This window comes from Sus scrofa, unplaced genomic scaffold, assembly GCF_000003025.6.
Source record: "Sus scrofa isolate TJ Tabasco breed Duroc unplaced genomic scaffold, Sscrofa11.1 Contig2561, whole genome shotgun sequence".
NCBI classification, from domain to species: domain Eukaryota; kingdom Metazoa; phylum Chordata; class Mammalia; order Artiodactyla; family Suidae; genus Sus; species Sus scrofa.
In genome coordinates, this window is record NW_018085125.1 from 1 (window position 1) to 72,089 (window position 72,089).

The 72,089-nt window shown below is 37.7% G+C and overlaps 4 protein-coding genes and 2 pseudogenes across 4 annotated transcripts; 2 read left to right on the plus strand and 4 right to left on the minus strand.

Moving 5' to 3' along the window:
- Positions 1-12,684: 12,684 nt before the first annotated feature.
- Positions 12,685-13,990, plus strand: LOC100519095 (annotated as a pseudogene).
- Positions 13,991-21,444: 7,454 nt separating this feature from the next.
- On the minus strand, positions 21,445-22,873 carry LOC100518380 (olfactory receptor 2B11-like). Its single transcript, XM_021081918.1, has one exon. It carries the CDS (start codon positions 22,779-22,781, stop codon positions 21,843-21,845), a length of 939 nt encoding a protein of 312 aa, XP_020937577.1. The 5' UTR covers positions 22,782-22,873; the 3' UTR covers positions 21,445-21,842.
- A 13,433-nt stretch (positions 22,874-36,306) lies between these two features.
- Positions 36,307-37,384, minus strand: LOC110258621 (olfactory receptor 10C1-like). Its single transcript, XM_021081916.1, has one exon. The coding sequence runs from the start codon at positions 37,382-37,384 to the stop codon at positions 36,422-36,424; it is 963 nt and encodes a 320-aa protein (XP_020937575.1). The 3' UTR covers positions 36,307-36,421.
- An 11,609-nt stretch (positions 37,385-48,993) lies between these two features.
- LOC110258623 (olfactory receptor 2J3-like) lies at positions 48,994-50,508 on the plus strand. Its single transcript, XM_021081919.1, has one exon. It carries the CDS (start codon positions 48,998-49,000, stop codon positions 49,922-49,924), a length of 927 nt encoding a protein of 308 aa, XP_020937578.1. The 5' UTR covers positions 48,994-48,997; the 3' UTR covers positions 49,925-50,508.
- Positions 50,509-60,580: 10,072 nt separating this feature from the next.
- Positions 60,581-62,290, minus strand: LOC110258622 (olfactory receptor 2B11-like). Its single transcript, XM_021081917.1, is given in 2 exon segments — positions 60,581-61,438; positions 61,441-62,290. Coding segments are annotated over 2 exon segments (942 nt in total). The 5' UTR covers positions 61,751-62,290; the 3' UTR covers positions 60,581-60,806.
- Positions 62,291-71,388: 9,098 nt separating this feature from the next.
- Positions 71,389-72,089, minus strand: part of LOC100521906 — a 969-nt pseudogene continuing 268 nt past the window's right edge.

Genomic DNA, 72,089 nt, shown 5'->3' on the forward strand with positions numbered 1-72,089 from the left:
TCCTTAACTGTTTGAGAAGAGGAGCAGGGATGAACCGCATCCTCATGGATCCTAGTTGGGTTTGTTAACTGCTGATCACACGGAATTCCCAAAATTTTCTTGCTTCCTGACTTTAATATGCCTATGCAGTTGCATAGAAAATTCTGGGATGTGGAGTTGTCATCTGTCGCTTAAGTGTAAGATGTTACTCTCTGTCTTTGTGATCTGAAACAAATGCAGTTCCTCAGTACTCTGATGCGCTGAGGGGATCCAACACAAAAGAATGCGTCTTTCGCACTGTGATCGCAAGATTTTTCCTAATATTTCTCGTTTAGACTGTAGCAGATCCGTTGTCTTGGAGTAGGGTGTGGAATAGAACATACTGTGATGCCACATCGGCGAGACCAAAGGCTGATGCCTGCTCTTAGTCATGTGATAGTCTTAGACCCACAGGGTGAATTAAAAAGACTTCCTGTGACAAGTACTTTTTAAAACCTGGTAAACTTCAGAGACAGCTGAAAATCTAAGGCATCCAAGATAGTGAAGATCTCTGAGTGCTTCTAAACATTTAAAAAGGCAAAGACGGATACTCTGTCTAGAAATAATTATTAAATCATATAGAATAAATATATGGGTCTCCCTGGGGGTGAGAATGCAAGCAAAGTTGTTCAGTTCTCTTCTCCTCCCTGTCACTTGAATAATTCTACACCAGGTAAAATCTGATTTTTTTCAGTACTCTTCCTGTTGTTTTCTGGATTTACTCTCCATCTTGACCTTTGTCTGTTGACCTAAGATCCGTGTAGTAGAGGTCAGCTTTATGTACACACCAAGAATGGTTAATTTTAATCATTGCCTACAGAAAGGGTGCGAGAGGCTCAAGGCAGGTGTCAGGGGTCTGCAGGAAGGAGCATCTCAGGCAGTACAATTGGGCATGAATATTCTCTGTCTCTCACCTGGTACATATTTTCTCGAGCTAAATTTCTGATTTGTCATGTTGGTGTGAAGGAAGAATGATGAAGCCCTTCTCTTTCTTGCTGAATTGCTTTGGTTTTAATGTGCCAACATTGTAGAGGCAACTGTGAATTCAAACTAAGAAATTAAGGAGTGCCTGGACTTTGCATTGTGGCACCGAGGAAACAAACCCAACTAATATCCATGAGGACATGGAGTTGATCCCTGGCCTCGCTCAGTGGCTCAAGGATCCAGCGTTGCTGTGAGCTGTGGTGTAGGTTGCAGATGTGGCTTGAATCCTGCCTTGCGGTGGCTGTCACGGAGGTTGACAGCTGCAGCTCCGATTTGACCCCTGGCCTGGGAACTTCCATATGCTGTAGGTGCAGCCCTAAAAAGAAAGAAAGATACCAAAAGACAAAATAAGAAATTAACATGCACTTTATCACCATCAGAAACTCTTGCCCTTTAGAAATCTCATGTTAATGAACTCATTAGACACTGTGTGCAATATTCTCTAATATTGCCAGTCTATAAAATAACCTATATTAAGAATCAGCCATCAACCAAATAATGCACCATGATTCTAATCTAAAGATATAGGAGTTTATGCAATGATACACTGTGTAGATTCCTACTCAATGTGATGAAAGATCAAGTGGCTGTTGAACATTGACAAGATTCTGCAGGTTTAAATCTTGAGATGGAGTTTCAGTGATAGGTGGATGTATGAAAAAGTAAATAGAGGAGAGAGACAAGATCATTTCAATAGCTCGTGGCTTTCTTCATGTGCCAGCTTCCCCAGCCCAAGATCCAAGACATGTACCTTGTCTACAGCTCTGCTTTGGAAATAACCCAGCAGAAGTGATTCATTTGGAGCCAGCTCCACATAACTAGAACTGTTGCTTAACTGACTCAGTCCCTTATTAGTCTCTATTGTCATGATGAAATGTTTCTTTAGTTCCTATCAGCCAGAGGAAATCATGTGATACATTACTAGATATTTTACCTGAAACGCTTAGTGCAGTGCCTGGAATATAAGAAAAACTCAGTAAATATTAGTCTCCATTATTCTGAAATGGTCATTTCTAAAATGCTTGAATCATAGGTACAATTTAAATAAACTGGCCATTGAATATGGCAGAGATGATTTCCCATTGCTTTCCACCATTTATCCGTAGTTATTTCATCGAGGACCTAATATCTAGCTGAGTGATGCCTTAACATAAGCTCGCAGAAACTATTTTAGCACTCGATGTGTGTAACATGTACAGGATGATACAGGCATTTCCAATTACCCAACAACAAGAGCTGTATCTAATTCTTGTGAAATAATTAATTTAAAACAACCTACAGCATAAGTCACAACTTATCCTTTATGACAGGGATACTGGCAAACTGAGGAAATTTTTATGGTCTTCAGAGAGGGGAGAAACTAACTGATTAAAACAATGTCCAGAAGTGAATGATGCTTCGAATGCTGGCTATTCGTTTTCAAGCTTTCATCCACCATCTTCCACAGCACTCTTAAGACCTCAGTTATATCACATACCTTCAATCATCATTTTTGAAGAAAAAAAGTAGATGGTATTTGCTTTTGAGGAGCCACTCCCTGATTTTGTCTGCATGCTGTCCTTCTAACCTCCCCACGTTCAGAGGATGTAAAGCTCCCCAGCCCTCACTTCTAAGGCTATGCACTGAGAAGCTTTTATTGTCGTCAGGACCGTGTCTGATGCCAGGAAGATTGTGTCTCCGGAGAGAGCATTATGTCCTTCCCAGCAATGCCCTCTCTCCACACACACAAGCGTGTAGGCTTGTGCTGATTACATGATACTATATTTGAACGTTTCTCATCCTGAAAAGAAGGAATATGAATATGTTTCACTTCCTTTCTTCTCCTTGTTCTGAATCTTTATCGTGCCTCCCTTCTCCTGAGACATATTTTCTTCTAACAAGAGGGTCAGGACATAGTTTGATTCTGTCTCTGAGGAATTGCAATGGACCTGTCTGCCTCTATTTTTGTTAATTATGGAACACTTAGGAAGCAAAATAAATAAATGTAAAAGGTAATATAAGACAAAAGTAAAAGTAAATCAACAGCGAAATATGATGAATAGCCTATATTATAGATCACTGCTATCCTAGACTGTATGCACAATGAGATATTAATTCAAGTGAGATGTACTCCTTGGGGCCAAATATGTGATGCCTGTATACTATGAATATGAACTACTCATATTTAAAATTTTGTTAGAATTAAAAAAGTAGTCATCAAAATAATTAGTAGTCACTTTCACATCATATTATATTGAAGCCATCAGTGTTTTTCTGGGACTCTCTCCCCAGATAATAAGAAATGAGTGACAATGGGAAAAAATCGGTGCAACTTCTCAAGGCTACTTTGTTCTCCTTGGTTTTTCTAATTGGCCTCACCTGGAAGTAATACTCTTTTTGGTTATCTTGGTGTTCTACTTGATGACATTATAGGGAACCTGTTCATCATTATCTTGTCGTACCCTGACTCCCATCTGCATGCAGTCATGTGTTTCTTCCTCTCAGACCTCTCTTTTCTGGATCTCTGCCACACCACCAGCCCCATCCCTCAGTGGCTGGTCAACCTTTGGGGTCCAGAAGAAAACATCCAATGGATTAACAGGAGCTAAATATTCTCCTACAATCTAGTGACCAAAGTATGAGAATATCGGTGCTTGATACAAACTGCTCTAGCCCGGGTTATCAGACGTTTCCCACCTTTTGATAGCTGGGTTTTTCTGCTAGTATCGGATCCCTGTTTAAATTCCCCCCAATAGAAAAATTTAAACTCTGAATATATAGCCATGTAATGATATTAATATTTAAATATTTATTACATGCATAATATTCGATATGCATTGAACAGAGCTGGAATGATACATGCCAAGCTCATAATAGTAGTTGCCTCTGGGTTGGGTTTTGGGTCAGGGAGTGATAGAAAGGACACTGATTTTCTCTGTGATATTTTATGTGCTAGAAAATGCTGGAAATAAATATGACAAAAGTAAGAGTTGATGATTCTGAGTTGTGGGAATGTAGGTTTTCTATGTGTGTGTAATATTTTTAAGTATCTGAAATAAAGAATAACAGAGGGAGTTCCCGTCGTGGCGCAGCGGTTAACAAATCCGACTAGGAACCATGAGGTTGCGGGTTCGGTCCCTGCCCTTGCTCAGTGGGTTAAGGATCCGGCGTTGCCGTGAGCTGTGGTGTAGGTTGCAGACGCGGCTCGGATCCCGCGTTGCTGTGGCTCTGGCATAGGCTGGTGGCTACAGCTCCGATTCCACCCCTAGCCTGGGAATCTCCATATGCCGCGGGAGCGGCCCAAGAAATAGCAACAATAACAACAACAACAAAAAGACAAAAAAAAAAAAAAAAAAAAGAATAACAGAGAATTAAAGCAGAATTGTTTGTTAAAATATCAGTTCAAGTTAAAATTCACCGTGATGGTAATAGTAGCTCACATGTATGGAGTAATTATGTACCAAGCACTGTGGAGAATGTTTATGTCTTTTCCTTGTTGAATTTGTACAACAATCACGACCAAGGACACATAAAGACTGTTTTCTGGTACTTCTCTTAAAACAGAAAGCAAAATACCCAATTTCTCTCTCATTTTTTTTTTTTTTTTGTCTTTTTGCCTTTTCTAGGGCCGATCCTGTGGCATATGGAGGTTCCCAGGCTAGGGTCTAATCAGAGCTGTAGCTGCCGGCCTACGCCAGAGCCACAGCAACGCGGGATCCGAGCCACGTCTGCGACACACCGCAGCTCACGGCAATGCCAGATCCTTAACCCACTTGAGCGAGGCCAGGGATCGAACCCACAACCTCATGGTTCCTAGTCGGATTCGTTAACCACTGAGCCACAATGGGAACTCCCAATTGCTCTCTTAAAATCACAATTTTTAAAATGATGTCACTTATACATGCAATCTAAAATATAGCACAAATGAACGTATCAACAAAACCGAAACAGACTCAGAGACTTGGAGAACAGACTTGTGGTTGCCAAGGGGGAGGGGGAGTGGGATGGACTAGGAGTTTGGGGTTAGTAGAAGCAAACTCTTATATTTCTAAGGGGCAAGTGATGAGGTCCTACTGTGTAGCACAGGGAACTACACCCAGTCTCTTGTGGCAGAACATGATGGAAGATAATATGAGGAAAAGAATGTATGTATATGTATGGCTGGGTCACTTTGCTATATAGCAGAAATTGGTTCAACACTGTAAGTCAACTCCACTTACTAAAAAAATGTAATCTTATTGTAATACAATTTCCAAACCCAGATTTTCTTTCTATCGATGTCATATATTAGCTAGAAACAATATCAAAATTTTAAAATGTTTCTTAATTCATAAACTCATCATATACTGTTTTTTTGTTACACTAACAAGCCAGTTATTGGATATAGTCGTATTTTATTTTTTCTATATTATGGCAAATCTCTTAGCAAGACCTCAAGGGAAATTATTCATAAGGATGTTTTGGAAATTTTAAATAGTTATGTTAGGTTTTCAGAGTTTTGGTGGTTACCTTCTGGGTTATAGTTTGAATGGTCTTCAAAGATTATTTTCAATATTTTGCAGGGCTACACTTGCCTTGACATTTAGAGATGTTAGGCAGAGACAATTAACTCTAATTAATAGTAAAAATGTACAATTTAGTTTTTAATGTATCCCATTTTTCAAATGTCTCATGCTCCCTATTCCCCCACTTAGACCACCTCTAACAAGTTATTCCTCAAATGTGGCCCTTAGCAGGATGAGGAATTGGGGAAGAAATTTCAGGGCAACCTGTTCCCCTCCCTATAAAGACAGCTTCATGAGCATGTTCATCACTGAAGGTTTGTCTATGGAGTCATTGTTTTCTTCGGGCAACAGTGTATCATGTTGAAGATATTCCTGAGACACTGTTGTAACCAGGACAATTCTTTGAAGGGCATTACTTACCACTTTGGGATTTACCCTCCCAATGGCCCCAGTCAAGGAAAGCATGTCCCATTATTCTTTTGTTTCCATAAAACTCCATTTGCTCTAGGAGAAGGGGTCTATCCCCTGAGACACTAAATGCTCTAATGAGCTCCTCTTCCCTGCTAAACCATATCTTTCAGTAGACTCAGAATTCTCTGTTGTGTAGCATGATAACCATAGTAATTTTCAGACTCTGCTTTCCTAGTGTGATGCAGTAGACTAGACTCTATGGTGCATCTGTCCAGCCATCCCTTTATGTTGGTGATGTGAAAGAGATGAAAACCAGAAATCAGGTTGGTCCCTACATAAAGAGGCATCAGCTGGGCAAAGAGAGGGAATATGATCAGATGCAGAAAGGGCATTTAGTGAAAGGAGTTGTTTGAGTGTTAGGCATGCCCTAGGTAAGGTATTGAAAGACTAATATGAGAACAAAGACAGCTGACCAGTGATATGGGGATGGGGAGGCGAAACTCATGTCCGTCATATTTCCTCCATAGAAATTTAAAAATAAGGACATTTAAAAATAATGTCTTATTATTATTATGTTGTCTTTTTATCTTTTCTATGGCCGCTCCCACAGCATATGGAGTTTCCCAGGCTCAGGCTCAAATGAGAGCTGTAGCCGCCGGCCTAACGCCAGAGCCACAGCAACGTGGGATCCAAGCCTTGTCTGCAACCTACACCACAGCTCACGGTAACGCTGAATCCTTAACTCACTGAGCAGGGCCAGTGATCGAACCTGCATCCCCATGGTTCCTAGTCGGATTCGTTAACCACTGAGCCACGACGGGACCTCCATTAATGTCTTATTTTTAAGAAAAGGCGATATTTCATTCCACAGCACAAGAAAACAGTCTTTGTAGAAATCTTTTTTCCCACTCCTTTGTAAAAAATAAACTTACCTGTAACGTTCCTATTGTTTGTCTACTTACTTCTGATTATTTCTTTAAGAGTTTTAAGTCTTAGAGGCTTGGGGACAAACTGTTTCTAACTTTCCTGTTGAAACTCAATATCTAGTGCTAACATCTTTTTTAAGAATGGTACTTGAGCAAGTAAGAGACCTCAAAAGTGGTAACCAGAGGTGGCTCTATTATTTTTGTTTGTTTGTTTTTTCATTTCTTCCTTCCTTCCTTTCTCTCTCTCTCTCTCTCTCTTCTCTCTCTTTCTTTCTTTCTTTCTTTCTTTCTTTTTGCCATAGCTTGTTAGGAAGTGTGAGAGAAAGAATTGGCTGTGTGAGGAAACAGAAGTGATGAGACATTATTGGATGAGGCAAAGCTCTCACGGAGAGACAGAGGGATATTTCAATGGTGGGATACTTATAATAAAAAGCAAGCTAAAAATCTTAGTTCACATGAATAGATCTGTCAAGTACAGGGGGAGAACCTTGATAAAATGCCTCTTTTTTGGTGGGGGTTGGGCAGAGGAAGAGCAATTTATTGCTTCTTTGGGCTTTAAACCGCCAAAGTGCACTCAGTCCACAAGAAGGAGCATAAATTTTTAACACAGTGGTATCACCATAAAATGCCTCTTAAAGGACATTTGAATTTTTTTAATATATATTTTTTTATTTTCCCACTGTACAGCAAGAGGGTCAGGTTATCCTTACATGTATACATTATAATTACATTTTTTCCCCACCCTTTCTTCTGTTGCAACATGAGTATCTAGACATAGTTCTCAATGCTATTCAGCAGGATCTCCTTGTAAATCTATTCTAAGTTGCATCTGATAAGCCCAAGCTCCCGATCCCTCCCACTCCCTCCCCTCCCATCAGGCAGCCACAAGTCTCTTCTCCAAGTCCATGATTTTCTTTTCTGAGGAGATGTTCATTTGTGCTGGATGTTAGATTCCAGTTATAAGTGATATCATATGGTATTTGTCTTTGTCTTTCTGGCTCATTTCACTCAGGATGAGATTCTCTAGTTCCATCCATGTTGCTGCAAATGGCATTATGTCATTCTTTTTTATGGCTGAGTAGTATTCCATTGTGTATAGATACCACATCTTCCGAATCCAATCCTCTGTCGATGGACATTTGGGTTGTTTCCATGTCCTGGCTATTGTGAATAGTGCTGCAATGAACATGCGGGTGCATGAGGACAATTGAATTTAACCGATTTGAAAAGAGAAATTTTTTAGGAAAAGGAAGCTATAGATTCAGCGAGAGAGCCAAGAAGAAAGAAAGAGTGTGAGGTTGGAGGAAATGGCTTGTCACAATACAGTGGAAAACTGTCCTATGAAAGAGGCGAAGAAATCACTTGAGTTATAGCTATTTATGAAATGTATCTTTTCTTAAAGAAAAGGAAACATAAGATCCCTAGTAACAATATATTAAATGATGAACAGCCATTTAATGATTTCGTTAAACATTCAGAATTCTTCATGAAGCTTACTTCAGGCCCTTTGTTCAGGTTCCTCAGCCCTGTGATAGACATATATGCACTTCCAGCTTTAAGCACTAGTATTCAGTTTACTCTCTGTTTTCTCCATCCCACACCCTTCCTTGCTTCTTTGCTCTCTCCATGAGTTTATACCTTCCTGTTCCTAAAAATTTCTCTTTTCAAAATAGTTATATTTACATGTTCTTTAGGAGGCATTCTACCACTGTTCTCCCTATCTGCCTCACAGATCTATTCATGTGAACTAAGGATTTCAGCTTTGTTCATATCACAGGTATCCATAAATGGATGTGCTCGTGTCTGTCTCTCTCTTTTTTTTTGGTATCTCTATGTGTATTTAATTTTCAGTTTAGAAATAAGCTATGAGTGTGAGGAAACAAATCGGAAGATGAAGTTCTTTCTATAAGAATATTTACTTGAAGCTCAATATTTTTTACCCTATGTCAAAATTTTGAAATCATAAATGAGTTTATATTGTTCATCATATCTTTTTATCTGTGTGTAAGATTATCTGGATTGCAATTATTGTGTTTTTGATAATCAGATAAGCAGAAATGGCATGAAAATGCTGAAAAGAACACTAAAGCTAATTGTTTAAAAGATTATGTTCCATAGAAATTTTCCTTTGTAGCTGTGCTAGAAAATGTTCAAGTTACTATTTACCCAGACATCACCCTCGGGTGAGTGAGAAGAATTCAGCAGTGAAGAAGTTGTTTCTCTGCAGCAGGGAAAATATCTGGATGAAATATAAAAGTAAAAAGAAAAAAAACCTTTGTATTTACTTAAAAAAATTTTTAATCTGGTAAAATATTACATTTGCAGAAAAGTTGCAAAAGTGGTACAAAGAACTGTCATTAGCCTTTTGACCAGAGTCAGCAGAAGTTTACATTCAGCCTGAAATATTTATTCTTTTATGTATCAGTCGTCTAGCTAGCTATCATCAATGTCTATGTATCCATCTGTCACCCATCTCTCCTTATCTCCCTCTCATCTATCTATATCATCTCTTTTTGTGACTAATGTGGAGACAACCCATCCTTTTATTGTAAATACTTAAAGTGTTTTCCCCTAAGATCAGAGAGATTATTTTACATAACCAGTGTATAGTTAACAAAGTAGAAAATTTAATATGGATACAATATTATCATCTGACCCGTAGTTCATATTCATTCTTCTCCCGTTGTCTCAGTAATGTTGTTAACAGCTATTTTTTCCCAGTTCAGAAGCAGACATTTAGGTAGTATGTCTCTTTGACGTCCTTTAATGTGGACCAGTTCATTTATCTTCTTTGAATATGATCTTTTTGAAGCGTGCAGGCCAGCTCTTCTGTCCAAGTTGTCTCCGTGTGAGTTTGTCTCATTGTTTCTTCATTGTTAAGGTCAGGCTGTGCATTTTTTGGCAGGAATATGACTGAAACATAATGTCCTATTCATAGCATCATATCAGTAGCCACATGCTGTTGGTTTGTCTTAACATCGGAGATGTTAACATTGATTACTTGGCTATGGTGATGTCCGCCAGGTTTTTCTAATGTAAAGGCTACTGCTTTTCATTTTGTAATTAGCAAGTAATTAGTGGGAAAATATTTAATTAAATTTGTTTTAATTTTTGGCTGAACCCATAGCATGCATAAGTTCCTGTGCTAGGGATAGAGCCTGAGGCACAGCATTGACAACACCAAATCCTTAACGGCTAGGCCGCCAGGGAACTCTGTGGGGAGATATTTTAACCTATGTTCCTATTTCTCATCTTACTTTCATTCCCCATTTTTTAGCATCGGTTTATGCTTTTTGAACCCCATCATTCTATTTTTTCAATTTAATTTTATTGGCGTGTAGTCGATTTACAATGTTATATTAGTTGAAGATATATAGCGACGTGACTCGGTCATACATGTAAAAACATCCATTCTTTTTCCCGTATAGGTTTTTACAGACAATTGAGTAAATTTTCCTGTGCTATGTACAGCAGGTTCTCATTAATCATCTATTTTACACAGTAGTGTTTATGTGTGAATCCCACTCTCCCAATTTTTGTCTCCCCCCAGTGGTTTACCCCATGGTAACCATAAGATTGATTTTGAAATCTGTGTGTTTGTTTCTGTTTTTTAAATAAGTTATTTTGCATAATTTTCATTAGAGTCCACATATAAGTGATACCACATAGTGTTTTTCTTTCTCTGTCTGACTTACTTCACTTAGTATGGTAAACTCTGGGTCCATCCATGTTGCTTAAGTGGCATTATTCCATCCTTTTTCATGCCTCAGTAATATTCCACTGTGTATATGTATCATATATGTTCTTATATTTATTAATTAGGATACTGCTTACAGAGATAACTTTGTCTTTTCTACTATCTATTTTTTCTTTTAAAATTCCTCATACGAATGTGGATTCTTATTTCTTTCATCTCATTAGTATCATAGATTCTCTTAAAGCCTAATTGTCTCAGAATTGAAAAGTGGCAGGCTCTTCAAACTGGTTCTGTTTCTTTTTTTCTTTTTTTTTCCTTTTTTGTCTTTTTGCTATTTCTTGGGCCGCTCCCGCGGCATATGGAGGTTCCCAGGCTAGGGGTCGAATCAGAGCTGTAGCCACCGACCTACGCCAGAGCCACAGCAACGCGGGATCTGAGCTGTGTCTGCAACCTACACCACAGCTCACAGTAACGCCGGATCGTTAACGCACTGAGCAAGGGCAGGGACCGAACCTGAAACCTCATGGTTCCTAGTCGGATTCGTTAACCACTGTGCCACAACGGGAACTCTGTGTTTCTTTTTTGTGTGTCCCTGTGGTTCTTGGAAAATTTTTTCTCTATTGAAGTATTGCTGATTTATAATAATATATTAGTTTCAGGTGTACAGCAGAGTGATTCATTATTATTGCAGATTAAACCCCATTATAGGCCATTATAAGGTAATGGCTATAATTTCTGTGTTGTATAGTACATCTTTTTTGCCTATCAATTTGGTACATAATAGTTTATATCTGTTAGTCCTGTACTCCTAATTTGTCTCTTCTCCCTTCGCTTTCCGTTTTGGAAACCACCAGTTTGTTTTCTGTATTTGTGAGTCTGTTTCTTTTTGGAATAATTAATAATGCTAATTTTTAGATTCCACATAAGTGACTCTTATGTGGAGTGTGTGTCTTTTTCTGTCTGACTTAGTTCACTAGGCATAATGTAATCTAGGGCCATCCCCATGGCTTCAAGGGGCAGTATGTCATTCCTTTTAATGGCTGAGTAGTATTCCATTGTGTATATGTATATATACGACATCTTCTTAATCCAACCATCTGTTGATGGGCCCTTGGATTGCTACCATGTCTTGGCTATGGTACATAGTGCTCCTATGAACACTGAGGTGCATTTTTTGGGACTAGTGTTTTTGTTTTTTTCAGGGTGTCTATCTGGGAGTGGAATTGCTGGATCGTGTGGTAGTTATATTTTTAATTTTTTGGCTGCACCTCCTTACTGCTTTCCACAGTGGCTGCACCAGTTTACATTCCCATCAACAGCATGCAAGTGTTCCCTTCCCCCCAACTCCTCCTCAACATTTGTTATTTGTAAACAACAAATGTTGTTATTTGATGATAGACATTCTGACAGATGTAATGTGATATCTCATTGTTGGTTTGATTTGCACTTATCTAATAATTGAGCATCTTTTTATGTGCCTGTTAGCCAATTGTATGTCTTTGTAAACATTTCTCTTCAGGTCTTCTATTCGTATTAAGATTGAGTTTTTTTTGTTTGTTTGTTTGTTTGTTTTTGATAGGGAATTGTACCTGAACTCTGTGGATATTTTGTATGTTAACTCCTTGTTGGTCACTTATTTGCAAAACTTTTCTTCCTTTCTGTAGGGTATCTTTTTGTTTTGTCCGTGGTTTCCTTTTCTGTGCAAAAGCTTTTAAGATAAATTAGGTCCCCCCTTTTAATTTTTGTTTTTATTTCTTTTCCCATAGGGAGTGATCCAAAAAATATTGCTATGATTTATCTCAAAGAGTGTTTTTCCTATGTTCTCTTTTGGAGTTTTGTGGTTTTGTTGTTACATTTAGATCTTTAAGCCATTTTGAGTTTATTGTTGTATGTGGTGTGATTAAATGTTCTAGTTTCCTTGTTTTATATGTGGCTGTCCAGTTTTCCCAGCACGACGTGCTGCAGAGACTGTCTTTTGTGCGTTGTATAGTCCTGTCCCCTTTGTTGGAGATTAATTGACCATAGGTGAGTGGGTTTATTTCTGGGCCATTCTGTTCCATGAATGTATGTGTCTGCTTTTGTACCAGTACCATGCTGCTTTGATGACTGTAGCTTTGTAGTAAAATCTCAGGTCTGGGAGGGTTGTACTTACGGCTGTGTTCTTTTTTCTCAAAATTGCTTTGGCAGTTGTATTTCCATTTATCTTGAGTGTATGTAATTCTTTTGCCAGGTAACAGGAAATGAATGATGATGGAAAAACTCAATGCAACTTCTGGAGGCTACTTTGTCCTACTAGGTTTTTCCAATTGGCCTCGTGTGGAAGTAGTACTCTTTGTGGTTGTCTTGATGTTTTACTTAATGACATTGACAGGCAACCTGTTCATCGTTACCGTATCATACCTGGACTCCCATCTGCACACTCCCATGTACTTCTTCCTCTCAAACCTGTCTTTTCTGGATCTCTGCTACTCTACCAGCTTCATCCCCCAGTTGCTGGTCAACCTCTGGGGCCCAGGAAAAGCCATGTCTTATGTAGGTTGCATGACTAACTTTACTTTTCCCTGGCACTGGGATCCACAAGATGTGAGCTGCTGGTGGTGATGTCCTATGACCATTATGCAGCTGTATGTAGACCTTTGCGTTACACTGTCCTCATGCACCCTCGTTTCTGCCATCTGTTGGCTGTGGCTTCTTGGGTAAGTGGCTTCACCAAGTCGGCACTTCATTCCTCATTTACCTCCTGGGTACCCCTGTGTGGACATGGCCAAGTGGACCATTTCTTCTGTGAAGTTCCAGCACTGCTGCGACTGTCTTGTGTTGATACAAGACAGCTAATGAGCTGGCCCTCATGGTCATGAGCTCCGTTTTTGTTCTCATACCTCTCATCCTCATTCTCAGCTCCTATGGTGCGATTGCCCGTGCTGTGCTGAGGATGCGGTCAACAGCTGGACTTCAGAAAGTCTTTGGGACATGCGGAGCCCATCTTATGGTTGTATCTCTGTTTTTCATTCCAGCCATGTGCATATACCTTCAGCCCCCATCAGGAAGTTCTCAAGATGGAGGCAAGTTCACTGCCCTCTTTTATACTGTTGTCACACCCAGCTCAACCCTCTAATCTACACCTTGAGAAACAAAGATGTAAGAGAGGCAGCAAAAAGATTAGTGGGGTGAGAGTGAGCCTGTATACTTTGACATTAAGAGCATAATGGAGCATCTCTTCACCAGTGGCTCATCTGCCCATCCATGTGTCAGCCACTTTTTCATTCACTCACTTTCTCAGCACTTATGGACTCTCACAAGGTCACAGAGTTTGTGGCAGCCAATATGAATTAAACACAGACTCCCCAAATACATGTCACTCTCTAGCAGAGAAAAAAATCATGTACAATCAAGATCAAATTCAGTATTAATTTTTTTTCCAGTGGCACAAACCTAATAAAACAGAAGTATCTTTTTCTTAATTGAAAATGAGACATGGAACTGTGTTATGTTATGTTATGTTATGTTTGTTATGTTATGTTATGTTATTTTTTGTCTTTTTGTCTTTGTAGGGCTGCACCTGTGGCATATGGAGTTTCCCAGGCTAAGGGTCTAATTGTAGCTGTTGCTGCTAGCTATGCCAGAGCCACCGCAATGCGTCTGTGACCTACACCACAGCTCACGGCAATGCCAGATCCTTAACCCACTGAGTGAGGCCAGAGATCGGACCTCATGGTTCCCAGTTGTATTTGTTTCTGCTGTGCCACGACGGGAACGCCAAGGGAGGAGTTGTTTTAAATATTGATAAAACAGCAAGTGTAGTTCTTATGGAGAGATGATCTTATCAATTTTTTTTTTTTTTGGTCTTTTTGCCATTTCTTGGGCTGCTCCCGCGGCATATGGAGATTCCCAGGCTAGGGGTCGAATCGGAGCTGTAGCCACTAGCCTACGCCAGAGCCACAGCAACAAGGGATCTGAGCCACGTCTGCGACCTACACCACACCTCATGGCAACGCCGGATCGTTAACCCACTGAGCAAGGGCAGGGACCGAACTCGCAACCTCATGCTTCCTAGTCGGATTCGTTAACCACTGTGCCACAACGGGAACGCCCGATCTTATCAATTTTAAATAACCTAGAATATGCCTTTTAAGTTCTTGCTTTTTAGGCAGAATTCATCATAAAATTTATCCTCATTGATTTGATTAAAAATACAGTGAAATGTCTTCAATCCTTTCTCCAACACTTACTCTTTTGTTGGATAATAGTTACGATTGAAAGGAATTTTGGCATGTATTCTTTATTATGCCATCAATAGTAAGAAAACAAGTTTTGGAAATTCCTGTTTTGGTGCAGCAAAAATGAATCTGACTGGCAACCATGAGGTTGTGGGTTCAATCCCTGGCCTTGCTCAGTGGGGTAAGGATCTGGCGTTGCTGTGGGCTGTGGTGTAGGTCGCAGACATGGCTGGGATCCTGTGTTGCTGTGGCTGTGGTGTAGGCTGGCAGCTATAGCTCCGATTGAACCCCTAGCCTGGGAACCTCCATGTGCTGTGGGTGTGGACCTAAAAAACAAACAAGTACAAAGAAAGAACGAAAAAAAACGGAGGCAACCGAGTACTAGGGTCTGAAAGTGACTTGATAAATCTGATGGGTATTTGAAAGAATTAGTGAAAATATATTGGAAAATGTTGTGATAAAAGCTATATGAAAATGTAGTGTTTTTCCTTCTTAAGGAAATTGGTCTAATTTGAACAGTTCTGATTAGTAAGTTCATTATGAAGATCAAGGCATATGTTTTCCAAAGAAATGAATGTATTTTTATTACAGTAATATTTTTGTGACCCTTGTTATTGATACCTTCTCTATTTGAAAGAATTGTCCTATGTATGTAACATTTTAAAACTGGAAACCATATGGAGCTCACGTGGAATAAGGTTAAAGGACAATTCAACATAAAATAAACACCTGAGTTTTGTGTGGTGATCGCATTGTCCGTTGTGGTTTTGAGGCCTTTAACCTTTTCATATGATTGATTCAAATCCTATTTCCTAAATTTTTAAAATGAAAACCACATTTTCAGACTTCCCCTCAGTTCCTTGGTTGGTTTGCAGTCACACTGATCCTGATGTCTCTGCCTTTGTGTGTCTGTGATTCTCTATCTCCAGCTCGACATAAACGGTAATATGGGCTATGTGCCTTTGTCCTTAACCTACTGTCCAAGAAATGAAGAACCGAGACTGTGTATATAAAAGAATTTTTAGTAAGTAATTGGGGCCACATAGAGTGAACCATCACAGAGCGAAATAAAACTTTTAAAAGCAAAAACGATAGTTTAATACAAAAGAAAAGCTGACTCACAAGCATAGAGAACAGACTTGTGGTTGCCAAGGTAGGGGGAGTGGGAGATGGAGAGGGAATTTGGGGCTAGTAAGATGCAAACTACTGCATTTAGAAGGGATAAGCAATGCGATCCTACTGTGTAGCACAGGGGACTATATCCAATCTCTTCGGGTAGAACATGAGGGAAGATAATATGAGAAAAAGAGTGTGTGTATGTGTGTGTGTATATATATATGTGTGTGTGTGTGTGTGTGTGTGTGTGTGTGTATGAACCAGGTTACATTGGTGTACAGCAGAAATTGGCACAACATTGTGAATAAACTGTACTTTAATTAAAAAAGGGATAGGAGTTCCTGTCATGGTGCAGCAGAGACATGAGGTTGTCAGTTTGATTCCTGGCCTTGGTCAGTGGGTTAAGGATCCAGCATTGCTGTGAGGTGTGGTGTCGATTGCAGACATGGCTCGGGACTGACGTTGCTATGGCTGTCTCGTAGGCTGGTGTCTACAGCTCTGATTTGACTCCTAGCCTGGGAACCTCCATATGCCATGGATGCGGCCCTAAAAGCCAAACAAAAGGGGGGAATTAAAAAAAAACTCCCCCCATGTAGTTTAGTTCTTTGAACCACCTTGTGCTCATGGACGTTCCAACACTTCCTGTAATACACGAGTCTCTGACTATCTAACTTTAAAAAAAGTTGAAATTTTGCATCTGTTTTCTTTCTTTTCTGCTTGAAAACATAAATTTAAAAAATTTGTATAGACTATCTTTCTTGGAATGCTATAATTATAGCCTATATGATATCGAATCCTAGCCATATTACCATGATATTCGAATTAATTTGTAATCCAAAACAAAGGTCAGCTACCAAAATTCCCCCAAAGAGTAACACATACATTATTGCGTTTATTGTTTTGAACTTTTCAAACTACTAATGTGAATCTTATGCAGTTGTATCACAAACCACAATGAAATATTACCTCGTACCTGTTGGAATGGCTATCATCAAAAATAACGCAAATAATAAATGTTAGCAAGGATATAGAGAAAAGGGAACCCTCCTACACTATTGGTAGGAATGTAAATTAGAATTCTGTATTATCCTATGACCCAGTGATTCCATTCCTGAGTATAATCCCCCCAAACCCCACTAATTTAGAAAGATACATGTACCATAGCATTCATAGGAGCATTATTTATAATTGCCAAAATATGGAAATAATCGAAGCATTCATCAACAGAAAAACGGATCAGGAACACATGGAATGAATATATATATACACACAGACACATATGTACACAATGGAATACTACATGGCCATAAAAAGTAGTCAGATTTTGCCATTTGTAGCAACATGGATGGACTTGGAGGGTATTATACTAAGTGAAATAAGTCAGGCAAAGAAAGACAAATACTATATGATACTATTTATTTGTGGAATCTAAAAAATACAGCAAATTAATGAATGTAACAAAAAAATAAGCAGATTCACAGATAGAACAAGCTAGTGGTTACTAGTGGGGAGAGGAAAGAGGAGAGTGGCAACGTGGTGGTAGGAGATTAAGAGGTAGAAACAATTGTGTATAAAATAAGCTACAAGTATATGCTGTACAACACATAGAATATAACCAATATTTCATAATAACCATAAATGGAGTATAACCATTAAAATTGTGAATCACTGCATTTTGTATACTTACAATTTATGTAATTTGAACCTAACTATACTTCAAAAAAAATGAGAGAGAGAAAATAAATAGCCTAACTTTGGGTTTTCAACAACAACAACAAGAACAACAACAAAAACTGAAGGAAAGAAGACACACGACTTGCTTAAGTTTAACTGACTTTTATGTGACAAAATCGGGGTAATGACAGTAGATTTTTTATTTTTTATTTATTATTTATTTTTTTATTTTATGCTTTTTAGAGCCCCACCTGCAGCATATGGAGATTCCCAGGTTAGGGGGTCTAATCGGAGCTACATCTGTTGGTCTACACCACAGCCACAGCAAGGCCAGATCCGAACCACATCTGCGACCTACACCACAGGTCACAGCAATGCTGGATCCTTCACCTGCTGAGCAAGGCCAGGGATCGAACCCACTACCTCATGGTTCCTAGAGGGATTCGTTTCCACTAGGCCACGACAAGAACTCCACAATAGATTTTTTGTAGTCTGAGACCCTTTGTCATGGCCAACAATGCCCAGGGTAATCTAGAAGGTCTGAAATCCTAGCATTGCCAACCCTAAACCTAAAACCAAGAATTGGCAAATTGACAATCACCCAGCGCACATGAATCTGAGTCACAGACAACTTTACTTAAGAACTGACACTGAATCCAGCCTTTTCTCAGCTAAGAATGGAGGCTAAATGCAGTGAAGGACCAGCTTCTTCTTTATCCCAGTAAAATTTTCCTTCCCTTCCAGACAGCTCTTGTCTCCCAGTTTTTGTCCACTTCCTCTCATGCCTATTCCTGTGCAGCATATTCTCTGAACACATGCTCAGTTATCTCTTCTGCGTATGTCTCAGCAGTGCAGGATGATTGGCACAAGCATGCTATCAACAATTACAGAAACCAGCACGGCTTCCACCCCAGATACACTCGTTTTCTTTTCCTTTGTTGGTCTCAGCTTCGCATATTATATCTCTATTTTACAAATGTGGGGCTAGAAGGGCACTGGTTATCATATGTCATGACAGCTTCAAGTGATTTCAAGCATAATGAACTTTCAAATTTAAGTCCATCATATTCCAATAACAATTCAACCACTAAGATAATAAAAATTATGGCAAAAATAATGGTATAGAGACTTAGTATATTGCACCACCAGATTTCACATTGTTAATTTTTACCAGGGGATTTTTATTTTCTTCTGTTTATAATAATATAATATGAATGTACATTTAAAATATTTTTTTCGGAAATATTACAGAGTATAATGCGACCTATTCCTCAATGTTCCTGAGAGTATTTCCCAAAGACAAAATTGAGGAAGTTCCCTTGTGGTGCAGTGGATTAAGGATCCAGTGGTGTCACTGCATCGACTGGGACACTGCTGTGGCATAAGTTTTTTTCCTGGCCTAGGAATATCCACATGCCATGGGTGTGGCAAAAAATAAATAAATCAAAGATCGAATCAAGGATCACATTGATTAACTTTATGTATCTGTCTCTTAGTGTGCTTTAGTGGAAACTCTTTCTCACTCCTCTCATCTCCCCCCTCTTCCACCCCTACCCCACTCCTGCCCTAGTGGCCTCTGGGACTCTTCCAAGTCATTGGAATTCTGAATATCACCTTTCGAGTAGACATTGGATTTATGGTAGCTGTAAGACATTTGTTGAACCAGAATTCTCATTTGCATTTACTTTATTTTATTTTACTTTGTTTTATTTAGTTTATTTTTTGCTTTTTAGGGCCACACCTGTGGCATATGGAAGTTTCTAGGCTAGGGGTCGAATTGGAGCTGTAGCTGCCGGCCTATACCACAGCCACAGCAACCTGGGATCCGAGCTGCGTGTGTGATCTACACCATAGCTCATGGTGCAATGCCGGATCCTTAACCCACTGAGCAAGGCCAGGGATCGAACCTGTGTCCTCATGGATACTAGCTGGGTTCATTACCACTGTGCCACCATGGGGACTCCTGATTTGCATGTATTTTGTTTTAATCCTATCCCTTAGAGCAGGATGCACTTGTTGCATAGGAGTTATACTCTGCAAATCTGAGAACACCTCTAATGTGAAGGAAATCATAGGTAAGGTTTTGTTTGTTTGTTTCTGGCTGCACCCACGGCATGTGGAAATTCCAGGGCCTGGAATCGAACCTGTGCCATAGCAGCAACCCAAGCCGCTGCAGTGATAATGCAGAATCCTTAACCTGCTGTGTCACAAAATAACTAGTGAAGCCTTTTTGACTTCTCCCTTAAAGACAGTCCTAAATACATGTCTACATTTTTAGGATCTTTTAGAACAAAAGTGAAAATATTTTGCTGTCTTCCTTTTGTTCTTCAGAAAGATTTGCTTGGTTGGGAAAAGAAGAAAAGCTTTTGACCAACTTCTTTGAGAAAGCACTCTTGAGATGGCTCATGCTTTACATCAAGGATAGAGTACATGCTAAACTTCACATGTAATATGTACTTCCTTCAACAGAGCTTCTTAATGGTTCCTGACAGTATTCTTCATGCTGGAATATACTGGACATACATGCTGCGGAAACGTGAAGTAGTTTAGTAAAAAGGACATGTTTCTGTGACTTTCCCCCTACCACTACACTCAATATTCTTTATGCTTAAATGTTTGTGTGTATTTCCTTCAGGAAGCCCCGATATTTCAGAGTCTGGAAAGCCCAGTTCTGAAATGAGTTGTCTTTACAGACATAAAAGATAAAGAAGTAATCTGAAGAGCTCTCAACAGTCTCATCGCTAAGCTTTTGACACAAATCTTCCTGGATTTTGCCCTCCAAACTGAAAATTATCACATTCCTCTGTGTTTAAGACTAAGTAAGACAAAGGGTGTCTTTATTATTTCTTTTTTATTAAAGTGCAGTTGATTTACACTGTTGTGCCAATTTCTGCTTAGAGCAAAGTGATCAAGGATATCGTTACTCAAAATGATCAGAGGCATTATCTAACATCACAGAATTTTATACTTTCATTGCCCTGTGTGTGTGTGAAATTAAAAAAAAATTTTTTGGGGGGCATTCAGGCCAAAACTCAGGCCAAAATATTAAATTATTTAAACAGCTAAATTTTAAAATTATTTAGAATATTTTCCAAATGAGATAAACCAAAGTCTGTTTGTCTCAAGAACTGGATCAAGCATCCTATGATCTGCTTTTTTTTTTTTTAAATCAAACATTAGATATGATTTCAAATTGTTTCTTGTTCAGGATTACATGCAACTTTTCATCCAGTGCTTTGCTTAGATTTTGATCATACCCGAACCCATGCCAGAGAAGTCTAAATGGTTCTTGTTTTTCTTAGCTGCTAGTTTCTTCGCTACACAACCATTACGTTGATTTCTCATCGTATTAATTTAACAGCAAGTAACCATAAACTCTTTAATTTGCTCTAAAAGTGTAACTAATTTTGTGACAAAAGTTTGTTAGATATGAACCCTAGAGCTCAGTTCAGTACTTTGAATTTGTCATGATACAGATTGTGAGCATCAAAGAGATACTCAATTGCTTAAAGTAAGCAAGTGGCCTTCCCTTCTAGAAATACAAATTGTTTCTTCTTGTAAAAGATTCTTGAAGGATTTCAAAAGGCATTCCGGGCTATTTCCATTATGCACAAAATGTTTCCAGGTTGTGGTTCATGATTCTCTCAGAAGGTTCATGCTTATAATATTTAAAAGGGATGTTAAGAAACTTAGGCACACATTTTGTCCATTTTAATATTCAACAATAGATCCTTTAGGTAAAAATACAAACCCTGTACACTTGTTAGTTAAACAAGAGTCACAGTGTGCTTCTAAAGAAGCAATAGGATCTACGTAAGTTGAGGTTGATTGTCTTCTGAGACTCACGGTTGGTCTGAGGTGTAGAGTGCTTCACTCGGAATGCACACTGGCACCGTGCTGCCCACTTGGATGTGACCAGTCTTGCCGAGAGTGATGAAATTGTTCTTAGGTGGCACTGTCATAGGAAATCCATTGGTGAATGGTTACCATGCTGTCTTATGATTATTAACTTTAACTAATTAGTTTGTATTGTAATATATAGTACTTTTTAAATACTGTTTGACATAGTTACTATTTCAGTATGTATTAACCAGTGTAGACTATTTGTAGTGTATTTCCACGGATTGGCCTAACTGGTGTATACTAGCCAAGTATCACCCTTGTCTAACACCATTAGAAAGAGCATTAGAAATATGACATATTTTGCAAGAAGAATAACATGATCTGAGGAAAAATGAGATGAGAATGATTTGTCAGAGAAACTCCTATGTACCTACTCACTTGTCAAATAATGTCATTCGATGTCTGCGAACTATCACTTGGAAGTGAAAACGCTCCTCACCAGGTTGCCCCAGGCACTCTTTACATCCTTATTCCTCAGAGTGTAGATGAAAGGGTTGAGTGTAGGAGTCACCACTCCATAGAAGAGAGCCATGAACTTGGGCTGGTCTGTAGAGATGGAGGAAGGGGGCTGAAGGTACATGCTAATGGCTGGGCCATAAAAGAAGAAAACTACAGTGAGATGGGAGGAACATGTGCCAAAGGCTTTTTTTCTTCCCTCCGAAGATTTAATCTTAAATACAGCATGTCCGATAGAAGCATAGGAAGCAAGAATGAAGCATAGTGGCACAGCAAACATGAAAATGCAAACCACAGAGAGTGTGAGCTCATTGGAGCCCTTCTCACCACAGGCGGCCTTTATCAGAACAGGAATCTCACATATCAAGTGATCCAGTGTGTTGCAACCACACAGTGGTAAGTGTAATGTGACAGTGGCCTCTGAGACAGCGTAGGTCATTCCACCCAGCCACACAGTGGCCACCAGTAGGATACAGGTGCACCGATTCATGATGAGGGTGTAGTGCAGAGGCTTGCAGATGGCCACGTAGCGATCAAAAGACATAAGAGCCAAAAGCAGACATTCTGTGCCTCCCATTATGTGGAAGAAATAAAGCTGAACAGCACAGCCCAGATAGCTGATTGTCTTCTCAGATCCTCCCAGGTGAAAGAGCATCTGAGGGACAATGCTTGTGGTGTAGCACATGTCCAGAAAGGAGAGGTTGGTGAGGAAGAAATACATGGGGCTGTGCAGACGGGAGTCTAAGGTGGACACCAGAATGATGGCTATGTTTCCCACCATGGCCATGGGGTATGTTAGAAGCAGAATAATGAACAGAGGAAGCTCTAGCCAGGGACGATCTGCAAAGCCTAGTAGAATAAACTCTTCTGGATGGCTTTTGTTAATTCGTTCCATTATCTGCAGTTTGCTTCCCCTGTATCGGAGCAGTGGCAGGAAAGGTAGAAAGATTTTGAGAAATGACAAACACAATTGTGTACAGTGGGAGTATATGCATACAATTAAGCATCCATTCATAGAAGACTGGGTGCAGTCACTTGGGTGGGTGGGGGAGGATAATTAAAAGATGTGACACCAGGGGACTTAATTTCTCCTCATGACCCTACAGCATAAAGACAGCTACCTTAAGCAAGTAACCGAACCTTTCTGAAATGGAATCTAGTACTCTGTGTGATAAAGATGACAATAAGCATGTCCTTGGGCTCTGGTAAGGATTGAATGCCAAGCAGAAGCGACTGTGTTTCAGATGCTCCAAAGTAATGCTTTTATACTTTGATTTGCAGAAATATCAGCTAAGGAGGCAGTTAAAATGAAGTTTATTTGTTCCTATCTTCAGGTGACCAATAAAGTAGATGTGGCTGGGTCTTAGGAATCAGATAGGTCTTTTTCAGGATCCCTGCTGCAAGGCCTTACTGAAATGTTAAGAAGTATGAAAGCGTGCAGTTAGCTCTAGCACAAGGAGGAGGTGGAGAAAACCTAGCCCTTAGGCATCATCAAGATAGGCTTGTCCAGATGCAAGTATATTATTATAGTCGAATAATTACATCATCCCATGGGGACTAAGAAGGCTTTTAATATTTAAATCCGTCTTGGTCATTTAGAATTGAGCAAGAAACTTAAACACTTTGATGACAGCTGGCTGAAGTATAAACTGAGAGAATTTAGCTATAAACATGTTTCCCCCAACTCAAACATTTGTTGTTGGATATCTGTTTTCTTGCATAACTACTTCGTTCAAACCACGCAGTTGATTTTTCATGTCAAATTTTATTACCTATCTTGTAGGAGTTTTTCTTTATCGGGGGACTTATGTTATTTTTATGTAAGACCTTGGTCTTTTATCAATGCTTTACTTAATTGTATGTAGCTACAAATACAACATTTATGTCCAGGGAACTGGTATAGGAGGAAAGTATTTCTGTTGAGGACCAGAGACTTAAAAGTTTAGGGGCAACATGTGGGCTTACAAGGCACAATTTTCACATACTCTGTTTCTCTAAGTTCTCAAATCCATCGTGTGAGGTGTCACACAAAGCTCCTCACGGCTAAGATATCACTATGGCTCTTAATTCCAAAATAACCCCAGGTCTGTTGTGTACAATGAGGTAATATAATAATAATTCCAACTAATCCTTAATGGGCCTTTATGCCAAACACTAAAGTAAGCATTTACACCCACAAATCATTTAGTACTTATCCCCAAACCTTAAGACAAAGGAAATTTTAGTATCCGTATTTTAAGATATTGTTAATCGTTCATCGCTATTGTCTGCTAATAACTATGGGAGCTTCTAAAGATCAAAAAGTTATCAATTCCTTAAATGAGTTATTGAGATTGTGAAACTATAAATTCAGATTGCAAGGTTCCATAGATTATATGTAAGCTCTTTAATTCTGTGCTAGATCTCTGATCTTTTCTATGTCATTCTCATGATATTTCATTACTTTTAATTCTTGTATACCATGACTTCTTTATCCAATTTTTAATCTTCTTTTTTTCCAATTTTTGATGTACCAGTGACTTCACATCCTTATTTAACTGCATAGGGATTTGTTTATCTGGAATTTTTTATTTCTTTTGGCTGTGCCCAAGGTACATGGAAGTTCTCACCCATCTATTTTTTTTTTTTTGTCTTTTTTTTGTCTTTTTTTTTTTTTTTTTTTTTGTTATTGTTGTTGTTGCTATTTCTTGGGCCGCTTCCACGGCATATGGGCATATGGAGGTTCCCAGGCTAGGGGTTGAATCGGAGCTGTAGCCACCGGCCTACACCAGAGCCACAGCAACGCGGGATCCGAGCCGCATCTGCAACCTACACCACAGCTCACAGCAACGCCGGATCGTTAACCCACTGAGCAAGGGCAGGGACCGAACCCGCAACCTCATGATTCCTAGTCGGATTCGTTAACCACTGTGCCACGACGGGAACTCCTCACCCATCTATTGACTTAAGCCACAGCAGTGGTGACGCCAGATCCTTAACTGATAGGCCACCAGGGAATTCCTATCTGTGATCTTTTAAAGTTTTGTCTCTCCACTATTGTATCTTTTTATACATCATTTTCATCACACAGTATTTTATTTATATTTACAGTTATTTTTAATGTATGTTTAGGAAAATGTTATAGAATAAGTGAGATTTTTATCTGACTTTAAAACATCTAGATAAAACATGGACAAATTAATCCACCAAATTTTTATTGCGTATTTAAATAGCTCACATAATTGAATGAAGGGTATACATTTCATTCAGTTATTTAATATCTTTCAGATATAGTGTTTACTAAAATTTACATGCTTTTAAGACAGTTTTAGATGATAGACTGAGAGAATCTGATTACAAAGAAAAAAAATATAGTTGCTTTCTATGGGCACCAAACTAGTTATTTCCAAAGTTTAGAGGAGGCTTCCAGAAATGAAATGCTCTGATTTCCCTATGTATATTTAGTACTATCATATACATACATTTCAACCTTCCCTAAGAATGGGTAGTTTTTAAATCAAATGTCATTTTACTTACCTTATGTTGATAAAAATAATTTAAGAAAAGGAATTATGAAGGAACACACTTGAATTTTTCAAACTTTCAGAGAATGACAGAGAACCCTATAGTACACAGACGACTATTTAAGCATGATCTTTGGAACAAAAAAAGCCCATATTAGGAAGACAATAGTAGGTAATATTGAGAGTGCTTTGCGAATGTGCAATTTATTATAATCCTGAGACTCTTGGGCATTATTTTCAAACAGCCCATTTACGCTTATCCCAGATGAGTTAGCAAAGTTCCTTGGGACTGGGTTCTCCATGGAAATGCTTCTTATGTACAATTACCTACTGAATATAGGTTGGTAGCAAGTCTCCTCTACTGCTAGGTTTGTTTTAAAATAAGTTGATTTCCCCAAACACTGAAACTTAATTTTATTTTATTATTTTATTCATTTCCCCCATCCTTTTTCTTTTTTGCTTTTTAGGGCCCCACCTGCAGCATATGGAAGTTCCCAGGCTGTATAGCTGCTGGCCTATGCCACAGCCACAGCAATGCCAGATCCTAGCTGTGTCTGTGACCTATAACACAACTCATGGTAATGCTGGATCCTTAACCCACTGAGTGAGGCCAGGGATTGAACCCACACCTTCATGGATCCTAGTCGGGTTTGTTAACCACTGAGCCATGAAGGGAACTCCCTCACTTTTTCCCTTTTAAGTGTTTCATTTATTCTCATGATTTTTTAAATTGAAGCATGATGGACATACAATGACGCATTAATTTCAGGTATATAACATAATGATTTGACATTTGCATACATTGCAAAATGATCACAGTAAATTTAGCTACCATTGGTCACTGTACAAGTTACAATTTTTTTTCTTTGTGATAAGGTCTTTAAGATTTATTTTCTTTCTTTTTTTCATTTATAATGATTTGTATTTTTTCTATTAGGGCTGGTTTACAGTTTCTATCAATTTTCTACTGTACAGCAAGGTGACCCAGTTAAACATACATGTATCCATTCTTTTTTCTCACTTTATCATGCTCCATCATAAGTGCCCAGACAGAGTTCCCAGCGCTATACAGCAGGATCCCATTGCTTATCCATTCCAAAGGCTATCGTTTGCATCTATTAACCCCAAATCCTAATCCATCCCACTCCCTCCCTCCCCTTTCATCTTGGCAACCACAAGTCTGTTCTCCATGTCCATGATTTTCTTTTTGTGGAAAGGTTCATTTGTGCCATATATTAGATTCCAGATATAAATGATATCATATGGTATTTGTCTTTGTCTTTCTGACTTACTTCACTCAGGATGAGACTCTCTAGTTCTATCCATGTTGCTGCAAATGGCCTCATTTTGTTCTTTTTATGGCTGAGTAGTAGTCCATTGTGTATCTATACCACATCTTCCTAATCCATTCATCTGTTGACGGACATTTAGGTTGTTTCCATGTCTTGGCTATTGTGAATAGTGCTCCAATGAACACGCGGGTGCATGTGTCTTTTTTTAAGGAAAGTTTTGTCTGGATAGATGCCCAAGAGTGAGATTGCTGGGTCATATGGTAGTTTTATGTAGAGTTTTCTAAGGTACCTCCATAATGTTCTCCATAGTGGTTCTACCAGCTTACATTCCCACCAAGAGTGCAGGAAGGTTCCCTTTTCTCCACACCCCGTCCAGCATTTGGTATTTGTGGACTTATTAATTGACTGTAGGTATCTGGGTTTATTTCTGGGTTCTCTATTTTGTTCCATTGGTCTGTATGTCTGTTGTGGTACCAGTACGACACCATCTTGATGACTGTGGCTTGTAATGTTGCCTGAAGTCTGGGAGAGCGACGCCTCCTGCTTGGTTTTCGTTCCTCAGGATTGCTTGGGCAATTCTGGGTCTTCTGTGGTTCCATATAAATGTTTGGATTGTTTGTTCTAGTTCTGTGGAAATGTCATGGGTAATTTGATAAGGATTGCATTGAACCTGTAGATTGCTCTGGGTAGTATAGCCATTCTTACAATATTAATTTTTCCAACCCAGGAACATGGACTATCTTTCTATTTCTTTGACTCCTCTTTAATTGCCTTGATTAATGTTTTCTAGTTCTCAGCATATAAGTCTTTCACCTCCTAAGATTTACGTTTTTAGCAGTTTTAAAATTTGCAATGTAATATTGACACTATCACCATGATGTACATTACACCCTCATGACTTATTTTATATCCGGATATTATACTTTTTGTCCTCTCACCTCTCTTTTCCACCCTTCAACACTCCTCCCCTCTAGCAACAACCAGTCTTTTCTATTCTGTTCTTTGTTGTCTGTTAGTTTTGTTTTGTTTGTTCATTTGCTTTTTTTTAAGATTCCACATATTGGTTTATTTTTGCCTTTGTTATCATTGTCTTTGGAATCATATCCAAGGAACTATTGCCAAGAGTGATGTCCAGGAGCTTAATGCCTGTGTTTTCTCCTAGGACTTTTATGCGTTTTGGTCTTACATTGGAATGTTTAATTCATTTTGAATTAATTTGGTGTATGGTACCAGATAGTGGTCCAGTTTCATCCTTATGCATGTAGCTTTCAAATTTTTACCACACCATTTGTTGAAGAGCCTGTCTTTCTCCCATTCTTTTTGTTTTCTTTAACATAAATTAATCAGCCTTATGTGAGCAGGTTTGTTTCTGGGCTGTTTTGTTATATTGATGTATATGTCTGTTTTTATGCCAATACCATACTGTTTTGCTTACTACTGCATTGTAGTACAGTTTGAAATCATATAGCATGATATCTCTGGCTTTGTTCATGTTAAGATTTCTTTGGCTACTCAGGATCTTTTGTAGTTCCATACAAAGATTTAAAATTATTTATTCTAGTTCTGGTGAAAATGTCATTGGAATTTGATAGGGATTTCATTGAATATGTACATTTCTTTGGGTAATATGGACATTTAAATAAATTCTTTCAGTCCATGGGTGTGGTATATTTCCATTTATTTGTTTGAACTTCAGTACTCTATTTTTACTTTTTGTCTTTTTGCCTTTTCTAGGGCTGCTCCTGCAGCAGATGGAGGTTCCCAGGCTAGGGGTCTAATTGTAGCTGTAGCCGCTGGCCTATGCTACAGCCACAGCAATGCCAGATCCAAGCTGTGTCTGCAACCTACACCACAGGTCATGGCAACGCCAGATCCTTAACCCACTGAGCAAGGCAGGGGATCCAACCCACAACCTCATGGTTCCTAGTCAGATTCATTAACCACTGAGCCATGATGGGAACTCTGAACTTCAATACTTTTTTCAGTTACCTGTGGTTTTCAGTGTATTAGTCTTTCACCTTCTCAGTTAAATTCATTTCTAGGTATTTTATTCTTTTTTTTTTTTTTGGTCTTTATTTTTGCCATTTCTTGGGCTGCTCCCGCAGCACATGGAGGTTCCTAGGCTAGGGGTCGAATCAGAGCTGTAGCCGCTGGCCTACACCAGAGCCACAGCAATGCCAGATCCAAGCTGCGTCTGCAACCTACACCACAGCTCATGGCAATGCCGGATCCTTAACCCACTGAGCAAGGTCAGGGATTGAACCCGCAACCTCATGGTTCCTAGTCGGATTTGTTCTCCACTGAGACACGACGGGAACTCCCAGTATTTTATTCTTTTTAACGCAATTGTATATAGGGTTGTTTTCTTAATTTCTCTTTCTAGTAGTTGTGGGACAAAACTTTTAAATAGGATTCATTTAGACCAAAGCTAATTTGAGTAAATGGTTGTGGAGAATTTCATGTGAGTTTCCTGAATATCTTTTTTTTTAGGACTGCACCACAGCATATGGAAGTTCCCAAGCTAGGGGTCAAATTGGAGCTATTGCTGCTGGCCTACATTGCAGCCACAGCCACAGCAACATGGCATTTGATCTACGTCTGCGACTTACAGCAGAGTTCAGAGCAACACCAGCCCCTGACCCAATGAGCAAGGCCAGGGATTGAACCCACAACCTCACGAATATCAGTCAGATTTATTTCTGCACACTGCAATGGGAAGTCCTTGAAATCTTACTTTGTTCATTTGTAGAATATATCAAATAAGATGTAATATTTCTGGTCAAACAGAATAAATAAATGAACACCAAAATTAGTTGAAGAGAGAAGAAAAACCATAAGTGGTCTTTCTAGTGAGGTGGAATAAAATTAAATTAAAAATCCTTTAAATATTTAATGATCTTCTAATATAAAGACTAACAGCCTCTCTTGCTCTCTCTCACCCTCTCTCTTTCTCTCTCTCTCTCAAACACACACGCACACACAACATTCCACATAATAGTAGTCTGATTTGAATACAAACACTAAGATTTAAAATTTATACACACAATCTGTGAGTACATTATTTTGAGAAGCAAGTTCAAATGTACTGAATAACATGTACAAATAGATACATCTCCCTTTAAACAGCCTCTTCCCATGGCCCATAATCTCACTGTCCTTTCTGTAAAGGAAACCACTCGTATCACATGGGTGTGTATTGTTTCACTTTACAAGTGTGACAGGTATATTTCATTCTCTTTCCTCCCTCGCCCCAGATCCCTCTTTGTCCCACTATGCATGTTGTACTCTATGCTTTACTCAAGAGTCTGAACCAAAAGGAGTCCTTGATATATGGCTTCTGTTTGGCTTCAGCCAATGGGGTCACCAGTTGAGGATTAGAGAAAGAGAGAACAGCTAGTTTGGTTTATTTTCCCTTGGCTCCCTCTCAGCTGGGACACATGAGGCAGCCTGTATTGCTCAAGCAAAAGTCATAGCTCTTGGAGATGGCTGTGTATTACGGTTTCTTTTTTTCTGGTTTCCAGTACCACTTCCCCACTTTGTTGCTTCAGGCCTTGGGTATGTGACAGACATCCACTGTGACTAGTTCCAGGGTAGTGCATGTACAGTACACATATAGACGCCCCTTGTTGGGGTTCTAAATCCTTCTCACACCTTTGACAATATTTCCTTTTTTCAACTTCCCTCATTTTCCCAGGTGGAGCGTGCCATCTATTATAGCTGATATAACTCTCCATTTACAGACAGACCAATATCGTTCCATGCTTCCGAACATTCGAATCACCATTTCTCCCACCTAAAATATTCTTTCCCAGATTTCATCATGGCTAGTTGGTTCCTGTATTTCATTTTTGAGCTTAAAGATCCCTCTAAGAAGGAATACTCAATATAAATTTACTTCCCAGGCTCTCTATAGCATAATTTTCTAAGTTTCATCAAAAGATTATTTTCTGGGAGTTCTCATCATGGCTCAGTGGTTAATGAACCCGACTAGGATCCACAAGGATATAAATTAGATCTCTGGCCTTGCTCAGTGGGTTAAGGATCTGGCATTGCTGTGGCTGTGGTGTAGGCTGGCAGCTACAGCTCCTATTAGGCTCCTAGCCTGTGAACTTCCATATGCCACGAGTGTGGCCCTAAAAAGACAAAAAAATACCAAAAAAAGAAGAAGTGCATTGTCTAATTTCTACATACTTGTATATTTCATAATATAGTTTTTATTTTATTATTATTATTAAAGTGTAGTTCATTTACAATGTTTTGGCAAGTTCTGTTGTACAGGAAGATGACTTAATCACTCACATTTCCTGTGCTGTTCAGTAGGGTCCCATTTCCCATTCATTCCAAATTAATAGTTTGCATCCAAGAAAGCCCCAAAATGCCCATCCATGCCACTCCCTTCCCTCTCTCCCTTGGGAGCCGCAAGTCTGCTCTCCTTGGCCATGATCTGTTTCTGCATTTTTTGTTTGTTTGTTTTTTAGATAGGATCATCTTTTCCATATTTTAGATTCCACAAATAATTTATATCCTATGGTATTTGTCTTTTTTTTTCTGACTTACTTCATTTAGTATGAGAGTCTCTAGTTCCACCCATGTTGCTGCAAATGGCATTAGTAATATTCCATTGTACAGATGCACCACATCTTCTTAATCCTTTCTTCTGTTGATGGACATCTAGGTTGCTTCCATGTCTTGACTATTGTGAATAGTGCTGTTATGAACATAGGGGTACGTGTATCTTTTTCAATGCAAGTTTTGTCCAGATAGATGCCCAGGAGTAAAATTTCTGGATCATATGGTAGCTCTACATTTAGATTCCTGAGGTACCTCTATACTGCTTTCCATAGTGGTTGTACCAGTTTACATTCCCACCAACAGTGGAGGAGGGTACCTTTTTCTCCACATCCTCTCCAGCATTTGTTATTTGTTGACCTTTTCTTTTTGTCTTTAGTCTTTTTAGGGCCGCACCCATGGCATATGGAGGTTCCCAGGCTAGGGGTCTAATCAGAGCTGTTGCTGCCGGCCTACACCAGAGCCACAGCAATGCCAGATCCGAGCCATGTCTGCAACCTACAGCACAGCTCACGATAATGCCAGATCCTTAACCCACTGAGAGAGGTCAGGGATCGAACCTGTAACCTCATGGTTCCTAGTTGGATTTGTTTTTGCTGCTCTACGATGGGAAGTTATTTGTTCACTTCTTAATTATGGCCATTCAGACAGGTGTGAGTTGGTACCTCCTACTAGTTTTGATTTGCATTTCTCTAATAATTAGTGATATTAACCATTTTTTTCCATGTGCCTGTTGGCCATCTGTATGTCTTTTTTGGAGAAATGTCTATTTAGGTCTTCTGCACATTTTTCAATGGGGTTGCTTTGTTGTTGTTGAGTTGTATGAATTGTTTCTAAATTTTGGAGATTAGGCCCTTGTCTGTTGCATTGTTGGCAAAGATTTTCTCCCATTCTGTGGGTTGTCTTTTCATTTTTTTAATGGTTTCCTTTGCTGTGCAAAAGCTTTTGAATTTGTTTGGGGCCCATTGGTTTCTTTGTGTCTTTATTGTCATTATTCCAGGAGTGGATCAAACAAGATATTTTTGTCTTTTTGCTATTTCTTGGGCCGCTCCCGTGGCATATGGAGGTTCCCAGGCTAGGGGTCAAATCGGAGCTGTAGTCTCCAGCCTTCGCCAGAGCCACAGCAACGTGGGATCTGAGCCGCGTCTGCAACCTACACCACAGCTCACGGCAACGCCGGATCCTTAACCCACTGAGCAAGGCCAGGGACCGAACCCGCAACCTCATGGTTCCTAGTCAGATTCATTAACCACTGCGCCATGATGGGAACTCCAAGATATTGTTGTTATTTATGTCAAAGAGCATTCTGCCTATGTTTTCCTCTAGGAGTTTTATAGTATCTGGCCTTATATTTAGGTATTAATTCTTTTTGAATTTATTTTTGTATGTGGTGTTAGATTTCATTCTTTTACATGTGGCTTTCCAGTTTCCCCAGCACCATTTATCGAAGAGACTATCTTTCTTCCACTATATAGTCTGTCCTCCCTGTCATAGATTAGTTGACCATAGTTACTTCGGTTTATATGGGGGCTTTCTGTCCTGTTCCATTGGTCTATAGTTCTGGTTTTGTGTCAGTACCATATTGTTTTGATGACTGTAGCTTTGTGGTATTGTCTTATGTCAGGAAGCTTGATACCTCCATTTTTGTTTTTTTTCTGATATTGCTTTGGCTATTCAGGGTCTCTTGTGTTTCCATACAAATTTTAAAATATTTTGTTCTAGTTCTGTTAAGAATGTCTTTGGTAATTTGAGAGAGATTGCATTGAATCTGTAGATTGCTGTGGGTGGTATGGCAATATTTTGATAATATTGATTCTTTTAACTCAAGAGCATGGTTTATCTGTCCATCTGTTTGTGTCATCTTTGATTTCTTTCATCAGTGTTTTACAGTTTTCAGAATATAGGTCTTTTGTCTCTTTAGGCAGGTTTATTCCTAGGTATTTTATTGTTTTTGATGTGATTGTAAATGGGATGGCTTCTCTGATTTCTCTTTCTGATCTTTTATTATTAGTATATAGAAATGTAATCGATTTCTGTGTACAGTATTTTTGTTATCCATTCTGTTTCATTTCATTTTGCTCAGAGGGCATACTTTCAATCATTTTAAATTTATTGTGATTTGTTTCATGGCCTAACAAATGATTGATTCTATAGAATGTTCTGTATGTGATGAGAAGTATATGTATTCTGCTTTGTTGGGTGAAGTGTTCAGTAGATGTCTGTTAGTTTTATTTTGTTTATGTTGTTCAAGTCTCTCTCTACTTGCTCATATTCTGTTTAATTGTTCTATCCATTATTTTAAGTGGGGTATTGAAGTTCAACTGTTATTGTGGAATTATCTATTTATCCAATCAGTTCTGTTAGTTTTTTCCTTATGCATTTTGGTAATCTGCTACTAGATGCATCATGTTTGTGATTGCTATAACTTTTTGATGGATAGACTAAATTTATCATCATAAATTTTTTTTGGCTATAGTAACAATTCTTGTCTTTGTGTCTATATGCTCTGATATAGATATAGCTATTAGTGTGCCCTTTCCCCCTATATTTATTATTATTTTATTGAAATATTGATGTTTTAGAATATTATAGATGATTTAAACAGCATAGTGATTCAATATTTTTACAGATTATACTCTGTTAAAATTTTTATAAGATAATGGCTATAATCCCCTGTGTTAGACGATAAACCTTGTTTCTTATCTATATTATACATAGTAGTTTATATCTGTTAATTCCATTCCTCTATTTTGCCTTTCCTCTCTTCCCTCTTTCCATTGGAAAACACCAGTTTGTTCTCTATATTTGTGAAACGGTTTCTGTCTTGTTATATACATTAATTTCTTTTGATTTTTAGATTCCACATGTAAGTGATAACATGAAATATTTATCACACACATACACACACAGTTATAATGTTCACATCTCCTTCATCTCCTTTATCTATTTAAATGCTAATAGATACTAAGCTTGTTCCCATGACTTGCCTTTGTAAATAATGCTGCTATGAACATTGGGGTGCCTGTATCTTTTCAAATTAATGTTTTTGTGTTCTTTAGATACAATCCCAGAGATGGAATTGCTGGATCATATGGCAGTTTGCTTTTCAATTTTTTCACGAAAACTCTATAATTTTTTTCCATAAGGAATCACCGATTTATATTCCCACTAAGAGTACACAAGGGTTTCCTTTTCTCTACATCCTCACCAATATTCATTATTTGTATTGTTTTGATGATAGCCATTTTGATAGCTCTGAGGTGATATCTCATTGTGGTTTTGATTTGCATTTGCCTGATAATTAGTGATGCTGAGCATCTATTCATGTGCCTGTTAGCCATCTATATATATTCTTTGAAAAAATGTTTATTCAGGTCTTCTGCCCATTTTGGAGGCCACACCTGAAGCATATGGAAGCTCCCAGGCTAGGGATGTAATTGGAGCTGTAGTTGCTGGCCTACGCCACAGCCACAGAAACATGGGATCTGAGCCATGTCTTCAGTGTACACCACAGCTGACAGTAGTGCTGGATCTTTAACCCACTGAGTGAGGCCAGGGATTGAACCCGCATCCTTGTAGTTACTAGTCAGGTTTGTAACATGTTGAGCCACAACGGGAACTCCTTGCCCATTTTTCGATTGAGTTGTTTGTTTTTTGATATTGAGTTGTATGAGCTTTTTAATGTATTAACCCCTTATCAGAAATATCATTTGCAAATAATTTCTCCTGTTTAGTAGGTTGTCCTTTTGTTTGGTAGGTAATTTTCTTTGCTTTGCAAAAGCTTTTAAGGTTAATTAGGTCTTATTTGTTTGTTTTTGCTTTTATTTCTTTTGCCTTAGCATACAGATCCAAAAAGGTATTGCTATGATTTATGTCATTAGAGGGTTCTGCCTATGTTCTCTTCTAGGAATTTTATGGTTTAAGGTCTTACATTTAGGTCTTTCATTCACTTTGAGTTTGTTTTTATATGCGAGGTGGGGAAATGTTTTAATCTTATTATTTTACATGTAACTGTCTAGTTTCTGACCTTTTCAAACATGAAAAAACTCTTCAAAATTAGTAAACTAAACAAAAGGTCATGTTATACAAATTGTTTTTAACCTACATTAATTTTTAGTAAATCATTCACTTTTTCTAGATTAGTAAACATGTTTACAAATAATCATCTCTAATACCTAGAGATAATTCCTGCCTATTTCTTCTGCATAACTGTTAAGTAATTACTTTTGTATGTTCATATTATTTCCATTCTTAATTAATTGCACACAGATATAAATAAAAACCACAATGTATTAATGTTTTGGTCTTCAAGGAATTAGATATCTTTTGGTAAAATGGGCATATATGGTAAAATACACATTTTGGTCATTAATGAACATCAGTAGAATTATCACATCTTTTCTTTTCCAGCTTTATTGAGATAAACATGACAAATAAAATTATCAAGAGATGGAGTTCCCGTCGTGGCGCAGTGGTTAACGAATCCGACTAGGAACCATGAGGTTGCGGGTTCGATCCCTGCACTTGCTCAGTGGGTTAACGATCTGGCGTTGCTGTGAGCTGTGGTGTAGGTTGCAGACGCGGCTCGGATCCCGCGTTGCTGTGGCTCTGGCGTAGGCCGGTGGCTACAGTTCCGATTCAACCCCTAGCCTGGGAATCTCCATATGCCGCGGGAGCGGCCCAAGAAATAGCAACAACAACAACAACAACAAAAGACAAAAAGACAAAAAAAAAAATTGTCAAGAGTTAAGACTTAATATGTATAATGTAATGATTCGATATATGTATCTATTGTGAAATGATTACCACAATTAAGTAACACATTAATTGCCTCACATAGTTGTCTTTTGTGTGTGTGTGTGGTAAGAACACTTAAGATCTACGTTGTTAGCAAATTTGAAGTATATAATACAGTATTATTAACTACAGTTACCATGCTGTATGTTAGAATGGCAGAACTTATTCATTCTATACTATGAGTTGTCACAGTAGCAGTCACAGTTCTCCATTCTTTATCATATTACCACTATTATATGCAGAGTTATTAATCCAAAGGAGGTTTTTACAAAAGATTGGCAAGTACATTTCTTTCTTTCCCTCTTCTTCTTTTGTTTTCTCTTAGATTGAGTGTGCATCTTTTTCAAAGAGCAATTTGTGTCATCTTCTTCTATCTACCTATGAGCCAATACTTTTTTCTTGCCTAGAGTTCTCCTAAGAGCTGCCTTGACTTCCTTGTTCCGTAAACTGTAGATGATGGGGTTGAGCATGGATGTCACCACGGTATAGGAGAGGGCTAGGAGTTTATCTATTCCTGGTGAATGGCTAGCCTTGGGTCTCAAGTAGGTGACAGATCCTGAGCCATAGAAGAGTGTTACTACAAGTAAGTGGGAAGAACAGGTGGAAAGAGCTTTTTGGCGACCCTCAGGTGAGGGCATGCTCAGCACGGCAGCTAGAATTCTGCCATAAGCAGCAATGATGAGTAAAAATGGGCTGGAAATGCAAAGGATGGCCACAGCAAAGACTGCAGCCTCATTATGGGAGGTATCCCCACAGGCAAGTGCCAGGATAGGGGGGAGGTCACAGAAGAAGTGGTCTATTTCACAGGGGCCACAGAAGTCCAGGGAGAAAATATAGTTGGTCTGGCCCAAGCTTACCATGCATCCCACTCCCCAAGAAACCATTGCCAAATGGACACACACTCCACGACTCATTCGTGTTGCATAGTGAAGTGGGGAGCATATGGCCATATAGCGGTCAAAAGCCATGGCGGCCAAAAGACAGCACTCACTGATACCAAAAAATGTGAAGAAAAACATCTGTGTGGCACACCCCTCCCGAGAGATTCCTCGGGCCTCGCTCACAAGGCTCTGCAGCATCTTGGGTATGACAGAGCACGTGTAGCCAATCTCCAAGAGAGACAGGTTGGCCAGGAAGAAGTACATGGGGGTGTGGAGGACCCGGTTGGTCCAGATGGCAGTGGCTATGAGAGCATTGCCCGTCAGTGATGCTAAGAACATGAGCAGGATGAGGGTAAACAAAAGGAAACACTGTTCAGTGACCTCAGAGAATCTGGCAAAGGCAAAGCGTTTGACAGACATGCTGTTGTCCTGCCACAAGGAACAGTTGAAGGTCATGCCTGAAAAAAAGAAGGCAAGGTCATCATCAAGAATCTTTCACATAGAAATCTGAATCTTTCTCTTACTCTTAACAAGCTCTCTTGAGTCAGAGAGATAGATTTCTTTTCTGCTATTCTAAAATTCAAAGTTTGGAAGTTACCCTCATCTTGAAACCAAATCCTATTCTATGTTTATTATCCTGGTTGATTTGTCAGAAATATATCTGGTCAGTAGACATATAATGGAAAAAAATTAAGTAAAATTCTTTCTCCTCTCTTTTTTTTAATCATTTGCCAAATACTACCAAATAAAGGTCCTCCCATACCTACCTATTTCTTTCCTATTCTTTACCCACTGACTTGCTTTCTTTACTCATTTATTAAACACTATTTATGGAGCAAAGTGTATTTTCAAAGTATTTTTCAGTTATTATTGTAGGTCCTGGATTTAATATGTAAAAAAAGATGGAAAGAAGTAGACTGATTCAAAATTCATAAATGTGAAGTAGCAACTCTGCACGATTACAGGGACCATCAGCGTATATGACTGTTGAAAAAGTTGCTTGCACATCAAGTATTTTATTATAAAGCAGTTACACTTATGTTAAAGTATTATTAAGCATTTGCCTTGCACTGTGATTGACTTAATTATAAAATTTGATATCTATGTTTCCCACATAGCAACTCAATTCAGTTAAGGCTGTGGCAAAGAAAACAGACAATAGTTTACTTATTTTTTTTTAACCCCAAATATTTTCTTAGATGTCCTGACTTCTCAATCATAGCCTACGCAGTTGCATAGAAAACTCTGGATGTGAAGAAATTGTCATCCCTTTTGTCAGTTAAAAACATAAATGTATATCTTATTCATTCTGTCTTTGTGGATCTGGGACAAATTGCAAGTTTCCCTGGTGACTCTGATGGAAGGAACAAGGCGGAAATTCCAACCAGCAAAGGCGAATGCCTGACTCTTTCTTAACTAGGGACATCACAAAATTTCATTTCATAAATATCTCTCGCCATTTAGACTGTAGACAGCAAATGCCTGTGCTGTGGGTTGGTGTCAGAGGGTGTGGGAATGAGAGAAACCTGCTGGTGGATGGCCCACAGTGTGGGCTGACGGCACAAAGGCTGATGCCTGCTCTTAGTCATGTGATATTCTTAGACCCGCAGGGTGAATTAAAAAGACATCCTGTGGTAAGTACTTTTTAAAACCTCACAAACTTCAGAGACAGTTGAAAAACTGAGATATCTGAGATAGTGAAGATCTGTGAATGCTTCTAAATATTTAAACAGTCAAAGAAGGATACTCTGTCTAGAAGTAAATATTAAATACTATAGAAGTAAATGTATAGGTCTCATTAGAAGTGAGAAAGCAAGCAAATGTTAAATTCTCTTCTTCCTCGCTCTCACTTAGAATAATTTCACATCAGGTAAAATCAGATTTTTTTCATTACACTTTCTATTGTTTTCTGGATTTGCTCTCTGTTGACCTTTTGTTGGTTGACCTGAGATCCATGTACTAGAGGCCAGCTTTGTGTACATACCAAGAATGTTTAATTTTAATCATTTTGTGTATATACCAAGAATGTTTAATTTTAATCATTGCCTACAGAAAGAGTGTGAGATATTCAAGGCAGGTGTCAGGGGTCTGCAGAAAGGAGCATCCCAGGCAGTACAATTTGGCATGAACATTCTCTGTCTCCCATTTGATAATATTTTCTTGACCTAAAGTTTCTGATTTATCATGTCCACATGAAGGAAGGATGATGAAACCCTTCCCATCTTTCTTGCTGAGTCGTTTTGTGTTAAACGTGCCAACATTGTACAGGCAATGATGAATTCAAAATAAGAAATTAAAGTGTACTTTATCACCCTCAAAAACCCTTGCCCTTTAGAAGTCTCATGTTAATGAACTCATAGGACTCTGCATACAATATTGTCTGCTATTGCCATTATATAAAAATAACCTGTATTAAGAATCAGTCACCACCTGAATATGCACTGTTTTGTTAATCTAAAGATATAGGAGTTTCATGCCCAATGATAAACTGTTTTATAGATTCCTGCTCAGTGTAATGAAAGGTCAAGTGGTCATTGAACATTGACAAGATTCTGCAGCTTTAAATCTTGAGATGGAGTTTTAATGATAGCTGGATATCTGAAAGAAATACATCGAGAAGGAGAAAGGATAAATTTAGTAGCTCATGGCTTTGCTTCATGTGTCACCTTACCCAGCCCAAGATCCAAGACATGCACATTCTCTGCAGCTCTGCTTTGGAAATAACCCAGCAGAACTGATTCATTTGGAGTCAGCTCCACATAATTAGGACTGTTCTTAACTGACTCAGTCCCTTCTTAATCTCTTTTTTCATAATGAAATGTTTATTTCCTATCAGCCAAAGGAAAACATAAGATAATGATTAGATATTTTACCTGAAACACTTAGTACAGTGCCCAGAATACAATAAAAACTCAATAAATATTAATCTTCATTATGCTAAAATTATTTCCAAAATGCTTGAATAGTATATATAATTTATGTAAATTGGTCATTAAATATTGCATAGATGATATCCCATTGCCTCCCACCATTTATCCATACTTATTTCAGCATCACTTAGTATTTTAACAAAGTGATGCCTTAACATAAGCTAGCAGAAACTGTTTTATCACTTGATGGGAATAACAGGTACAGGATAATGGAGGCATTTCCAATTACCCAAAGATAAGAGATATGTCTATTTCCTGGGAAATAATTAATTTAGAATAACTTACAGCAGTTTTCTGACTGGGTCACTGGTAAACTGAGTAAATTTTTATAGTCTTCAGAGAAGGAGAAAATAACTGATTAAAATAATGTCCAGAACTGAATAATGCTTTGAGTGTTAGCTATTCATTTTTACACTTTAATCCATCTTATAGAACCCTCTTAAGAAATCATTTATATCACATACCTTTAATCATAATTTTTGAGGGAAAAAAGTAGATGATATTAGCTTCTGAGTAGCCACTCCCTGATTTTGTCTGCATGCTCTCCTTATAACCTCCCCACATTCAGAGGATGTAAATTTCCCCAGTCCTCACTTCTAAGACTATACACTGAGAAGCTTTTGTTGTCATCAGGACCTTGTCTGATTCCAGGAAGATTGTGTCTCCTGAGGGAGCATTATGTCCTTCCTAGCAATGCCCTCAGCCACACACACACACACACACACACACACACTCACACACACACACACAAACACACACACTCACACACACACACACACACACACTCACACACACACACACAAGCATGCAGGTCTGTGCTGATTATATGACATATATTTTAACCTTTCTCATCCGAAAAAAAGGAATATGAATATGTTTTACTTCATTCCTTCCCCCTGTTCTGAATCCTTATCATGCCTTTCTTTCCCAGGAGACATATTTTCTTCTCACTAGAATGTCAGAAAGTGGTTTGATTCTGTCTCTCAGGAATTGCAGTGGACTTGTCTGTCTCTATTTTTTTGTTAATTATGAGCATTTAGGAAGCAAAATGAATATATATAAAAGGTAATGTAAAAACAAAAGTAAAAATAAATATAGAATATAATGAGTAACCTATATCATAGATAACTGCTATCATAGATAACTGCTATCATAGATAACTGCTGTCATAGACTGTGTGCACAATGTGATATTAATTCAAGTGACATGTACTGGTGGAGCCAAATATTTGACACTGTTGGCTATTAATATGAAATGCTCAGATTTAAAATTTTTGTTTGAATTAAAAATTCATCATCAAAAATAAATAACTTTCATATAGTATATAGAAGCAGTTAGTACTTATTCTGATTTTTTTTTTTTACCTGTTTAGGGCTGCACCCACGGTATATGGAGGTTTCCAGGCTAGGGATCTAATTGGAGCTACAGCTGCTGGCCTACACCACAGCCACAAAAAAACACATGATCTAAGCTGGGTCTGTGACCTACACCACAGCTCATAGCAACGCCGGATCCTTAACCCACTGAGCAAGCCCAGGGATCGAACCCTCAACCTCATGGTTCCTAGTTGGATTCCTTTCCACTGCACCATGACGGGAACTCCTATTCTGGTTATTTTAAAAGATTCAAATTAACAAATCATAATAATTTTCTAGTTACACATGAGTGTGACAAAGAGCACATTTGTTTCTATTAAAAGTAATAAAGAAACCCTAAGAGTCAAAGATATATGCTAGGATGATGAAAAACTGTAAGGTACTGAATTTTTTTTTTTTTTTTTGGTCTTTTTGCCATTTCTCGGGCCACTCTTGTGGCATATGGAGGTTCCCAGGTTCAGGGTCTAATCGGAGCTGTAGCCACCGGCCTATGCCAGAGCCACAGCAACGCAGGATCCAAGCTGGTCTGCGACCTACACCACAGCTCATGGCAACGCCGGATCGTTAACCCACTGAGCAAGGGCAGGGATCGAACCCGCAACCTCATGGTTCTTAGATGGATTCGTTTCTGCTGTACCACGACGGGAACTCCCTGAATATTTATTTTTTTAAATGAAATAAAAAGTGGGTAAAGTATTGAATACCTATTACTGACATGATATAATGGCAAAGGAGAAAGACCAGGGAAGAGGAAGTTGTCATTCGGATCGAAAATCCCCCTTATTGCAGCCCCATTAAATGAATTATGCACAGGAGGAGAACAAGATGGCAGAGTAGGAGGATAGGGGACTCCTTTCCTCAATGAACACATCAAAAATACATCTACATGTGAAACAATTTTCACTGAAAACTAACTGGAGTCTGGGAGAAAGACTTCTGCACAATGAAGGCCGTAAGAAATATCCACATGGAAGAGAACCATCAGGTCAGGACCTGTGCCTCTGGGGAGGGGACTCTGAGGAAAAGAGAGATTTCATGGGCAGAGATCCTCTCCAGGGAGTGAATGGTTCCAGCCATAAATCAGGCACCCCAGCCCTGGGGTCCTACACAGGGAAGACAAGCCCCCTTGGCTGGTTGGAGGGCCAGTGGGACTACCAGAAGGGCTGTGGGAGGCCCGGACTTCACTTCTGAGGAGCACATGCACACTTACTTGCTCCTGAAGCATGAGGAGAGGAAGGATTGAAAACTGCTTGAGTAACTGGCCAGTACCACAAGCCTGTCCTCCAAGCTCATGTCCCAATCTGAGCCTAGGGAATGCTCCAGCCCTGCTTGTTATAAGATGCAGCTCCACATTTACGTTTTCTTTTTTTTTAATAATGATTTTTATTTTTTTCATTATAGCTGGTTTACAGTGTTCTGTCAATTTTCTACTGTACAGCAAAGTAACCAAGTCACACAAATACATATATATATATACACACACACATTCTTTTTCTCACATTATCCTCCATCATGCTCCATCGCAAGTGACTAGATATAGTTCCAGTGCTATACAGCAGGACCTCATTGCTTATCCATCCCAAATATTGCATGTATTAACCCTAGATTCCTAGTCCATCCCACTCCTTCCCCCTCCACCTTGGCAACCACAAGTCTGTTCTCCATGTCCAGGATGTTATTTTCTGTGGAAAGGTTCGTTTGGTGCCATATATCAGATTCCAGATATAAGTGATATCATATGGTATTTGTCTTTTCTCTTTCTGACTTACTTCACTCAGGATGAGAGTCTCTAGTTCCATCCATGTTGCTGCAAATGGCATTATTTCATTCTTTTTATGGCTGAGCAGTATTCCATTGTGTATATATACCACATCTTCCTATTCCAATCATCTGTCAATGGACATTTAGGTTGTTTCCGTGTCTTGCCTATTGTGACTAGTACTGCAATGAACATGCGGGTGCATGTGTCTTTTTTAAGGAAAGTTTTGTCCGGATATATGCCCAAGAGTGGGACTGCTGGGTCATATGGTAGTTCAGTGTACATTTACATTTTCTATACTCTCTCTCCTCTTTCTGGGACCCTTGTAAGATGAACATTGGTACCCTTAATGTTGTCCCAAAGATTCCTTAAATTGTTTTCATTTTTTTAAAATTTGTTTTTCTTTTTGCTATTCTCATTTGATGATTTCCATTAATCTATCTTTCAGATCACTTGTACATTCTTCTGTTATCACTTAGTCTGCTGTTCATTCCTTCTCATTTTTTTTTCATTTTAGTTATTCTTCAGTTTTGACTGGTTCTTTTTTTTTTCCTTTTTCTGGCTGACCCATGGCATGCAGAAGTTCCTGGGCCAGGGATCAAGCCTGAGCCACACCAGGGTCAACCCCAAATCCTTAACCACTAGGTCACCAGAGAACTCCTGACTGGTACTTTTTAAAAATTTTTAGTTCCTTGTTAAACTTCTCACTGTTTTCATCTATTCTTTTCCTTAATTCAGTTAGCATTCTTAATACTGGTATTTTCAATTCTTTATCTAATAGATTGTTTATTTCAGTCTCATTAGTTGTTTTTTCAGGGGTTTTCTCTTGTTCTTTCAGTTGATACAGGTTTCTCTGTATTCTCGTTTTGCTTACTTCCCTCTGTCTCTATGAAACTAGGTGAACGGTTACCCTCAGCAGTCTTGAACAGGTGCATGTATTTGGGAGCATCCCTATACAGTTTGTGGGTGTCCAGCGGCTTTGATGGAACAGCTGGACTTGATGTGAGCAAAGTCAGATCTTCAGTATGTGCCGGTAACTATCACCTTGGTAGGAGGTGGGGCTAGAGATGAAGGGACTGGGTCCAGAGTTAGGTGTAAACCAGGACTTACCCTCTGCCCAGTGGCCATCACCACCGTATAGGGGGCCTGGGTGGGACCCAAGTTGCTGGAGCAGAAACCCTGAGGGTTGAGTCAAGCTGGCTCTATTTCCATTTTGTGTGTGCTCTTCTTCCCAGCACTGGCCCCCTCAGCCCCAAAGGGGAGCAGTGCTTGAGCCGGAGAGGCTGGTGTGTTTATCTGGCAATGGTCTGTGAATTTGGTGTGGTCTTTTAGCCTCCAGAGATCTGTTTCTGATGTGCTGTCTGTGTAAGTGCCAGTAATGGCTGCCCCCTCCCTGCTCAGATGCCACTTAGGTTTTGAGCTGTCATAGCATCTCCTGCTGAGATTTTTCCTTGGTCATGGCAGCGCTTCCTCCAGTGTGGAGCTATGAGTGTTTGTCTAGCTCAGAGTGGGGCAGTCTCATGAAACCAGTCAGGTAGTCACATGGTTTCAGTTGGCCGTTTGCGCACTGCTTTGGGAAGAAGAAAGAAACAGTTCTAACTAGGACAACTCCTTGAAGGGCATTAATTGCTACTTTGGGATTTGCTCTCCCAGTGGCCCCATTCAAGGAAGGCAAATTGCAGTATTCTTTTGATTCCATAAAGGCACCATTTGCTCTAGGAAAAGAGGTTCATCCCTTGACACACGAGATCTTTTTGGTAGACTCACAACTCTCTCTTGTGTAGCAGTGATAATCATAGTAATTTTCAGCCTCTGCTTTCCTATTCTGATGTAGCAAATTAGAATGTATGATCTAGGAAGTCATTTATTTTGGTGATTTGAAAGAGATGAAAACCAGCAATCAGATGGTTCCACACATAAAGAAGCATAGATCAGGTGGACAAATAAGGTAATGTGGACAGACACAGGAAGGACAGAAGTGAAGGGAGTTGTTTGAATGTTACTTAAATGCTAGGTAAGAGTATTAAAGGACTAAAGTAGGAAAAAAAATAAGCTGACCAGTGATATGGGGATGGGGAAGAGAAACTCATGTCCACCACATGATATTTCTTCCAAGATGTCTTACTTTAAAAAAAGAGAAGAGATATTTCATTCCATAACCTGTGAAAGCAACCATTGATGAGATCTTTATTTCCCACTCCTCTGGTAAGAAGAAATTTAACCATGAAGTTCCTACCCTTTCTCTACTTACATTTGGTAGTTTTATTTTTTTTGTGTCTTATCTCATATCCCTTTCTCACTTCTGTAAGAATGCTTAAGGATGGGTCATGCAACAAGTAAATATATCATATAGCTGCTTCTTTGTTTTAATTACTGTTTCATGCAGCTGTATAAGGAAGAAGAAAATTATATCTGCATTAGAAGAAGCAACACCTGCGTTTCTTTTTGTATTTCTCATGATATAATAGCTCCTATTCTAGGGAAATTTTTTAGAATCTTGGAACTTTCCCATCATCCCTCAAATGTCAGTGACCTTGAAGTGAAATAATCTTTGTAATTTACTAATTGACCATTCCTGTTTTTTGATTCCATCATAGTGAACTTCTTCATCATCCATCATGCTCAACCACACCTTCTTTGGGGAGGTCTGAACTTTAACCTTCGGCAGGAAGTGCCTCTTTCCAAGTTTGTCCTTTCTTGGATACTGTCTCTTGGTCCAAGATATCATTTAGAGTTCTAATTACATTTTTATAGTTATTCTCTTTCCATAGTGTAATAATTCTATTTTTATATGATATTTATTTTTCCATTATAATTGATTTATAATTTTATATTAATCTTCTGTTTAATTACAAAAAATTCTTATAAGAAATCTACTGTCTGATCATCTTGCATGGTTTCTGAGCTGTTGAAAGTAGTCTAGATACCAACTGCTAACTTTTTCAAGAGTTGCACTTATAAATGTGAACAACTAAAAGACCCTCAGAGAGGTAAACACAATGGCTCTGCTATGATTTCTTTCTTTTTTTGGTTATAGCTTGTTAGAAAGTGTGAGGGAGAAAATTGTCTATGAAAGGAGGGAAGCAGAAGCGATGTGGCAACACTGAATGAGGCAAAGCATTTACACAGAGAAACATTTATTTATTAAACATTTCTTTTTCTTTCTTTCTTTTTTCTTTTCTTTTTTCTTTTTTGGTCTTTTTAGGGCTGCACTCATGGCATATGGAAGTTCCCAGGCTAAGAGTCAAATCAGAGCTGTAGCTGCTGGCCTACGCCACAGCCACAGCAACGCAGGATCCCAGCCGCATCTACAGCCTATATCACAGCTCACGGCAATGCTGGATCCTTACCCGCTGAGCGAGGCCAGGGATTGAACCTGTGTCCTCACAGATACTACTTGGGTTCGTTACCTGCTAAGCCAAGATGGGAACTCCAAGGAGGTATATTTAAATGGTAGTTGTTATGCCTTATTAGAATAGCTACATAACAAAAGGTAGTATTAATCCTTCCTATGGAAGACTGAAAACCCACAAGAGAAAAAAAAATAACTTACGAGTTATAACTATTTATGAAATGCACCTTATTTTTTTTAACAAAAGAGAAATGTAAGATTCTCTATGCAAAACATAGAATTTGCTCCAATTATAAGCCATAGTAAACTGAGCTGTTTGCATTTTATAGGTTCTGCATTTTTTACCAGGAGGCTCACCAAACTTTGTGCTTAGCCCTGAGCAGAAGGTCTTGCAAATGAGTCTTCAGAAGAGAAGTGCATGCTCAGACTGTGCACGTAGGGCAGCTGCGTAACGTAGACTTGGTCATTACTGACTTTCCTTAAAAAAAGACAGTTTTTAATAGCTTCCTAGGTACATTATATGACTTTCTAACTGATGGGAAGTGGATATAATATATTAGGATCCTCAGGATCTTTACCATAATCTGAAGAAATAGGCCCTGAGTCTTCTGTTGGCTGCGGAATTTTTTAAAAAATAAAAATGCAATGAAGTAATATCTCACTAATAAAAGGTCTGTTGAATGCCTAAAAGGGCAAAATATATTAGATAATAAAGTCATTTAATGGTTTCCATAAAAATTCAGTATTCTCTAAGTTGGAGAATAAAACTATATGTAGACATTAATAATTATGATTGGAATTTAAATATGGTTTCAGTTATTGTCCTAAATAAAAAGAAATAATGTAGAAACCTTCTTGAGGTCCTATGTTCCAGTTTCTCAGCCCTGTGATATACGTATATACACTTTCAACTTTAAACACTAAAATATATATATATATATATATATATATATATATATATATATATATAAACACTAGTAGTCAGGTTACTCAGTTTCTCCCCAACTTCTCATCCTGCCTTGCTTCTTTGCTCTCTCAATTAAGCTATATCTTCTTTTTGCTAAAAATTTCTCTTTTCAAATCAGTTATATTCACATGTCTTTTTAGGCATTTAATCACTATCTCCTTGTCTATTTTCACAGATCTATTCATGTGAGCTAAGACCTTCGGCTTTCTTCGTATATGAATAATAAGTTGATGTGCATGTGTTCCTGTGTCTCTCTTTTTTTTTTTTTTGGTATCTCCATTTAGTTTTCAGATTAGAAATAAACTGTGAATGCAAGCAAACAAATAGAAAGAACAAGTTTATCTATAAGAAAATTTAATTGAAGCTCAATATTTTTCATCCTATATAAACACCTTGAAATAATAAGTAGATTTGATATTGTTCATTGTAATTTATGTGTAAGATTATTGGGATTAACAGTTATTCTCTTTCTATAATCACATAAATGGAAATTGTGTAAAAATTGTGAAAAGAAAACTAAAGCTATTTGTTAAAAAAAAGATTATTTGTTTTGTGGAAATTTTCCTCTTTAGGTCTGCTAGGAAATTTTTAAGTTACTATTTAGCCAGATGTCACCCTTGGATGACTGAGAAGAACTCAATAGTTAAGTTATTTTTCTGTATAGGGCAAATATCTGGAGGAAATATAAAAGTAAAAAACCATTTATATTTACTTTTTGTAACTTTTCATTCTGGTTAAATATCAAATTTACAGAAAAGTTGAAAAAGTTGTACAAAGAACTATTAACCTTTTAATCAGATTAAGCAATAGTTTATATTCTGCCTGAAAAAGATTTATTCTATTACCCATCCTCTCTCTCTCATCAATTTGCTTATCTGTCTGTCTGTGTCTGTCCGTGTCTGTCCTTCTGTCTGTCTGTCTGTCTATCTATCTATCTATCTATCTATCTATCTATCTATCTATCTATCTATCTATCTATGTGTCTATTATCTATCTATCATCTATCTTCATTTTGAATTCTTCATTGACTTTGATGTTTTTGAAGAGTGTAGGCTGGCTATTTTATCCATCTCATCTCAGTGTAAGTTTGTTGCATGTTTCTTCATTATTAAAGTCAGGCTGTGCATTTTTGGCAGTAATATGACTGAAGTGATTTTATGTCGTGTTCAACACACTGTATCAGTAATCCTGTGATTTTGGTTTGTTTCAACATTGGTGACATTAACATTGATTACTTGGCTATGGTGATGTCCATCAGGTTTTCTGTTGTAAAATCTACCACTTTTCATTTTGTAATTAACAAATAATTTGGTAGAGGATATTTTAGACAATGTAAATTACTTATCATGTCTTCCTTCAGTAATTTTTAGCATTCATTTATGTTTTTCTAACTCTGCCCTTGCTTCTCTGTTTATCATTTAGGATCCTGATGATAGAAATAGCTTTCTCTTCCCTACCACTCATATATTGTTTTTAAATGTATTGGTATTAGTTTGCAGATTCTTATTTTTTTCAATTCATTACTATCATAGTTTCTCTTAGTGGCCAAATTATCTGAGAATTGAACAGTGGTAGATCTTTGAAACTGGATTCTGTTTCTTTTTCATGTTTTCCTATGGTTCATAGAGTATTTCCTTACTTTTTGTGGGGTGTATGGGATTCTCTTCTCAGGTAATAAGAAGTGAATGATGATGGAAAAAATCAATGCAACTTTGGAAGGCTACTTTGTTCTACTGGGTTTTTCTAATTGGCCTCATCTGGAAGTAATACTCTTTGTGGTTATCTTGATGTTCTACTTGATGACATTGATAGGCAACCTGTTCATCATCATCTTGTCATACGTAGATGCCCATCTACACACACCCATGTATTTCTTCCTCTCAAACCTCTCTTTTCTGGATCTCTGCTATACCACCAGCTCCATCCCTCAGTTGCTGATCAACCTCTGGGGCCCAGAAAAAAAAATTTCTTACAATGGTTGCATGACTCAACTTTATTTCGTCCTTGCATTGGGATCCACAGAATGTGTGCTGCTGGTGGTGATGTCCTATGACCGTTATGCAGCTGTATGTAGACCCTTGCATTACACTGTCCTCATGCACCCTCGTTTTTGCCATCTGTTGGCTGTGGCTTCTTGGGCAAGTGGCTTTACCAACTCAGCACTTCATTCCTTCTTTACCTTTTGGGTACCCCTGTGTGGACATCGCCAAGTGGACCATTTCTTGTGTGAAGTTCCAGCACTGCTTAGACTGTCATGCATTGATACTCATGCTAATAAGCTGACCCTCATGATCACAAGCTCCATTTTTGTTCTCATACCTCTCATCCTCATTCTCAGCTCCTATGGTGCCATTGCCCGTGCTGTGCTGAGGATGCAGTCAACAGCTGGACTTCAGAAAGTCTTTGGGACATGTGGAGCCCATCTTATGGTTGTATCCCTGTTTTTCATTCCAGCCATGTGCATATACCTTCAGCCCCCATCAGGAAATTCTCAAGATCAAGGAAAGTTCATTGCCCTTTTTTACACTGGTGTCACGCCTAGCCTCAACCCTCTAATCTATACCCTGAGAAACAAAGATGTAAGAGGGGCAGTAAGAAGATTAATGGGGTGAGGTGAGCCTGTGTATCTGTGACATTAATGGTATAATGGAGCATCTCTTCAACCATTGGTTCATCTATCCATCTATTCATCAACCACTCTCATTTCCTCACTCTCTCAGTACTTATTGAGAATATACTGTCACAAGGTCATGGAGTTTGTGGTGGCAGATATGAATTAAATGCAATCTTCCTAAATACTAATCACTCTCTACTGGAGAAAATAGCCATGTAAAATCAAGATAAAACATCAGTATTAATTTTCAGTGCATAAACCTAATCAAAAATGAGGCATGAAATTTGTTGTAAAAATTGATAAAATTCAGGTTAATTTACTATGGAAAGATGATATTCTTAATTTAAAAACCCTAGAGTATGTTTTTTAATTTCTTGCTTTTTAGGCAGAATTTGTCATAACATTTGACTTCTATCTTGGTTTAACAAAAGACATAGTGAAACACTTTAGATATTTTCTCCAACACTATTATGCTATTTTGAATACTAGTGAATATTGAGAGGAAGTTTGGTTTGTATTTTTTTTTGTCTTTTTTTAGGGCTGCTCTTATGGCATATGGAGGTTCCCAGCCTAGGTGCTGAATTGGAGCTGCAGCTGCCGGCCTACACCACAGCCACAGCAATGCTGGATCCTTAAGCCACTTGAAAGAGGCCAGGGATCAAACCTATGTTCTTATGGATGCTAGTCAGATTCTTTTCTGCTGAGCCACAATGGAAACTTCTGGTTTGTATTCTTTAAAAATCCCATTATCATTAGTAAAAAAAATAAGGTTTATGAATTGTAACAAGAAGACCTCTGAAATAATGCAGAAGAAGTAAACATCTCATATTTCTCTTCGTTCCCCAAGGTAGTGAGAAGTGTAAAGGAGGTGGAAATAAGCTGTAAAGCTGCAGATATATGGATTGTAAAATAATGGTCATCATAGGCTAGGTGTTGTTAGGTAAATTAAGCCCTTAGAACACCTGCATAGCTTAAGAAGCAGTAAGGAATATGTGAGGCAGAATTAGTACTAGGCTCTGAAAGAATGAGTTGATACGTCTGATAAGTACTTGAAAGAATTACTTGAAAATGTATTGGAAAAATTTTGTGATAAAAATTATATGAAAATGTTACCTTTTTTTCCTCTTTAAGCTTGATCTGATTTGAATATTTGTGGTTAGAAAGTTCATTATGAAAATCAATTTGCATATTTTTTCAAATGAATAAATTTTTTTTTTAATGTATCCATGGCATTTGGAAGTTCCTGGGCCAGAGATTGAATCTGACCAATGCCACAGCTGCGGTGACCCTGAATCCTTAACCTACCATGCCACAGCAAGAACTCCATAAATGCATTTTTAAAAATTAAAGTAATAGTTTTGTTACCTGTATTATTGCCACCATTTCCATCTCAAATAAGTGTACTATGTATATAACATTTAAAATTGGTACTCATATTGAGCTAAAGTGGAATAAGGCTAAAGGACAATTCAATATAAAGTAAAATCTTGGCAACACCTGATTTTTTTGTGTAACCCAAATGTCAATTATAGTTTTGGGGGCCTCTAAAGTTCGGATATGATTGATTCAAATCATATTCCCTAAATTTTCAAAATGCACAACATATCCCCAAACTTCCCCTCAATTTTTTTTTTTTGTCTTTTTGCCATTTCTTGGGCTACTCTCACAGCATTTGGAGGTTCCCAGGCTAGAGGTCGAATTGGAGCTGTAGCCACTAGCCTACGCCAGAGCCACAGCAACGTGGGATCCAAGCCATGTCTGCAGCCTACACCACAGCTCACGGCAATGCTGGATGGTTAACCCACTGAGCAAGGGCAGGGACTGAACCCGCAACCTCATGATTCCTCGTCGGATTTGTTAACCACTGCGCCACAACGGGAACTCCCCCCTCAATTTCTTGTGTGGTTTGCAATTACATTGATTCTGATATATTTGTCTTCTTTGTTGTCTGTGATTATCTCCAACTAGGCATAAAAAATAATATGGTATATATTCATTTGTTCTTAACCTACTGTTCAAAAAATGAAGAACCAAGAAGCATGTATATAAAAGAACTTTGAATAAATAATGGGGTCATGTAGAATAGACCATCATGGAGCAAAAGAGCTTTTAGAAACTTAAAAGACATAGCTTAGTTCTTTGAACCATCTTATACTTATCGAAATCTTAATTGGTTGGGACACCTCATGTAATACCCTAATCTCTCACTATTTAACAAAAAAAACTTTGAAATTTCCCATTTTCTTCCCTTTCTGCTTGCAAAACATATAAATGTATTTTTCTATGTGTAGACTATTTTTCTTAGAACGCAAAATTTTAGCATATATGATTCTTAATCCTAGCCATATTATTATATATTCTCTTTAATTTATAATATAAAATAAAGATCAGTTTCAAAAAATTCTCCCAAAGATGAACAAGATGCTATTGTTTTTTATTGTTTATATTTTCAAACTATATGAACCTTTTGCAGTTTAATCAGAGGCATGGTAAAAGTATGTTTTTTCTCACTTTGTAGATAAGAAAACTGAAGGGAAGAAGATGTGTGACTTACCTAAGCTTAAATAACTTGTATATAACAAATCAAGTAAGGTCAGTAGATTTTGGCCTGAATTCCCCCCCCCTTTTTTTTGTGTGTGTGTTTTTAGGGCTGAACTTGTGACATATGGAAGTTCCCAGACTAGGGATTGAATAGGAGCTGCAGCCGCCAGCCTATGCCACAGCCACAGCAACATGGGATCTGAGCTGTGTCTGTGACTTATACCACAGCTCACAGCAACACCGGATCCCCAACCCACTGAGTGAGGCCAGGGATCGAACCCCCATCCTCATGCATACTAGTCGGATTTGTTTCCCCTGTGCCACAGTGGGAACTCCCTGAGTTCCTTTCTTATGGCCAACAACACTCAAGGTAAACTAGAAGGTCTGAGACCCTACCATTGCCAACCCTAAACCTAAAGCCAATATTTGGTAAATTGACAGTCACACAGCACACATTAATTTGGGTCACAGACAACTTTACTGAAGAGCTAACAATGAATTCAGCCTTTTCTCAGCTAAGAATGGAGGCTAAATGCATTGAAGGACCAGCTGCTTCTTTATACCAGTAAATTTCTACTCCCTATCTGGACACTGTCTCCCAATCTCTGTCCGCTTCATCTCCACCTATTCCTGTGCAGCACTTCCCTAAACACATGCTCAATTGCATCTTCTGAGTCTATCTCAGCAGTGCAAAATGATTGGCACAAATATGTCATTGGATAATCACAGAAACTAGCTCTGGCTTCCAGCCCAGATACACTCATTCTCTGCTTTTTTATTGGCCTCAGTGTCACATACTGTATCTCTTTTTACAAATGTGAAGCTGAAAGGCCACTGGTTATCATATGCTATGCCAACAACAAGTGGCATCAAGCATAATAAATTTTAAATACAAATCTGCCATATTCTATTTACAATTCAGTACCAATAAAACTTAAAGAAAAGAAAATAGTATAGATTTACTATAGATTTTCATCAGATTTCACAATGTTAATATTTTGCTATGAGTACTTTGATATTCTGTCTATAATAATGTAATATTAATGTGCATTTCAATATTTTTCTGAAATACTGTGGAGTATAATGCAACCTAGTCCTAAGTGTTCCTGAGAGTATTTTCTAAATTAAAGATCAAATCCAGGATTTCAAATTGAATTTGAGTGTTATGTTTCTTGTCCTTTAATCTGGAACCATTTTTCAGTTTTTCTTTGCCTTTAATGAGCTTAGTATTTTTGAAGAGTACAGGTCATTTACATCATACAATACTGTTCAATTTAGATTTGACTAGTGTTTATGCAGAATGAGAATATTCGTTTTTGACAGTACCAGCAGTGATATTGTGTCCGCTTGAGTGCATTTTTTTCTTTTTTTTTTTTTTTTGCTTTTTAGGGTGACACTTGCAGCATATGGAGGTTCCCAGGCTAGGGGTCGAATCCGAGCTGCAGCTGCTGGCCTACTCCAGAGCCACAGCAATGTGGGATCCAAGCTGTGTCTGTAATCTACACCACAGCTCACGGCAAGGCGGATCCTTAACCCTCTGAGTGAGGCCAGGGATTGAACCGCGTCCTCATGGTTCCTAGTCGGATTCGTTAACCACTGCGCCACGACGGGAACTCCTATTTTTCTATTATTGGTGATATGAATTTTGAACACTTGGATAACATGGTGTGGCCAGGATTCTCAACTACAAAGTTACTATGTTTCATTTGGTATTCATGAGAACCTTGTGGAGAGACTGATGAAATTAGGTAAATTCTGTTTTCCTTTATTTATTTGATATTGAGTTTTACTTATTGAATTTTAATTTTTTCCTTAAGTTTTTTCGAGATATTGATGTACAACATATGTAAGTTCAAGGTGTACAATGTGGTGATTTATACATGTATATACTGCAAATGTTTACCACAGCCATGGTCATTAACCCATCTATTCCCTTACTTATTATACATTTTTTTTTGTAGTAAGAGCATTTAAGATCTATTCTCCTATCAACTTTCAAGTATATAATACAGTATTGTGAATTATGTCACCAGGCTAAATTAGAACCCCAAATTTATTCATTTTATTTTATTATTATTGTTTTTAATTGAATATAGTTGATTTACAATGTTATGCACATTTCTGCTGTATAGCAAAGTGACCCAGTCATACATATACGTATGTGTGTGTGTATATATATACATAAACATTCATTTTTTAATATTATTTTCCATTATGGTCTATCTCAGGAGATTGGATAAACGATACAGTACAACCTTATTGTCTATACATTCTAATTGTAATAGTTTGCATCTACTAACCCCAAACTCCCAGTCCATCCCACGCTCTCCCTTCTCTCCCTTGGCAACCGCAAGAGTGTTCTCCATGTCTGTGAGTCTGTTTCTGTTTTGTAGTTAGGTTCATTTGTGCCCTATTTTAGGTTCAATATGTCAGTGATATCATCTGGTGTTTGTCGTTCTTGTTCTGACTTACTTCACTTAGAATGATGTTCTCTAGTTAATCCATGTGGCTGTGAGTGGCATTATTTTGTTCTTTTTATGGCTGAGTAGATTTTCATTATATATAGGTACCATATCAATCCATTCATCTGGTGATGGACATTTAGGTTTTTTCCATGTCTCGGGTATTATGAATACTGCTGCAAAGAACATGGGGGTAGATGCATCTTTTTGAATTGTGGTTATGTATGCATATAAGCCCAGTAGTGGAATTTCTGGATCATATGGTAGTTCTAGATTTAATTTTCCAAGAAACCTACATACTGTTTTCCATAGTGGTTGTACCAATTTACATTCCCCCTAACAGTGTAGGAGAGTTCCCCTTTCTCCATACCCTCTCCAGCATTTGTTATTTGTAGACATATTAATGATGGCCATTCTGACCAGTGTGAGGTAGTACCTCATTATAGTTTTGATTTGCATTTTGCTAATAATTAGTGATGTTGAGCATCTTCTTATGTGCCTACTGGCCATCCATATATCTTCTTTGGAGAAATATCTATTTAGGTCTTCTTCACTTTTTTTTTCTTTTTTAAAAATTTTATTGAAGTATAGTTGAATTACAGTGTTGTGATAATTCCCACTGTACAACAAAGTGATTCAGTTATACATATACACACATTCATTCTTTTTCAGTTTCTTTTCCCATAAAGATCATCACAGAATATTGGGTGAGTTCCCTCTGCTATTCAGGAGGTCCCTGTTGGCCAATCATTGCATATATCCCAGTGTGCATATGCCAATCCCAAATCCCCAGTCCATCCCTCCCCCTACATGTTCCCTTTGGTAACTATAAGTTTGTTTTCAAAGTCTGTGAGTATTTCTGCAGTATCTTTTTGTTTTAAGATTCCACTTATAAGTGATATCATATGATGTTTGTTTTTCACTGTCTAACTTCACTTAGTATGATAATCTCTAGGGTCATCCATGTTGCTGTAAACAGCATTATTTCATTCTTTTTCATGGATGAATAATATTCCATTGTATATGCATATACTATATCTTCTTTATAGGCCAGCATATATTTGGGTCTTGTTTTTGTATCCATTTAGCCAGGCTACATCTTTTGGTTAGAGCATTTATTCCATTTACAGTTAAGGTAATTATTGACATCTGTGTTCTTTTTGCCATTTTGTTAATTATTTTGGATTTGTTTTTGTTGTTTTTTTCTCTTCCCTTCTTTTATTCTCTTATCTTATGGTTTGATGACTGTCTTTATGTTGTGTTTTATTGTTTTTTATTTTGTTTTTGTCTTTTTAGGGCTGTAACCACAGCATATGGAGGTTCTCAGGCTATGGGTCATATTGGAGCTGCAGCTGCTGGCCTACACCACAGTCACAGCAACACCAGATCCAAGCTGCATCTTCTACCTACACCACAGCTCATGGAAACACTGGATCCTTGACCCCTGAGCAAGGCCAGAGATAACAGCTGTGCTCATGGATACTAGTTAGATTCATTTCTGCTGAGCCACGATGGGAACTCCCTAATTGATTTTTCTTATTTGTGTGTGTGTGTGTGTGTGTGTGTGTGTGTGTGTTGTTGTAGATTTTTGGTTTGTGGTTACCACAATGTTTTGATATAGGAGTCTTGTATATATAGTGTGTGTGTGTGTGTGGTGTGTGATCTTTATGATTTCCTTCCTTCTGCTGACTTTAGGTTTTGTTTGTTCTTCCTGATTCCTTTTTTTCTCTTCTCTTCTCTTCCTCTTCCCCTTCTCTTCCTCCCTCTCCCCTATCCTCCCCATCCCCTCCCATTCCCCTCCCCCTCCCTCCTCTTCTTCCTCTTCTTCTTCTTCTCCTTCTCCTCCTCCTCCTTCTCTCTCTCTTTTCCCCTTTTGTTCTACTTAGTTATGTGGAGGTTGACCTTTTTGGAAGTCTGAAGTCTTCTGCCAGTGTTCAGTAGATGTTCTGTGCTAATCATTGTGATGTAGATTTTTTTTAATGTCGTTTGTGGGAGAAAGTGTGCTCCATGTCCTACTCCTCTGTCATCTTGATCGCAGATACTAATTTATCATTTTAAAGCTGATAGTTATACTCTTTGACTGACATTTTCTGTTTCTCCCAACCCCAGTCCCTAGCAGCTACCATTTTACTTATTATTTCTCTGAGGATTTTTTGATTTCACATAAAAGTGAGAACATATAATACTTGTCTTTCTCTTTCTGCTTTATGTCGCCTAGCATAATACTCTCAAGGTCTCTCCATGTTTTTGCAAAAGGCAAGATTTCCTTCTTTTTCAAGGCTGAATTATATTTCATTATATATATATATATAATGTTATATAACAATAAATTATATATAACTATATATAATGCATATTATGTAAGTAATGTTCTTTATACATTCATCTTTTGATGGATGCTTAGTTTGTTTCCATGTCTTAACTATTGTGAATAATTCTGCACTCTCTCTTTTTCTCAGTTACTCTTCTAAAGCTTGTCAGTTTTGTTTTCTTTTCAAAAAACCAACTCTTTATCTTGGTTTTTTTTTTTTTTGCTTTTATGGTATCTCTATTTATTTCTACTCTGATCATTATGATTTTCTTCTTTCTAAATTTGCACTTAGTTTGTTTCTCTTTTCCTAGTTACTTGTGGTAAAGGTATGTTGGTGGTTTGTGATCTTTCTCTTTCATTTTATCCTTATAAACTTACCTATTAGAACTGCTTTTGCTGGAGATTGGGACAAGATGGCAGATAGAAAGACTTAAGCTCACCTCCTCTCATGAAAATACCAAAATTACAACTAAACATTGAATAACTATCAATAAAATAGACTGGAAATTAGAACTGCTTTTGCTGCATCCTGTAAGTTTTGGTATTTTTATTTCTTTTTCTATTTGCTTTTTAGGGCCAAGCCTATAGTATATGGAGGTTCCCAGGTCAGGGTCGAATCGGAACTGTAGCCACAGCCAGCAATGCAGGATGCTGGCTGTGTCTTTGACCTACACCACAGCTCACAGCAACACTGGATCCTTAACCCACTGAGCGAGATCAGTGGGATTGAACCCATAAATTCATGTTACTAGTAGGATTGTTTCCTCTGTGCCACAATGGGAACTCTGGTATTTTGTATTTCTGTTTTCATTTGTATTAAAATATTTTTTTGATTTTCCATTTGATTTTTTTGACCTGTGGATGTTCGGGTGTGTGTTGTTTAGTTTCCACATGCTTGTAAATTTTCCAGTTGTCATCCTGGAATAGATATCCTAGTTGATATCTAGTTTCATTACCATTGTGGTCAGAAAAGTTTCATATACCATTGTGGTCAGAAAAGATGCTTGCTATGAATTCAATCCTCTTACATTTGCTAAGTCTTTTTTGTAACTTAACATATGACCAATCTATCTTGGAAAATGTTCTGTGTAACGTGATAAGAATGTTTGCGCTACTGTTGTTGGATGGAATGTTCTATATATGTTTGTTAGGTTCATTTGGATTAAAGTATATTTCCAATCCTGTGTCCTCATTGATTTGTTTTGATGATAGTTCCATTCTTGATTCTAAGTGAGGTATTAAAGTCTCCTACTCTTGTTACATTGTTGTCTATTTTACTCTTTTGTTCTGTTTGTGTTTGCTTAATATATTTAAGTGCTCTGATGTTGACTGAGTATATCTTTACAATTGTTGAATAAACTTTATGCTACTTTCTCCCTCCTACTCCTTCTGGGACTCCAGTAATTCATAGATAGTATCTTTTAATGGTATTCCATAATTCACATAGATTTTCTCTTTCTTTTTAATTTTTTTCTTTTTGCTCTCCTGACAGTATGATTTTAAATAAGTCTTATAATTCACCAATTCTCTCATTTGTTTGGTTGAGTCTGTTTTTGAAGTTGTTTATTGAATTCTTCAGAGCTGTCATTGTTCTCATAAATTAGGGTTTTTAAAAATAGTTTTGATTTCTTTGTTGAACTTTAATTTGTTCATATTTGTCTGTTTCACTCACTTTTTTTCAGATTTTTTCTTCTTCTTTGGAACAATTCCTTTATCTTCTAATTTTGTTTAACTTTCTCTGTCTTTATGAAAATTAGGTGAAACAGCTTCCTATCCCAGTCTTGAGGCATCCCTGTGAATTCTGCATGTGCCCAGTGGCTTTGGTGGGAGAGCTGGATCTGAGGTGAGCATGGGCTACATCTTCTCCTGGTGTGTGCTGGCAGCTGCCACCTTGGTGTGAGGTATGGCTGGAGTTGGAAGGACTAGAGTGAGAGCGTTTCTCCTATTCTCACTGGCTGTTACCATCCTACTGGGGGTAGGTTTGGGGCCCAGGGGGCTGTAAGAGGAGCCCCAACTGAGTTGGGTTTCTGCTGGGTGTGATGGTTATCTCCACCTTGGATACCTTGGATTGTTGCGATGGGTCCTTGCCAGGGCCTGAGGGCTTGGGGCTGCTCTTCTGTGCTGGTTTCACTCTTTTCCCAGTGTCCATGGAGGCTGGATTGGAGCTGGAGTGTTGTGCATGCCACTGAGCTGCTTTCACTCCCATCCTGAAAGTGGTTTCCTCCCTGGAGCTAGTTTGCTCCTCCCAAGGTGTTTTGTAGACAAAACACCCAGGCAGTTTTCTGTCTGCAGCCTCTGCATTTTGACAGGAAGACTGCTCTCTCTTTAAGAGTGAAGTCTTGGTTTCTTACAGCCCTCCTGTAAGCCCCACTGTTTTCCAAACCAGCTAAGGGGGTTTATCTTCCCATTGTCAGATTTCAGGACTGGGGTGCCTAATGTATGGCTGGAACATCTCACTCCCAAGCATTTTTCCTAATATTTACTTAATTAGTTCTCCTCCATCTACTGCTTTAATCCAACTACCAGTCCTATTGTTTGTATTTAGTTTTATGTGTTTTTTCTCTAAATCGTGTATTTTCTTACATATTTTTTTGCAGTTTCTTCTTTTTGCTTTTGGTTCGCTTTAAGGTATTCTAAGATATTTGCTTACTCAGACTGATAATTCAGTTATCAATAGTAACAATTCAATTATCAATTTCTTTGTTGTATAATTTAGTTTTAGGAAACCAATTTTGAAAATTTTATTGCACATAAATGATACTACTGATCAAAGTACGTAGCTGAATTTAATAGAACATTTAATTATTAGGAAGCGTATCTTCTAGATATTCAGCTTGGTCTTTTTGCATTTGCCTTAGCATTTGCTAGGAGTTGTGATTTTAAATTCTCTGCCTGTGGGTTTACAATTTTTCTTAAAAGCTTGGAGCATCTGAGATTCTTCACATATTCAACAAACTATCTTCTATTTTTTGGGGGCGGGGGTGAGTGGGTAGATGGGCTATACCTTTTCCCATATGTCAGATCCTGTCTGACTTTTGTCTTAAAGAATATCTCAAAAATATTTTCCTGTGATGGTCCTCACAAATTCTACGTTTAAATTGATGTTAACTGAGGAAGTTTTTAAAAATAGTTTTCTGGACATGATTTCTCAAAATTCTGATACAAGATATCTGCAGTGGAGTCATGTTTGTGATTTTTAAAGTATAAGTATTCTGATGTGTACCAAAGCTGAAAAACAGTCTTTCTAGCAAATAGGACCAGGTGCATCAAATGTGCCTATACTTGGGAAAACTTGTAACATCGAGATATTTTTTAAAACATCTATTTAAGAAAAATTTTCAATATGTTTGTTAAGACACAATTTATACAGATATGAATTTTTAATATTTTTATAAATTTAATTTAAATTTAGTACCATATATTTATTTTATTTCTTATGATAGCTACATAGTAAAAAGTTACGTCTTTGGGGATAATTTTGAGACGAGGCAAAACCAAGAGGTAATTTAGAACAGAGGCTCTTCTAAGTCCTATATGGAAAGTATGAAGTACAAAAATAGCTATGTTTATCCTCTTCTTTGATGGTACAATGAGACAAGAAGCCTCATCATTGCCCCTTTCATGTCTTTGTTCCTCAAAGTATAAATAAAAGGATTAAGCATAGGAGTCACCAAGCTGTAGAATAGGGACATGAGTTTGTTCTTATCCTGGGAGTTAGCAGCAGAAGGTTGCACATACATGCTAATTACTGGCCCATAGAAGAGAGATACAACAATAATATGAGAACTACATGTGTTAAAGGCCTTCTTCTTTCCCTCTGAGGACTGAATTCTGAGCACTGTAGCTACGATGAACCCATAGGAGACAAGAATAAGTGACAAGGGAACGAGGGAATAGAATGTTCCCACAATGGAGAGCATAGCTACATTGAATGTGGTATCAGTACATGACATCTTGATCATCACTGGGACCTCACACAGGAAATCATCTACCTTGTTGTTGCCACAAAGTGGCAGCTGGATGGTGAGGGATGACTGAAGCAAGGAGTTGACCAAACCACTTAGCCATGCCATGACCACTAGGAAGATACAGAGTTGCTGATGCATGATGACTGGGTACCTCAAAGGCTTGCAGATGGCCATGTAACGATCCATGGACATCACAGCTAAGAGGATGCATTCGGTGGCCCCCAAAAGTGAAACATATAAAACTGAGTCACACAGCCTCCGTAGCTGATAGACTTATCTGGGCCCCAGAGGTTTAGCAGCAGTTGAGGGATGGTGGTTGTGGTAAAACAAAGGTCCAGGAAGGAGAGGTTGGAAAGGAAGAAGTACATAGGGCTGTCAAGATTCGGATCTACTCTGGATACCACTATAATTGAGATGTTTCCTACTAGTGTGCAGATGTAAGCAGCAAGCACTATTATGAAGAGTGGCATTTCCAACCAGGGATGGTCAGAGAAGCCCAAGAGAATGAAAACCTTTGGAGTACTTACATTTCTTGCATTCATGACTGTCGTTGCTCTTGTTCATGGACTTAAGTCAAAATGAAGATGTATATTTCAGTATTAAATATTCTTGATGGTCAACTTATTCAGTTAAATAAAGTGAGTTATGAAGGGATTTTCTCTGTGATGTAACTCCAGTGATGTGAATTGATACTTGCAAGATGAAAACATGAATCAAAATGCCCCAAATTATTATTTTGTAGTACATCTAAAAGAAGATAACAAATCTCTATATTTTACCTAGAGAATGTAATATAGAAAATTTTTATAGAATAATGATTAAGTAAAGGGATACCACAGTTTTTCTTATATTTGAGAAAATAATGAAATGGAAGAATGTTTCCCCAAACTCACCTGTGCTGACTTACCACATGTGTTCATTTCTTTCATCCTTAGTCTGCTAAACCTTATTATTCTCTGGTTGAATTTCTGAGTTTATTTAGGTAAGTTCAGAACTCTAGCTGGATTGGTCTGTTTCATATAGAAACAGCAAGAGAGAGTGCTTTTCCTTAGTCCTGTATCTCAAATCATAAAATGACTTTTGCAAAGATAAAACTTGTCATAGAAGAAAACACACAGTTAAAATGATTCCCAGTCAATGAAGACCTGCAGTATAGCACAGGGAAGCCTACCCAATATTCTGTGATAAGCTTTATGAGAAAAGAATCTGAAAAGGAATGGATGTGTGTATGTGTATAACCGAGTCACTTTGTTGTACAGCAGAAATGATCACAACAATCTTTCTGTGCCATGAGGATTAATTAGTTCAATATGTGTGGCTACCCTTTTGCAAGTGTAATACTTTATGTTGGGTTAGTTATTTTCATTGAGTACAGTGTCCAGGTTGATTTATGCATCTGTATCTTCTAATTAATTTTTCTTTAGGTTGTATCCAAATATTAACATTGTACTTATCTCTGCCAAAAGAAGTCTTGTAAAGATTGCATTTTCTTCCCTTTCATTTCCCCAAATTATTCTTATCACAAAGTGCATGAGGTTGTGCAAAATGGTAAAGACGATTAAGCTGAACAGATCGCTCCCACTCACATACAATACCTTCTTTAAATCAGTGTTGATATTCCATGGTAGTATTTCCCTTTCTTGCAAAAATTGACACTGATCTTTTTTTTTCCATCAGAATGAAATGTTAGTTGGAGGTAAATATTGAATATTCTCTCTGTGTTCAGTGTCTTCTTATCATAAGTCCTTAATATTATTCATTTGATTTGAAGGATCCTAAATATGTTCAGATGTGGAAACCTATTTTATTCTAAAATAATTGTTAAGGAAGTGTTCTTACTCTTTATAGAGCTGTGGGACATTTTTTCCATTGAGATAATAAACCTCAGTGGAAATTCTTGTCAAGAAACACTAGAAATTCCCTAGAGGGTATAATACTGCTAAGTTCCTTCTTGCCCAGTACAATGAAATGATAAATTTTGGCATTTTTCCTGTTGTGGAAAATTAGCTCAGGACTAAAAGAATCCCAGAAAAGCTAACCTACTTCAATAATTTCATAGACTATTTACTTGGATTTCAGGGAAAATTCGAGACAATTATTTTTGGTGTCAAGATACAATTTTCTTTTATTTATACTTTTTCTTGGGATATTATTTCCTGATATAATACATGTTGAGTAATTTTAATTTTACATAGAGAAAGAAGGAGCAGTCACCTTCCAATATGACTTTTAAGGAACTAAAATTTCTTGTTTTCAAATATTTTTCCTCCAATAGCCTAGCATAGTATAGATTGACCTAACACTGACTATGTTAAAGTTCCACAAATGATTTTTTTTTGTCTTTTTGCCATTTCTTGGGCCGCTCCCAAGGCATATGGGAGGTTCCCAGGCTAGGGGTCTAATTGGAGCTATAGCCACTGGCCTACGCCAGAGCCACAGCAACGCGAGATTCGAGTCGCATCTGCGACCTACACCACAGCTCACAGCAACGCTGGATCCGTAACCCACTGAGCAAGGGCAGGAATCGAACCCGCAACCTCATGATTCCTAGTCTGATTCGTTAACCACTGCGCCACGACGGGAACTCCTCGCAAATGATTTAAATAATAAAAAATTGTATCAAGAAGAAATCAGTTTACAGAGTTTCATTAATTTATTCAATCAATAAATATTTTCAAATGCCCACTACACGTAACTTTCTCCATTGCTTCAAATATTAACATTGAAAAATTACAAAAATTTGCTGTAATGACATTTATTTGTAATAGAGAAATAAGAGATTGGTGCTTATTCTCAGTGTCTCAGTAAACTTGGATACAGAATGATTGAAATGTTAGTGAAATAATGCACAATGGGCATGATATTGGCAAACAGATTTCATTATTTTTTAAAAAATTACGTAACTTTCAGGTGTACAACATTGTAATTCATCATCTGTATACACTAGCAAGTGATCACCATCACAAGTCTAGTTGCCATCACGACCCCTTTTAGCTGTTTCACCCATGCCCCCAAACCCTTCCCCTCTGGTAACCCTAATTTGTTTGTACTGTGAGTTTATTTTTGTTTGTTTTTTGTTTGTTTTTTAGATTCCACATATGAGTGATATCTTACAGTATTTGGAAACCCCTGTGCTTCCAGTACCTGAATATCTGTTTCTTTCTTCAGGTTCAGGGAGGTTTCAGCCCTAATTTCATCAAATACATTTGACACCTTTCTCTATCTCTTCTTTTTCTGGGATTCCTGTATCGCGAATGGTAGTGTGCTTGACATTGTCCCAGAATTCTCTTAAACCATTCTTATTTAAAACAACACAACAAAAAATGTTTTTGATGTCTGATTGGCTGATTTCTATTATTCTATTTTTTGGATTGCTTATATATTCTTCTGTATCATTTAATCTGTTGTTAATTCCCCCTAGTGAACTGAATTCTTCATTTCAGTTACTGTATTCTTCAGCTCGGACTATTTCTTTATTATATTTTCTAGTTCTTTGGTGAAAGTCTGTGTTCTTATATTGCACCCCCTACCTAGCTTAGTTAACATTTTTGTTACTATTGCCTTGAACTTTTTATCTGGTAAATTATTTACCCCTGTTTCATTGGAGTTTTTCAGGGATTGTTTCTCATTCTTTCATTTAAAACATATTCTTCTGCCTTCTCATTTTGTTTAACTCTCTCTGTCTCTATGAAATTATGTGAAACTGTTCCCTATCCTAGTCTTGAAGGCTGTGACTTTAACTCACACTGATTAACAAAGCTGGTCACAGACCGTGACTGAGTTCAACAGGAGGGAAAATTTAATCCTACCCTATTCCTAGAAGGTATGAGAAACCAAATATCTGTGGTCAGCCTTCAAGATTACCACTGTCTGCCTTTTAGTCACAAAATATTTCATTTATTCTTCCTCCACAGAAAATACATCTGTCTCCTTCTGAAAGAGACATATACACATTTTTCATCCATTAATAAGATGCAGTTCAAAGTTCAGAGTCTCTGCTTGGCTAATAAACCTGTGAATTAAATAGACAAGTTATCTGTCCTCCACATGCCCCAAAATTCAATCAGTAGAACTGGAAGAAGATGGCCAATAAAGAACCCCCACTGGGAAAGAGAAAACTTTAGAGATACATAGAAGACAAAGTTATCCAGAAATTCTGAAAACCATGAGCAGTTGTGAAGAGTTCCAACTCTGAGCTGTGAAATATTCCCATGGTCTACTCATTGAAGTAGGTCCCCAGCTACTTTATACCAGTTATTCCTCATACTATTGGTTTTTATTTTTTTGTAGGTCCGTTAACCTCAATGTCTATATCTGAAAAGAGCAATAATGAATATGTTTGCTTTTTCAACTTCCTTCCTACTTAACGAAGATTGGTGTCCAAGGGTTATTTTAAATCTCAAGGCTTAAGAGTCATCTTTATTTGGTAGTATAACTTTCTCTAAAATTTAGCATATAATCTATTTGATCTAAGTCTGCTTTGAGTTCCAGTGGCCACATCCACAGTATTTGTAAAGACACGACTCTCTTTATGTTTCTATATGTAGATTTCTTGGAACTGTAATCCTTTGGTGAAATAGGCTTATTCTCTTTTCACTTTTCCCTTATTCTTTTTTCCTTTAACTATTTATCCAAGTAAAAGCATATATTAGGAGGTATTTTAATCCACTCAAAGTTCAATAGCAGGTACATTTTTAATGTTCTTAAATAAAAATTCTAATCACTAGATATTACATTTTAATTCACCTCTCTTTCTCAAACAATGTCTTCAATTTTATATATTACTATCTGGAACTAAGAATTTTTTTCTTCCTTTCTGATCCATCAAGTGCATGAATTTTTAGAATCTCATTATTTTGTTTCCACTTGAAGACAGCTATTTAATCTGTGTTTTAAAGAATTCAGGTATAAAATGTTGGCAAGAATGTGGGGAAAAGGGAACCCTTATTTACTATTGGTGGGAATATAAATTGCTGCAGCCACTGTGAAAATAATATGGAGATTTCTCAAAAAAACTAAAAATAAAACTACATATGACCTAGCAATTCCACTCTTGGGTATGTATCTGAAAAAAAAATAATCAAAAAACCAAAACTACTAATTTGAAAAGATATATGCACACAATATCATAGCAGCATTATTTATAATTGCCAAGGTATTTAAGCAACCTAAGTGTCCATCAGTAGATGTATGGATAAAGAAGATGTGATGTATATGTGCAATAGAATGCTATTCAGAAAAGAATGAAATTTAGCCATTTTCATCAACATGGATGGACTTGGAGGGCATTATACTAAAGGAAGTAAGTCATAGAGAAAAAGACAAACACTGTATGATATCACTTACATGTGGAACCTAAAAAATACAACAAATTGTGACTATAACAAAAAAGAAGCAGACTCACAGATGTAGAGAACAAATGAGTAGTTCCCAGTGAGGAGAGCAAAGGAGGAGAGAGCAATATATGGGTAGGGGAAAAATGGGTTATTATGGGATTTTATGAAATCATGTGTGTGAAACTTTTGAAAATTGTAAAGCACTATAGAATTTAAAGAACCTTAAATAAAAAAGAATCTAGGTATGTTATCAAGATATAATGCACATAAAAAAGAAATTATAACCCTCCATTGACAGAAAAGATGAATAAACTAATATGCCAACAGTGGTAAACTTTAAATATAGTAAATTTAAGGATGAATCTTTTCCATAAAACTGTTTGCTTTTTCTAAAATATAAGTCTCATATTATTATCTTACATAAATATGTCTCATATTATTATATGTCTCTTATTATCTTTATAATTACATAAATAATGTATTTATGTAACTTTTAAAAGAGAAAGGATTATTAATAACTATATGTGACAATCACTAGATTTTCATTTTTACAGGGAAATACAATTTCCTTAGCTTTTGAGAATTTAAGTATATATCCCACCATGGAATTTCATATGACCACCATTCCTAGCCCTAGAGAGTTTCACATCTCTGAAAATTCTTTTAACAGAATAAATGAAAATTTGCATATTAGCTAAAATTATCCATAGTTTTGACAATTGATGTTTTAATTTTCTGCCTCCAAAACTAAGTGCTGTGAATGTTTTGGTGAGAAAAACCAAACTTTGTTCCATGCTCTTTTTTTTTTTTTACTTTTTTTAATTACTCAAATGAACTTATCACATCTGTAGTTGTATAATGATCATAACAATCCAATTTCACAGGATTTCCACCCCGCAACCCAAGCACATCCCCCCATCCCCCAAACTGTCTCCTCCGGAGACTGTAAGTTTTTCAATGTCTGTGAGTCAGCATCTGTTCTGCAAAGAAGTTCAATCTGTCCTTTTTTCAGATTCCACATGTCAGTGAAAGCATTTGATGTTGGTGTCTCATTGTATGGCTGACTTCACTTAGCATGATAATTTCTAGGTCCATCCATGTTGCTACAAATGCCGGTATTTCGTTCCTTTGAATGGCTGAGTCATATTCCATTGTGTATATGTACCACATCTTCTGGATCCACTCCTCTGTCGATGGACATTTAGGTTGTTTCCATGTCTTGGCTATTGAAAATAGTGCTTCAGTGAACATCGGAGTACATGTATCTTTGCGAATTGTGGTTTTCTCTGGATAGATGGCCAGGAGTGGGATTGCTGGATCAAATGGGAGTTCTAGTTTTAGTTTTCTGAGGACTCTCCATACCGTTTTCCACAGTGGTTGCACCAATTTACAATCCCACCAACAGTGTACTAGGGTTCCTTTTTCTCCATACCCTCTCCAGCACTTACTGTTTGTAGACTTTTTGATGAATTTACAGTCTAGTAGGAGGTAAAGGCACTTATCAAATGATCACTTAAAAGTAGAAGTGCCACAAATGAGAGGTACATAATGAACAAGTAAATTTGTGGGTATTTCACTGAATCAGAGAGAGACCACAAAAATTTTTTCTAATGAGGCCTGAGCCATTAGTAATTAGGTAAATATGGATGGGAAGAGTATTCCAGGTAGAAGGATCAGTATGTGCAAAGGTTCTATGCTTTAAGGAAATATGGTAAGTGCAAAAGACAGAGAGAGCGACGAGCAAGCTGTATGGGAGTTCCTTTGTGGCACAGCAGGTTTAGGATCCAGCGTTTTCAGTGCAGCAGCTTGGGTTGCTGCTGTGGAATAGGTTTCATCCCTGGCCCCAGAACTTCCACATGCCATGGATGTGGCCAGAAAAAAGAAGAGAGCTGTATTGCTAGTAAGTGAGTATTTGTTTTTAACTAGTGAACAATAGAATGCCACTGATAATCTCAGTACAGGTGAAGAGAATGGGATGATTGTATTTGCAGTGAAATGATCACTGGCTATATTTTTAAAAAGTGTATTTCAAAGAGTTGGCAGGAGTGCATAATGATAGGTAGGTTAATAATTTGGTAAGCTTATGGGTAAAACGTGATGGTACCAGAAATGTGAAGATAGAAAGGAATGGAGAGATGGGAGGTACAAAAGAGGAATGATTGATATGTTTTGGAAATGGCTTTGATTTAAAAAACTAAGGAGTGAATGGCATAAGATATAGTTCAGGGTTTCTGATTTGCAAATGTAGACAGAAGGTGAATCCATTTGTTAAAATAGTGAAAAGAGCTTTGTGGTGAAGGGTGAGCAGGTGTTTAGCTTTTGATGGTGTTGAGTTTGAAATGTCTATCATATTCAGAAAGAGATGGCAATGGTAGAAACAGGTTTGGAAATTTAAAAAAGGCACTTACACTAGAGATATAATTGATATTCATTTGTTTTTTGTGTCTTGAATCTCTTACTGCTTATTACATGTCTCATTTAGTAAACACATGATTATTATATAAGAGCTGTATTCTGCACTTAGGTTTTTAGTTACTTTATACTGATGCTGGTACTTTCTGTACTCTAACATTTCTGCTTTCATTAGTGGATAAAGTCTAGACTTTTCAGTTATCATCTCCAGGCTCTTTTTATATGTGTCTTGTACTCTCTTTCTTAACCATTTTTAATTACTTGTAATTTATAAAATGCTTTGTAACCCTTTCTCTGTTGCCTAAAATGTTGTCCCATCTATGTCCTTATATTACTAACTGCAACTAATCATTTAAATGTCTGAATTTAAGGGTCATTTCCTCTGGGAATTAGAATATTTTTTTCAGGAGTTCTTGTCATGGCTCAGTGGTTAACAAACCTGACTAATATCCATGAGGACTTGGGTTCAATCCTTAGCCTTGCTCGGTGGGTTAAGGATCGAGTGTTGAGTGAGCTGTGGTGTAGGTCACAGAAGTGGCTCAGAGCTGGTATTGCTGGAGCTCTGATATAGGCCGATATGACCCCAAACCTGGGAACCTCCATATGTCATGGGTATGGCCCTAAAAGGACAAAAAAATTTTTTTTCAGTATAATAACTGCGATTATTTTCCCTCTGGTCTAGTACTATCTAGTGTTAAAAATATCAATAAATATTTATTTAGAGGTTACCCCAAAGAAGAATGAATTTATTCAGTTAAATATTAGAAAAAAGTATTCCAGTGAACATTTCTATAAAAAACATCATCATTTATGGGCTATCACGTGTGTTTGGTTGGTGCAGAACTTTGAACAAATAAGGATTTGGGACAAATAAATATTGGAAAATGAAAGAAAAGGGGAAAATGCTATCCGTGGAGAATGATGGGATGAATTGAAAACAGAGTTGGAAATAAAACTCAATTGATATTTTAAATTTCTAGTATGAGATACACACACTTAGCTAGTTTAAAGCCAGCTAGATTTGACATAAACTGCATACTTGAAACTGTTCTGGAAGGTGTATATGATGGAATTATAAAGGGATGGGAGGATGTAAAGTGACTGAGGACTGGGGTGATTATGGGAAAATTTTGGCTTGGGATCGCTGGTCATTTAATCATAAAGATGGGGAAATTCCTAACTAAGGTGGTAGACAAAATGGTTCTCCAACAAATAGTACATAAGTGGGAAGGTAAACCATCTAAGTGTCTTGGACAGTCTGACATTGATAGGAAGAAATTTTACCAAGGAACAAAGGAACAAAGTACATGGAGGAAACTTCTGGAAAGCAAAGGAGCTTTTAACTTAGAAAAGATATCTTTCCATACAAATTTTAGAATGTTTTGTTCTAAAGAATGTCATTGGTAATATGATAGGGATTGCCTTGAATCTGTAGATTGCCTCAGACAGTATTGTCACTTTGACTACATTGATTCTTCCAATCTAAGAGCCTGGTATATTTTTCCATCAATTTGTTTCTTCTTTGATTTCTTTCATCAGTGTCTTATAGTTTTCAGAGTAAGGGTCTTTTGTCTCTTTAGGAAGGCTTATTTCTAGCTATTTTATTCTTTTTGGTGCAATGGTAAATGGGATTGTTCCCCTAATTTCTCTTTCTGATCTTTCATTGTTAGTATATAGAAATGCAATCTATTTCTGTGTATTGGGCATGTATCCAGACAAAAATTTCATTGGAAAACATACATGCACCCATATATTCATCACAGCACTATTCACAATAGTCAAGACATGGAAACAACCTAAATGGATGAATGGATTAGGAAGATGTGGTACATATAAACAATGGAATATTACTCAACCATAAAAGGACCAAATAATGCCATTTACAGCAACATGGATGGAACTAGACACTCTCATACTAAGTGAAGTAAGTCAGAAAGAGAAAGACAGACACCATATCACGTATATGTGGAGTCTAAAATATGGCACAAGTGATCCACCTACAAAACAGAAAAGATCATGGGCATGTAGGACAGACTCGTGTTTGCTGGGGGGAGGGAGGGAGTGGGATGGACCGAGAATTTGGGGTTAGTAGATGAAAACTCTTGCATTTGGAGTGGACAGGCAATGAGATCCTGCTGTATAGCACAGGGAACTATATATCTAATCACCTGTAAAGGAATATGGTGGAGGATAATGTGAGAAAAAGAGTGTATACATATGTATTACTGGGTCACTTTGGTGTACAACAGAAATTAACAGAACATTGTAAATAAATCATAATAAATTTTTTTTAGCAAAAGAAAAGATGTCTTCAGCATTGCTTCCTGAAGCAAGTTTTATAAGTTTTGGCTGAATTCAATAAAATCATAAGAGCCTGAAAAAATGAAAAATCAATTAAAAGACTATTATCATTTTCAAGGATAAGAACAGATTCAGAAGATTGTTGTCACAATGGAACACTTATTTCTTATAGAAAATGTTAATAATTCCAGCCTCTTGAAGGCCTCTTTCATATCTTTATTTCTAAGGCTATAGATGAGAGGGTTCAACATGGGTGTGAATATCCCATAGAAAAGGGAAACTATTTTTCCCCAGTCCTTAGAAGTGGAAGAAGGTGGTTGTAGATACATGTATATGCTTGTTCCAAAAAAGAGAGAGACCACAACCATGTGAGACCCACACGTTCCAAAAGCTTTTCACCGTCCTTCGGCTGACCTGATTCTCAATACTGCTTGAGCTATGAAGCCATAGGAGATGAGGATCAATGTCACTGGAATTAGCAGAATTAACACACTGAAGAAAAAGAGCTCGGAGACAATAGGCTTTGTGTCAGCACATGACAACTTGAGAAGGGCAGGAACCTCACAGAAAAAGTGGTCCACTTCCTGATGACCACAGAGAGGCATGTTAAGGGTCAAGGAGGACTGCAACACTGAGTTGCTGAAGCCAGTGAGCCAGGAGAAGGCTGTCATCTTGAAGCAGAACCAGGGGTTCATGATGACTACGTAGCGGAGGGGTCTGCAAATGGCCACATATCTGTCAAAGGACGTAACAGCCAGGAGGAGACACTCCGTAGCACCCAGAGCCAGGAAGATGATGAGCTGGGCCACACAGCCACCATAACTGATGGTCT

Bases quoted from the DNA above. Each gene is read 5' to 3' on its own strand.
- LOC110258623 (XM_021081919.1), top strand. From the start codon at position 48,998: ATGATGATGGAAAAAATCAATGCAACTTTGGAAGGCTACTTTGTTCTA.
- LOC110258621 (XM_021081916.1), bottom strand. From the start codon at position 37,384: ATGACCTTCAACTGTTCCTTGTGGCAGGACAACAGCATGTCTGTCAAA.
- LOC100518380 (XM_021081918.1), bottom strand. From the start codon at position 22,781: ATGGAACGAATTAACAAAAGCCATCCAGAAGAGTTTATTCTACTAGGC.